The sequence below is a fragment of the Vicugna pacos genome, chromosome 14 (assembly GCF_048564905.1).
Source record: "Vicugna pacos chromosome 14, VicPac4, whole genome shotgun sequence".
NCBI lineage: Eukaryota > Metazoa > Chordata > Mammalia > Artiodactyla > Camelidae > Vicugna > Vicugna pacos.
The window spans coordinates 45,299,685-45,371,773 of NC_133000.1; the positions used below are offsets into that span (position 1 = coordinate 45,299,685).

Here is a 72,089-nt window from a genome sequence, read left to right on the forward strand (position 1 = left end):
TTGAACAAATGGACAGATTTTGATATGATAGTTCAATCATCTTTTTAGGTTTTCTAAGTGCCACCTTCCTTCCTTTTGTTATTTTTTTAAGACTATTTTTGAGCAGTTTTAGGTTCACAGTAAATTGAGAGGAAAGGACAAAGATTTCCCATACACCTCCTGCCCCTATACCTGCATCGCCTCCTCCATCGTTAACATCCCCCACCAGAGTGGTACATTGGTTACAACTGATGAACCCACATTGACACATCTTTAATCACCCAAGATCTGTGGTTTATGTTAGGGTTCCCTCTTGAGCTGTATATTCTGTGGGTTTGGACAAGTGCAAACAACGTGTGTCCACCATGGTAGTATCACCCATAGTGCATCCACTGCCCTAAAGAAACTCCATGCTCTGCCTACTCATCTCTCCCTCCACTAACCCCTGATCTTTTTATTTTCGCCATAGCCTTTTCCAGAGTGTCCTACGGTTGGAATCTTACAGTAGGTAGCCTTTTCACACTGGCTTCTTTAACTTAATACTGTCCACTGAAGTTTCCTTTGTGTCTTCCCATGGCTTGATAATTCATTTCTTTTTAGAGCTGAATAATATTCCATTGTCTGGATGCATCACAGTTTTTTTTAATCCATTCCCTGCTCCTTCCTTTTCCAAATTATGTTTCTGTGCACAGGGATTTGTCCAAATATTCATATAAAAATGTTCATGTGCAGATTTGCCTGCATTTTATTACGTACCTATGAAGACAGTGCTTGAACGACGCGGTCTTCCATGATATTTCTAATCTGTGAATAAGACTGAAGGTCAGAATTGTTTATTTTCTCAGCAGCCCTTAATATAATGTGTTGTAAATCACATAGTGAGTGTAAACACATGATAAATGGCAATAAGGTTGAAATGAGACTTTTTTTTTAATGGCCCCTTTCTTACTTTATGTGCCCAGGTTAACATTATTCCCATTTTCCCAAGGTTCCTACCCTCAGTCTTATCTTTTCCATCATATCGATTTCTCATACCTGCCATATTTTTACTAAACCCACTAGCTAGATAAATATATTTTAAATATCATCCTGTAATGGCTATTTCTATAGAGTAAGGCAAACTTCCTGAAATAAATCTCATAGAAAGAAAAAAAAAAACCTGTTGAGAGCAGGGTTTAGACATGACTATTGAGTTGTTTTTTTTTTTTTTGCTTCCATTAACCTCTCAGTGCAGTACAATTTGGCTTTATTTTATCATCTACTGAGGCTACTTTATTACCTACTGAAACTGCTTTTTCACTGATCAACAATCAGCTCCTAACTGACAAAAAGCCTTTGGGTGAGCGCTGGTTCTACCTGGTGTCTGTCCCAGTCTGCGCTGTTGAATCTCTTCTTCTTTTATTTTTTTTTTTAACATTTTTTATTGATTTAGAATCATTTTACAATGTTGTGTCAAATTCCAGTGTTCAGCACAATTTTTCAGTCATTCATGGACATATACACACTCATTGTCACATTTTTTTCTCTGTGATTTATCATAACATGTTGTGTATATTTCCCTGTTTGAATCTCTTCTTGAAACAGCCTCTGAACTTGGATTCTGGGCACGATTTTTTCCCTCTTCTTCCTTCTCTAGTTCTTCTTAGTATCCTGCCTGGGTGCCTCATTGCTCACCAAAGATCTGTCTTTTGCTACTTTCTTGCTTAGTAAACTTTTGCCAAAGGTTAAGTTCATACTTAACCTGTATTTGGGTGGTTCTGAAGTCTATGTGTCCAAATTTATCATGAACTTCAGATCCAAATTTTCATCAGCCTCCTGGAAATACCTGCAAGAATGTCTTTCAGGGGTCTCAAACTCAATGTGTCCCAAAGTATAACACACGGTTTTCTATTTCTAGCACTGACTTCCCTCCCTCTGTGTTACGTCAGCTATTGGTAGCACTGGGGGCCAGACTTCCTAAGCTACAAACATTGGAGTCATCTTCAAGTCCCCTCTCTCCTGACTTTCCTCCTTTTCAACACCCCCGCCCCCACAACTGCTATTTACCTTTCTAAAACATTAACTCTAAAAAACCAAAATGATCTCCTGGTGGAAAAAAAAAATCCTCACTGTCTTTCCATTGAAAAGGACATTTTAAACACCTTGAGGGGTTTGGTGGTGAGAAAGTTCTGTCAGAAAAATAACTGAAGGAAAGCTACCACGGCACTACATTCCCACAGGTAGAAAAATAAGAGCTTTTGAATATGGAGCAATGAGGTATAGAAAAAAAAAATCTCTAGAATTTTGTGTTTATTCTCTGGGACTGAGAATGAGAATGACTCTCTTTAGATTTTGACCTTATAGCCTAGAGTTTTTTTTTCTTTTTTCTTTTTTAGTGTTCTTCCTCATATTTCCTCAATTATGTTCAAGAAGATTTGAAACAAAGAATGTTCCTAAAAATTTTTGGGGTTTTTTTGGGGGGGGTGTATATTATTTTTACTTTAGTCTAAAACATGAACACCTGTAGGTCTTCTATCAGCTGTATCTAGATTAGTATTTGCCAAAGAAAACTTGTCTGTACTTTAGTGAACATTTTGCTTCTTTACTTCAGAGCTCAGGAGGGAGAATGAAGGGAGGGGGTTAGAAAGAGAGATGCTGGGAAACATCACCCCACAGAAGCAGGTGGTGAGGGAGACCCAAGGGAAGGGTGGGAAATGCAGCTGTTCTGGTCATGACACTAGAGCAAAAGGTAAGAAATCGAGTCCATTACCAGAGTAATAATTGAATTTCCATTTATTTGGTAACTTCTGACATTGTGTGAAGCAAACCTCAGAATTTTCCTATGTTACACCTGTTGTGTAGAAATGACCTCATTCCTTGGACTATGGTTCGCTTAGATTGCTTAGCACAGAGTGACTTGGTGTAGACAGAATGTGATCGCCTCCAAAATTCATGCACCAGCAAAGAAAGAATCTTCCACGTCAGCCAGTTATTCAGGAAGCTGTGGATTTTCTGCTTCACGCCATGATGTGTGCAAAACTAAAAAAAAAAAAAAAAAAAAATGTTATGTGCCTGTCTTTTTCTACCTATGGGGTGAGCTTTCAAAGCCTCACTCTATAGCAAGGCTGTTCCATCATTCAGGAATTTATGACTCGTTAATGCCATTCCTGATTCATACTTTGCTACCACGTGGCACCAGATATTCCATGGATTCTGTTCTTAAATATTAAATGTCTCCACTCTCTAGTCTCTACAAATCTTAAACATCTCAAAAGGAAAAGCAAGGGAGGAGGGTATAGATCAGTGGTAAAGTGTGTGCTTAGCATGTACGAGGTCCTGGGTTCAATCCTCAGTACCTCCATTAAATAAATAAATAAACCAAATTCTGCAACCCCCCCACCCCCAAAAAGAAAAATAAAAGCATGTGCAAGTTTTAGATCTCCTTATGAAGTAGGATGATGTTTCTATATCATTTATAGTGTGTATATTAGAGCTGAAAGTCAAAGGCAGATTGGTTGGTGATATATTTCTGAAGTTGTCCAGAATCTTTTCTGGATCAAGGCAGTTATACATATATAAATAGGTATAAGAGAAGAAAATGTGACAATCTCTGACAGATAATATTGTTCGTACATCTACTGTGATGGATAACAATGTGTCAGGTTATGATCTTGTATCCAAGAGTTAGTAAAATAAGTGTTTATAGTGAAAACATAAACATTATTAGGACATTATTATTCAATATTCAGTTACAGTAATTTTAAGACAGGTCAAAGATCATTAAGTTTCAAAAAGCAAATTAACTGAGTGCCTGTCCTGTACAGGGCTATATTCTCTGTGATGACGATAGAGATGTGATCAAGACAAAAAACTCTGCCTTCTCTGGGAACAGCCAACACATAGCACCCTGACTACCTGCCAGGCACGGACTCAAGCCTTTTATATATATTAACTTTTAAAATCTTCAATTAATCCTCTGAAATACTATTATTATCTCATTTCACAGATGAGGAAACTGAGGCACAGAGATATTAAAAATACTGCCCGACGTCCATGTTGGTAGGTAGTCGGAAAGCCAGGTTTCACACCCAAGTGATCTGTTCCAGTGATGAAGCCATGAAATGAAAATCTAGGATCTGGGCAATGGATGCAAAATTGATGACTCATTTATTAATGATCTTGAGAAGTGTTTTCCCCGAATATCAGCTCATGGGTGGTTTCCAGCTGCAACATGTATCCCAAGTTGCCACTGATTCAGAAGAAAGCAAATCCTAGGAGTTACAATAAAGGCATTGTCACTAGTCTCTGGTATGTGTTGATCAGCTCTGCTGCAAATAGCAAAATTACAAATGGATTCTGTCTGACACCCTTGACCTTGCAAACATCTGTTATTTTAGATGTCTCTAGAAGGCATCTGCAGGGGGAATGGTAGTGTTTGTATCCGGACTATAGCAAACATGTTATTTTGTCACTGTGTCACGTAGAATGCCCATGCTCTCTGGATAAGTTCTATTAAAGTAAAGCAAAACATGTCACAGCTTGACTGAACCAGACGGACCAGCACGTAGAAGCCTAGCGACCTGACTTACCACTAGGGAATGCTTCAAAAAACAACTCTTGACAATAACGTTCACACTGATGTGCTTTGAAGGAAATATGTCCCTTGGTTTATATACCGAAAGTGCTTTCAAATGAAAATGAGTTTCGCATGTAGCTTTAAGGAGGAGAACAGAAGCTGACCCAGGCCTGAGTAACTCAAGCATTGAGAGATTGAGCAGATGAGGTCACCCCCAGGCCAGGCCAGGCAGAGCCCACACCCCTGAGCAGCCAAGCAGGACCGACCGCGGGGAGGCTCAGCGAACTCCAGCCACTACTAGGAAACAGCTCAAACGCAGGCCTTAGTGACAAGTCCAGCTTCATCTTCATATGCGGAAGATCGCTCTGGAGTGCTTAGACGGCTTTCATGCTTATGTGATTTGTGAAAGAAGAAAAACACCTTTTTGACATATTTTCCAGTAGGTTTCTTGGCTTAGTTATACCAAGGTCAGGCAGGTGGATTTAATGGATAGTAACTCCAGGCAAAGAAAATTTCTGCAAAATGTCACAGGTGTGATTCTCAAGCTTCAGTTTACTCTACTAGCTACGGTTATTAGTATTGATGAACTATGGTTAAAATTTTTTCTAAAATTAGCTCTTCCTTTGTTCTAGTCTTGCAGGTAGAGGCCAAACTGTGTATGTGTATGTGTGTGTGTGTATGTATATATGTGTATGTGTATTGTGTATATATATGTGTCTGTATGTGTATGGGTCTGTCTGTATGTATGTGTATGTCTGTAGGCATATGTATGTGTGTATGTGTGTGTCTATGTGTATGTATGTGTGTGTGTGTTTCTTACAGTCTCCCATCAATAGTATTCATAAACAGAGAACCTGTGACTTGTATCTAATAAAGAAGGTTTTGCTGATGCAGTATTATGGGTTGAATTGTGTTTCCCCAAAAGATATGTTCAAGTCTTAACTCCTTGAATGTGAATGTGGTTTCATTTGGAAATAAGGCCTCTGCAGAGGTAATCAAGTTAAGATGAAGTCATACTGGACTAGGGGGTGGTCCCTAAATTCAATATAACTGGTCTCCTTGTAAGAAGAGGGAAAGAGAAACACGCAGAGAGGAGAATGCCATGTAAAGATGTGCAAGTGTGCGCACGCGCGTGCGCACACACACGGAAGAGGGACATGGCGGTAATGGAGGCAGAGATTGGAGTGACACAGCTATAAGCCAAGGAACACAGAGGACAGCTGGCAACTGCCAGAGCTAAGAATGTGCAAGAAAGGCTCCTCCCCTAGAACCTTCAGAGAGAACTTGGCCCTGCAGACACCTTGGGTTTATGCTGTCAGCCTGCAGAGCTATGAGAGAGTAAAATTCTGTTGTTTTAAGCCACCCCATTAGTGGTACTTTGTTCTGGCAGCCCCAGGGAATTAATTCAAGTATCATCTTCCCGTTGGGTACTGTGGGTCAAAACAGGAAAATGAGAGGCTTTCTGGATGAATCCTGAAATGTCAGCTCATGTTAATATGTTAGGCACTCTGAGATGGCTGGGACAGTGTGGGTCTATTAAAAGGGGGCTTTCCGGCCCCTTCCCTGTATAGAACCAGTTCTGAATTTCCCTGTGTTTGCATGATGGACGTGCCTAACACACTCTTAAACACCTTCTGAAGGGGAAGGGTGATCACCCTGACCACTGTCCTGGACGGTCCCTCTCCCAGTGGACCAGTTTCACAGATGATGTGGTGTTAGGGGTGAGAATACACGGGGGTTGGGGAATTGCTGCAAAGGTCTGGGCCACATAGGTGGAGCTGGGAGTGATAAAAGTGCATATTATCCTGGAAAGTGACTGAAGAGAGAAGGCTAACTGGTTGGTGATCTCTGTACCCTGAAGAGATCCTTTCACTCTTGGCAGGAATGAACAGGGTGGACATATGACAAAGAAAGCCAGAATGAGCTCTTCCACTTAGACTGATAACCTTTTTTTTTTTTTTCCTGGAGCCTGGAACCAATAGCCATGCTCATCATGCATGGTGTATTTTGATGTGATGGTGTTGCGGCGTGGGGTTTCTGGAAACAGACTCTGAGGTGAAGGTTAGAGTGCAAGATGTTTATTAGGAATTAATACTTGAGAAAGGAAAGTGAAGAAAGCAGGTATGGGCAGAGGAAGAGGTCAAACTGTAATACAGACCCAGTTAAGCCCTGGTCAGCCCAGCAGGGAGCTCTGGAGTAAATCCGAGCTGCCCCATGGTGAACACAATGACTATTATCTTTATATTCCTACCTTTCTTAGTCAGCACATGTGGGCTTCCGTGGAAAGGTCCTGACCTCAGTCAAGGGCATTCTCTGCAGGAGGAGTTTACCGCTGTAGTCTGTTTGCTGGTCATGCCCCTATCATTGGGCAGCAAGTCATTCCTTGAAAAGAGATTGGGTGGTGCATCTCTGTCCACTATAGGTGGTAGTAGATTGACTTAATTGACTTGGGCTCTTGGAATAATGTTGAGGTATTGGTAGTGTTGGGAGCTGTGGGGAAGTTATAAGGGAGTATTCTGGGTGAAGAGTAAGCCAGTTGGTAGGTAGACTGCTGTTGCTGTATAGAGGAGATGTAAATACAGAGCTTTTCTCCTAGACTTTTTTGATGTGCACCATCTGATGATCTTGGAATGTAGAAGGCGGGCAGACGGAGGAAGCATGGAACATCCCACTTCAGTAGTCAGCATATAACTTGGGAGATCAGATTAGCAACCAGGTAGCTAAATGTGTTGAGGCAGAAGATCTCTTTGCAAAACAAGGTAATAGAGAGGTGTGGATAGGTAAAACAGTACAGAGGAAGAAATGTCCCTTGTAGGATGGCATTATGGTCACTCACTTATTCAAAAGATGAACCTTGAAGGGTGAATGACGACTATTTAGGTAAAGAAGAGAAAGAGAAGAATTCTAAGCAGAGGGCCCTGTGGTACAGGAACTGGAATCCTTGTCATGGCCCTCTGTGATCCAGGTCTTCCATTCCATTTGCTGAAGAGAACAACAGAAATCTCCCTAGAGGATGCAAGGGCAAGGCTGAGGACAGAGACCGTGATGGGACGGAACTGTTGAAAGAAGTTGGGGCACAGAGCACGAGGGCACGTGTGGTGTGTGGGGAGGCATAGGGGTCAAGGAGGGTCTAGATGGAGGAGGGTCTTATCTACCACTTCGAGGGATGTAGATGCCTCCTAAGGGTGAAGGCATATCTTTGAAAGGCTTAGCAGGAAAGTAACATGAGCAAATTTATGCTTTAGAAAGGTCTCTGATAGTAGAGTGAAGAATGAATTGGAAAGAGGCAGGCCTTGAGCTGGGGAGACCAACAGGAGTATTTTGAAGGGATTTAGCAGAGAAGAGTTAAGTGGGCAGAACTGAGACTGAGTAAGCAACAAGAGGTGATAGATTGGATTTAGAGGGTTAAGAACAGGGAGGGGTCAAGGATGGACGTGATTTCTGGTAGAGGAACCCAGATAAAATAAGCTCATCAAGCATTTGCACACTTTACACTTGGTTCCGTCTGTTCTCTTCATCCATGGCTGCATGGTTCTGAAAGGGATGATGATGAGCATAATTATAGAAAAAAGACTTTCCTTCTTCCATCTGAACTGAAGCAAATGTAGAACCCAGGGTATGAAGTAAGTAGATTTGAATGACATGGGCTAGTCAATTGCTTTTGTGTCTCTTCCTCTTTGGTAAAATGGGGATAATACTACTGAGATCACTGTACCATTGTGAGGGTAAATGGAAATAAATATTAATGTATTAATGTATACAAAAGCTTTTAGCCAGAGCCTGAAACAGCTGACACGTAAGTCTCCATTTATTCATTTGTTTAATAACAGTTTGTTTTAAAATATATTATTAATGTTACCATTGTATCACACACTGACATTTATCGAACACCTACAATGGTAAGGCACCAAGGAGAGTAAACAAATGAAACACCTTGTTTCTGTTCTTGAGGATTTTGTAGTCTGTTTAGGAAGACAATATTTATATATGTGAAAAATGTAAAACCAGTAAAATATTTAAACCATTTTTTATGACAGGGGTATTTATTTTATGCCTTTTAAATATATTATTTTATAGCTCACTTTTTTTTAATAATTTCTAAATTTTATTGAAGCACAGTTTACAATGTGTCAATTTCTGGTGTACAGTATAATGTTTCAGGCTATTTAAACCTTTTTAATGGTTCAGGCAACAATATGGAAAATGGGCAAGATACTGATGATGATTGCCGGTTGGATTGTTTAGATGTACTTATTTAGAAGAAGATGTCCATTTAATCTGGGGTCCTTAAAGAATGCTCTGAGGAAGTGGTCGGACTTGTGCCAGATTTTAAAGATGGGTTGGATTTTGTAGTGTAGATCACAGATTGGCAGTCAACTGCCTGGCCCACTGCCTGTTTTCACACCGACCTGTGAGCAAAGAGTGGTGTTTAAATGGTTGAAAAAAATTTGAAAAAAAGAATAGTGTGTTATAACACATGCAAATTACATGAAATTTAAGTTTTAATATTCATAGATGAGATTTTATTGGAACACAGTCACACCCGCTCCTTTATATATTGTCTGTGCTGCTTTTGAGAGACAATGGAGTTGAGTACTTGTGGCCTGCAAAGTCTAGAATATTTACTATCTGGCCCTTTACAGAAAGTTTGCTGAGCTCTGGTGTAGATGGTGGAGGGGGACATTCTGGGTATGTGACATGCCAAGAGTGAGAATGACTCTGTTGAAAGAAACAGAAAATCGAGTGTTTTCTTCCCTACACAGGAGCCTCACGGAAGCCAAGGGAGGTGACACAGGATGTCTTGAGAAGTAGGAGGCATCAACAATGCCAAGTGGTACCAAGAGAGAACAGAGATGCAATGGAGCAGAGGACATGGGCTTTTGCATTTTCCCCTCACTTCTGAGTTTTGAATCCCATGGAGGGAGTGGAGCAGAAGGAGAGTAGGAGGTGAGGGAGTAGAGGCGGAGCCTAAGACACTGGGTGGAAGCAGGAGGGTGTAGTGGAGAATTATCTGTGTGGTTAGCACAGTACAGGGGAGACCTGTATCTGTTTGTATGCAGGGCATAGGGGGAATGGCAATTTAGAGATGGAGCTTTTGAAGAGGCTCTGTACAGAAAGGCTGTTGAAGCAGTGAAGTTGGGGAAACATCGGGCCAACATTTTTTAGACTGACTTTTAAGTCATCTGGCGACAGAAAAGTACCATTGTATAAGCTCCTTCTGAGTCCTTCCAACTCCACGTTCCTGAGCTCTGAGTCAAGGGACCCACGAAGGACTGGGAGTCAACAGACTAGGGTTTGCGTCTGTCCCAATTTATTAGCTGTTGGCCTTGGGAAAGTTGCTGAATCTCTTTGCTCCATTTGCTTATCTGGGAACAGCGGATGATAATACAGCCATCAGAGGATTATTGTGAGGAATAATGAGATGATTCTGTTTGGAAAATGTCAAAAGCATGAGATGTGGTGACTAGCAGGTTCTCAATTACAAATAGATATTAATACCACCTAAGATAGAGAGTAAGAACTAATAATGAAATTGCCACTGTGTTAAAGGACATTGGCTATTTATCCCAGAGATGGCACATACAATGCACATGTCACCACTCTTTGTCCCTGTGACCATGACACATGGTTAACTGATCACAGACCCTGTTACTGAAACCAGATGTGGCTTCAGAACTTTTTCAATACAATGCTCTAGAAACTACTAATGATTAGAGTTGGCACAAAATTTGAAACATTTTATATTCTGACCTAATGCATATTTAGCTATCTACAACATATGTATGGAATTCTTCCTGGAATTTTGCCACTGTGATCAGTAGATCTGGACTCATAGTTTGAAAGTTAAAATGTCAATTTCTTTTTTTTTTAAACTGAAGTATAGCGGGTTTACCATGTTATGTTAGTTTCTGGTGTACAATATAGTGATTCGGTTATACACACATATATATTCTTTTTCATATTCTTTTTCATTATAGGCTATTACAAGGTATTGAATATAGTTTCCTGTGCTATATGGTAGGACCTTGTTGTTTATCTATTTTATGTATAGTAGTGTGTATCAGCAAATTCCAAACTCCCAATTTATCCCTTCACCGTCCCCTCATTTCTCCCCAGTAACCACAAGTTTTTCTATGTCTATGAGTCTGATTCTGTTTTGTAAATAAGTTTATTTGTATCATTTTTTACATTCCATATATAAGTGATATAATACTTCTTTCTCTATCTGGCTCACTTCACTTAGTATGACAATCTCCAGGTCTATCCATGCTGCTGCAAATGGCATTATTTTATTATTTTTTGTGGCTGAGTATTATTCCATCATATATATAGACCACAACTTCTTTATCCAGTCAACTGTTGATGGACATTTAGATTGCTTTCATGTCCTGGGTACTGTAAATAGTGCTGCCATGAACATTGGGGTGCATGTATCTTTTTGAATTAGAGTTTTCTCCAATATATTCCCAGGAGTGGGATTGTTGGATCATAGAGTAAGTCTATTTCTAGTTTTTAAAGGAATCTCTATACTGTTTTCCATATTAGCTGCACCAAACTATATTCCCACCAAAAGCGCAGGAGGGTTCCCTTTTCTCCACACCATCTCCAGCACAAATGCCAATTTCTATGGACACTTCTACTAACAGATAATGTTCGTTATCTTACAAAATAAGGACCGTGTTTTCATACTTACCCTCAAGGTAAGTTTTTTTTTAAATTGTCCTTTAAAAGTATCAATGACTTTGAAATTTCAGAATGAAATTAGAATGAAAAGTAGCCTAAAATTATACTTGTTTGTTTCCTCCAAACCTCAGGGAACATTTATATTTCATTTGTAAAGACTTAAATCTAAACCTTGGTTAAAGTTATGACCAAGTTTTTCTCTCACTTGAATATATGTAACATTTATTGAAAGCAAATAAATGCATATGACTGAGGGTAGACATTTATTTTCTCTAAAGCTCTTGATAAAAGCTTTACTCACAAAGAAGATTGCAATTCCTTGCTTATCAAATTTTTGTGTCTGTTATGAAAGAATTTTGTTTGTGCTGTGTATGAAGAAAATATATGTTACCTTGGAGTTTGGTGATAAGATCATGTTTCTGTGGTATCATTTTTTTCCAAGTATTTCGGTATTTTAAGATGTTATCTTTTCAGTTTTCACAGCATGCTAGGAAGAAGGAAGGACATGTTGTTCTCACCTACCAGTGAAATTGAGGTAAGCAGTTACTCACTCTCTTGCATTAGTCACTGATTGAGCTGGGAATGTGATACCAAACAGCGTCCTCTAGTCCCCAGACCATTGTGACCCTGCAGCAGTTCTGGTCAATTCATTAATCCCATTTTCTTTTTCTTAGTTAATGACTACACAGTTGACTCTTGCTTATCTGCTCCGACGGAAAAGGAAAGAACAGGACATAATCTCAAACGGTAGACGATATAAAAGTAATTTGGATTTGGCGATGAAATATGTTTTTGTACTTGCATTGGAAGCTGGGCGCGTCCGGTGCTCTGGAAATTTATGGCATTCCGATCCAAGTGAAGAAACTGTGCAAGGAGACCTGGGGTGGGGAGAGTCACAAGGGCACTGAGTTTCTCTCTCTTGATTCCCAGCCTACCTGCTTCTACTCACTTTGCTCTGCTGAGGTTAAATGGCCTCATCTCTAGGACTGATGCATAGAACCAGTTTAAGTAAATCTCTTTTCTTTCTCTCCAAATCCCTTTATGAGATATTCATCTCTTCCTTACCCTAGACATGAAAGAAACTAGTACTTTAGATTGTAAATTGTTAATCATTTCTTAAAGTTTTTTTTTTTGTATTTTGAATGCAAAGACACTATAACGTACTAAGGAAATTTAAAGTCAGATTTTGTGACTATGTAATAATCAGAAGAATGAAAGAAAGAAGTTGAAAGCAGAATGGGTGCCAGCTAATGACAAGTGAAAGAGACACCTTATAAGAAAGTGAAAGTATTTTTTTACTCTAAGTTTTGAAAGTGTTGAGAATGAATCCATTTACAACATTTATTCCCATGTTCATTCAAAAAGACAAACATTGCTTAATATTTATTCTATGCCAGGAACGATTAGTGACTGAATCGATGATAGAAATTTGCACAGAAACAAATACAAGAAGTTGAAAGTTAAAAGAGCTTGGTGGTATTTTTGTAATTCTTTTTTTGATTCATTATTTATTCATCCAGAAATTTAATTGATTCATTCAGTGAATTCATTCACTGATATTTGCTATTAATATTTATCTGTAACTGATTTATTCATTTATCCATAAAAATGTTTCATTACCTACTTAAATACCTTTCTAGCCAAAACATGGGAGAAAATAATAATGTTAATAATTTTTCTTTCAATTTATTCTTTCATTAACTAGGAATAGTCTAAAATAACATTGCTCAAATTATTTTTCATTTAGTTCTCATGTTTAACAACATTATAGATGTACACAACTCAAAAGAGCCAAATTGTGTTTTAAGGTTTGTTTGAAAGTCTTCATTTTTCTTTTTGCACCCCCTTGCTCTGCCCCTCTCCTGTCCCATCCTCTTCCTCTAATATTTTTCATTTCCCTTTCTTCACAGGCAACCAGTCTCTACTCTACTAAATAATTTGTGGGGCGTGGTATTTACCTCTTCAACTCTGAATAACATGTTCTCTGTCTCTCTTTCTCTCCAGTTTTAAGAATCATCTCTTGAGTTTTAACTACAGAAGGTGAGAATTTAACTTTTCATACACACTTTTCCGACTACTGCTAAATTTACCCATATTTTCCATCTTTCTTTTAAATAGAGTTATATTTTGGTCAGATTAAAGCTCAATCTTTACATAAGACAATTATATAATATGTAGTGTATTGTGTATGATGTAATTCATACAAGTTATATGGAATGAGCCAGGCAGTATTAGTTCTTTTCCTTTCCTACCTAAGTTTTGTTTCCCTTCGCCATCCTTTTGGGATTTCCTGTCTTCTTTTTCTGAAGATACTAGTTTTTCCTCTTAATTCAGTTTATTTACTTACTTTGACAAAGCATTCCTTCCACTTGCTTTCTGTACATTGATGCAAGGCAGACAAATAGTCTAACCCTTTGCATGTCTGAATATGTCTTTATTCTACCCAAAATAGTCAATGGCTTTCTTGTGACTGTATTTCCATGTTGGAAATCTTTTTTTTTTTTTTGCAGAATTTTGAATGTATTGCTTTATTATTTTCTCCCATGTTTTTGCTAGAAAGTCCAGTGTCATTCTGATCTTTGGTCCTTGGTATGAAACCTGTTTTTTCCTCTCTGGAAAATTGTAAGATTATCGTTTTTTCTGGCCCCAGGGTTCTCTAATTTCACTGTGATGTATCTGGGTGTACAGCTACTTTTGTCCATTGGACTGAGTACTCAGAGGGCCATTCAATCAGGAAACTCATACCTTTTAGTTCTGGATAATTTTCTTAAATTATTTTAGTGCTGATTTTATTTCATCCATTTTCTCTGTTCTTTCATTCTAGAACTTTTATTATTTGGAAAACAAACACGCTGAATGAATTCTCTAATTTGTACTTAATGTCCCTATTTTCCATCACTGTCTCTTTGCTTTCTTTTGGGGATATTTTCTCAAAACGATCTTTCCATCTTCTATTGAGTTTTTCCTTATGATCTGAATTTTTTTTTAATGTTGTTGTTTGCCTCTGAAGATGTTAATGCTACTCTTTGGTCAGGTTTCCTCTCATTGCATTGTCCCTGCTTACTTTGCATTGTTTCTTTCCCCTCACTGTCTTTTACTTTAGATGCTTTCTTAACTGTCTTGTGATGCTTGGCTGTCTGGTCATAGCTAAGAGTGGGGCCCTGGAAGCTGTTTGGAGTCTCTTGGCATGAGGTCTGACTTGCTAACTGTCTGCTTCACTGAAAGTTTTATCGGAGAACCCAGTGTTAGCATCTTCAATTCTTTTACCTAAGCCTGGCTGCACTCTCCCAGGGAAAGCACCTCTGAGCTCTTTTCTGAGGACTCTGATTCTGGCTGTCAGCGTTTTGGAAGCTGGAAGGAGAAGAAGGTCTCAACATTCAGTTTGTATGATTTCTCACAATCCCTTTATTTTCAGAACTGGTCCCAGTGCCCTTGACTTAGCTTGGTGTCCTCTGAGCCATAGATCTTTTCTTTATCCTGTCCTGAGAGGGAGCCTTCAGTTTTCTCCTGAAGTAGCCTGAGATTTGGGAATTTTAATTGTTTCTTCTTTTAAGAAAAAAATTTTTGGCTTTAAAAATTTTTGTTTTTTGGAGGAGGGGAGGTAATTAGATTTATTTATTTATTATTATTATTTTTTTAATGGAGATACTGGGGATTGAACCCAGGACCTTTTGCATGCTAAGCACACACTTTACCACTGAACTGTACCCACCCCCCATGAGCTGTACTCTCCACCCGATTGCTTCTTAATCATTCTTCCAACCAGTCTTCTTGGTTTTTAGCCCTATTTTCATCCCCAGTTTAAGATTACTCAATGTTGCCAGTTTCCAAGGTTTTGGGAGTTCTGTGGTATAATCCGATTAATTCTTGGCTTTCCCTACTGTTTGCTTTCTGAGATCTGCTAAGTCATTAACCACTAATCTTTCTGCTCCTCAGTTTCTAAAATTTACTAGTTGTATTCATATCTGCCATTTTCTTTATCTTTTTGGGTTTATGCTTTACCAAATCCTTTTACTTTTATTTTGGTGGGGTTTGCAAGGTAGTAGAAGCTTAGCGCCACTTCTAAATAGATATTTAAAATTATTAAGAGCATTTATTAATTAAGTACCCATTTTTATCATGCAGTCTTTCTCTAAGTATTCTATAATGAGAATTTTATATAGAGAATCTCAAAGGAATATGTGCTTATCTTGGTAGTAGAAGAATACAGAAAGAAGATGTGGCGGTGAAGCTATTAACTGAGGTTATTCTATCCCATTCAAACTCGTACCTGTGGGCTGAGTCTAGTAGGTATTATCTGGCCTACATAGCATTGAATATTCTTTTAAAAGAGCCTCATTTTATAAATATATTTTATATTTATTTTATAAATCTGCACTTCAAACTTCTTTTCAAAATCAGGCAATCTGTCAATATTGGGTCTGCATTTCCATATGCAACAATCGGCTGGCACCAGGAAGATAAGGCATGTCTTCTGTGTTTCAGCAAGTCCTCCTGTGTCCCACCCAGCCTGCTTCTTATTTATATTACCTGCTTGGCCCTTGTAGGCAATCCAGCCTTCGAGGATAAAAACACTAGATATCACGTTCCTTGGGGCAAGCAGCCAAAGGGAAAGACAGCGTTAAAAACGAGCTGCAAAGGCAGCAGCAGAAGGGATCCCAGTCTCATCAACCTCCACTTAATCTCCCTTAGGGGAATTGTCCAATGGACCACGTCAAGGGGCGCTTTGATGAATACAGTCTCGGAACAAGGGTGTGGCTTGTGTGTACCGAAAGGATAGTGGCACTCCCGTAGAGAGATTCAGGTGTGTTTATCTGCCAGGAGGTCTCCATATTTATGTTGTTTTGCCAGGGACCACTCAAAGTATAGCTCTTTGATTAAACCCTCTGTGGATGAATGCCATATTTCTTTAGATACATTGATACCTCAGCTTATGTTCAAGTCTTGCTCTGGCCTGAAAGTAATTTTACTCTCTTGGGTCATGACACTAACGATAACAATAAACGACATTTTTACAGGATATTTATTGGTGCCGTCAGCTGGCACATACACGTATCAAGGAATTCCCACAGACGATGCAAAATAAGTGTCACTTCTTCTCATTGGAAACTTCAGGAAGCTGAGAGTTAAGTAATTTATCTAAGGTCACATGATAATGAGTGAAAGAGTCAGAATTTAAATCCAGGTCTGTCTGATTTTAAAGCGCACGATTATTACCAGGATTCTAAATTGGTGTGTCCTTGCTTTCGTCCTGCATTACCAACTCTTGGCTGCACTAGTAGAAGCCCACTTCAGCTTGAACAACAAAAGGAAATATATTGAAAAATACAACCAAATTGAAAGGGCAAGGGTCTCACTGACCTTAAGGAACGAGTAGGACTGGAGGTCTGAATGGTGTCAGGGCTCTCTATCTGCCTGACCTCTGTTTCCCTCTGAAGCTAGCTCCATTCTCTTGCATCGGAACCTGGGTGTCTCCATGGTGGAGGGTCTCAGGGAGAGGTTGACATGTCTGCAGGCAATCTTTGATTTAGTGACTCGAAAAACAAGTGACTCTTCACTTGACATCTCCAGTAAAGAAATCCTAGGAAGACTCTCAGTAGTTCTGTTGGGTTCATGTGTCCATCCTTGGACCAGTTGCTGTGTCCAGGAAGAGATATGACTGCAAATTGATTTCCATAAAACCCCTTTGTAAAGCTGATAGTCTGTTAACATGAGATGGGGGAAAGAGTGATGGATAGGCAAAAGTAATAGCTACGATGCCTCTGTTTGTGTTGATTTTTAAATATAAAGTGCAGTTTTACAATACATTTATTACTTTTATCAGAAAAAGTAAAATCTGCAAGTCAAAAAATATCTAGTATTCACAGGATAATCTGAATGTTTTTGTTCAGATTCTTGGAGAACACTTCACTGCTGGCCCTATGTCCCCATGTAACATTTTAGAGCCTATAAAGGTACTAATGGACTGGGTTCACTAGGTCACAGATTACCGGCTTCAGTTACATAACTTGTACTGGAATAGGAAGTAGCCTTTAAAAAAATTTTTTTTAAATTTTATTTTTAGTGGGGTAATTAGGTTTATTCGTTTACTTTTAATGGAGGTACTGGCGATTGAACCCAGTATCTCGTGCAAGCTAAGCAGACACTGTACCACTGAGCTATATCTTCCTTCAGAAATAGTCTTGATTTAGATATTTGTAAGTCAGCCAAGTTACACAAAGTGAGGGATAACCTGGACTTAGTAGATTGATGAGTGAAGAGGGAGCTCCTGTTAAGGAACCATTACCAGAGGATCCTCATCTTTTTGATGGGTGGCAGAAAGATTTCCAGGAGCTGTAAGATTAATAGTGTTCTTGAAAAATACAAGAGAGAAAGAGCCTGTGAGTTAGAACCAGATTCCAGGGAAGTTTGAGCTACTTGAAAGAGACTTAAAAATAGAACAAATAAATGTGGTCTCAATTGGCAAGTTTAAGTTCTTCCCACTGTACTCTACTACTCTGTGGGATGAGAATCCATGAAAAAATGAAAGGCAATAAAGAAGCTACATTTTGTTTGCTTGTGTGAGTTGGTTAAATTGCAATATTGCTACGATCTGATCAGATTTACTTTAAAAAAGATCCTTCGAGCTACGGTTTTAAGACTGTATTCGGGAGCAGTGGGGTGAATGGTAGGAAGACAGTTTAGGAGTCTTGTGATGACCTAGAAGAGAGCTGATGGTGGCCTGGATCCAGGGGAAATAGAAAGTAGGGGAGAAGTGGGTGGATGTGAGAAATAGTAAAGGAAACCAGGATTTGGTGGCTGGAGATGGGAGTGGAAGAAAAAATCAGTGAAGGATTGGGACTGTCCTCTATCCAGGTTTCTGGCTTGGGCAGCTGGATGGGTGAAATTAGCATTTACTGAGTTAAAACCAGAGGAAGATCAGGTTTGGGTGGTGGGAGAGTCTGAGCTCAGTTTTGGACATGTTGAGATCAGAAGTTTATAGTTGTATTTACATATACACCCAAGAGCTGTCTCAAATTAGTCAGCCAACAAACCCGGTTGATTTGTTCTTTGAGGTGTTTTTTTTTTTTTTCCCCATCTCTGTTCTTTCTTTTCTATTTTTTTTCTTCTCCCACCATCATTGGGATTCCCATCACCTCACATCTGGAAAGTTGAATAATCTTCTATACTTCTCCTAATACTCATTCTGTATGGGACTGCAGGATTCAGCTCCTCAAAATCTGAGTGTGCTGTGCCATCGTCTGTCACACAATATTTCAATGCTTTCCTATTGCCAACATAATACTTTCAAAATTGCTTACAGATTGGCTCCTAACTACTCGAACGTTATCCTACTCTTCCCCAACTGAGAGTTTGCCTCAGTTGGGTTAAACTAGAACTTCAAATACAACGTACTCCTTCTTGTCTCTGCAGCTGAGCTCACGTCACAGCCTTTGCACAGTGTGAGCTTGCTTCTTCTGTCTACGCATTGACCCTTTCACCTCAGCCCTCAAGGCCCACATCTTCCCAGGAGACCATCAGTTAGTTCACTCCACTCCAGCTCCATCGAGTCCTTCTTTCTCTGAAAGTCAACCAGTGGCCATCTGTGCCCCTTCCATTGGCACTTATTCCCGTATTGCCTTGTTTTGTAATTTTGTGTTCATATAATCTCTCTGTACAAGATTGAGAACAGAGATCAGGTATCACACTACTTTGGTATTCACCAGAGCACCTAGCACATATTTCTACGTACAAAATAGGCACTCAATAAGTATTTGTCAACGTAAAATTTTTTTCTTTCTTGCTATCTTATCTCTGCCTGAGCAAACGAGGTCGATATGTGAAAGCAGTTGAGATTAAGCACGTAAAGTGGAAGAATAAACAGGAGACAGAGGAGATTTTGCTGAAACCTTACCATATTAAAAAAAAAAATCATCATTAACTATTAAATCTATTTTTTAAGCATATAAAATATTCAGATTACTCCTTTCATTTTCATAGCAATTTGGTAAATGTCTATTTAACAAGGGAAAGGCACACAGGTGCTAAAAAACAAAATAAGAATTTAAAAAAATTGACAACAAAAATAACTTGTTTTAATCAAAAAGCTTTTTGATTTTTTTTCAAGTGACTTCATAGAAAAACTAATAAATCTTAGTGTGGATCACTTACTTTGACTCCAAAAATGATTTTGAAAAAAAATCTCGTTTCTTTAAAAAAAATGATAAATGAGTAAAATATTCAGGGCAAGTTTGTTAGTGTAGATAGTAATAGATTTAATTCTGAATCTAAGCTTTCAATACATATCTAAGTTTGGAGTTAGAAATGACCAAAATATGCACGAATAAAAAATAAAAAGGAAAAAACTCTCAAACTATGATTCAATGCAGACATTTTCCATGAAATAAGCACTGATATTTTTTATTATGGAATTAGAGAAGTCAACTTAAAGCATATTTAAGTCAACAGAAACTGTTCTAGGTAAATGAATTTAATCTTCATGGTCACTGACACACAATATAATCTTGTTTCTCTCAGGATTTTATTCTTTAAGTAACTAAGTGACTCATAAGCTCAGAAAATATTTTCTGGTACAGGTAAGTCTGAGCTTAGCATGAAGTATTCTGAATATTTCTTCTCCTCTTCAGATGAGTATTTCAAAAATAACAGCTCCTTCCTGGAAGGTGTAATTGGCTTTTGGTTAGGAATGTCTAAAAATGATTGTCCTTTTGTGGAATGTATTTTAGGGCAAGCTAGAATATACTTTTTCCATTCTCCATCCATCAAAATCTTACCAATACCTTAGGGTTTAGTTCAAATGCCATCTCTCTTATACAACTTTGCTCATAATTAATCATCCTTTGCATCTTCTTTTTTTTTTTTTTTTGAGGGAGGGTAACATTTCTTACATTTTTATTTCAGTTTGCCAGATCCTGTAGTTGGTGTGTGTATTTGGTTTCACCCCATATAAACTAAAAATTATTCAACTTTATATCTCCCTTTATACCTTAATATACTTACATATGATAAGCGATCTGTAAGTGAATATATTTTATTTTTAAATATTAAAAAGTTAATCAACATGATACATAATTATGGTTAAAAAATAAAATACCATAGAAATATTTTAACTATATTGTTTATAATGAAAAAGCAATAGTCCCCTCTCCTCACCTTTCCCTACCCCTAATCTTGATTACTAGAAGGAACTACATTTAATTTTTAACCTTTTTTGATATAAGTTCTTCTGATGGCCACCTTCATTTCACTAAATAATACGCTTAGTCCCCTATTTCTTTTTTATTTTAGACATTTTCTATTGATTTCTTGTTATGGGAAATGACTATAATGGGAGATGCCTGGTATGGGTGATGAGGATTTTTTAAACTTAGATCTTTATCTACTTTTCTCTTATGCTTAAGTTGCTTTTCTTTCTCCAATATGGTAACTAGTTCCCAATAAAGGGAATATTCTTGGATATCTTCTCGGAAACCTCTGCCCTTTTCCCACAGTCTGCATGGTGGTTCCTCACAGTGCTGTGCCACAGCTGGCATTTTGGGACTTCTGTTTTTCAGTCTACTTGGTTGAATTTTCTGCTTTCTAAATTTCCTATTTTCTTTCTTCTTGGTTTTCCATCCACATTTTCTAGGAGTGCATCCTTAGGAAGCTTTTTAATCGGGGACATATGGGAAAGAAATTTTCCTAGTCACCCTGGAGTTTTATTTGATTTATAGTTTGTTTGTGTAAAGGATTCTGTATTGAAAATTATTTGCTCTCCAAGCATTGAAAGCAATGTCTGCTGTCTTCTGGTGCCCAGTGCTGCCAATGAAACATCTTACATCGGGGTGATTCTCATTCCTTCATAGATGAGAATCTGTAACATTCTAGAATCTTCCTATTATCCTTGGGTTTTGGAAGTTTCCCAGCTTTGGGATATTCTCTTCATGATTTGCTTGATGATTTTATATCTATCTCTATATCTTTACTGAGATATAATTCAATGTACAATTCACCCATTTCAAGTATACAATTCGATGGCTTTTAATTTTTTAATTTGCAGAATTGTGCAACTATCACAACTATGAAATTTTAGAATTCAGAGTATTTGCATCAGTACAAAAAGAAACCCTATATCCATTAGCAATCACTTGCCATTTCTCCTTTTCCCAGCTCCTGGTACACACTAATCTGCTTTCTCTCTTTACAGATTTGCCTATTCTGAATATTTCATAGAAATGGAACCATATGATAGAAACGCTTTTGTGTCTGGCTTCTGTCACCCAGCCTAACGGTTTCAGGGTTCATCTGTGTCATAGCATGTGTCAACACTTCACTGTTATTTATGATTGAATGATATTCCATTGTATGGACATAACACATATTGTTTATCCATTCATCAGATAATGGACATTTGGGTTGTTGCCACTATTTTTTATTTAAAATAATACTGCTATGAACTTTCAAGTACAAATTTTAGTGTGAACCTATGTTTTCATTTTTCTTGGATGTATATCTCTGAGTGAAATTACTGGATCATATGTCTGATGATTGTATTTTAATTGCTTAGATCTTTGTCATATTTTCTTAGTTTCCACTTTTCATAGTATCCTGCTCTTATTATTTTAGTATATTCTTGAACCTCTCTGAGAAAACCAATTGGCTTCATCAGTTACCGTTGCTACATCTGTTTTCTGTCTCCCAGAAGCTTGTTAAAATCTCCTAGATGCTCTTCCCTCCCTAGCCTTCCCAATCTTTTTGTTGTTTTGGGCTTAAATCTGTACTTGCATTTAGCAATATTTTAACGAGGTATTACCAATCCACGTCTTGGGTTGAAATCAGTCAATCAATATGTGTTAAATGGTTATCCAATTTCCCAATTAAGTGCCTGTAAAGTGGAGGTAAGTAGATTCTTTACCTGTTTTCTATCTACTTACCTTTGTGCAATAACCATGCGATACTTTACAAAAATCTGAACAGTGGAAAACTGACCATATAGAGAAACTACCATTAACAGCAGTATGTTCGACCTAATATCTAAGAGATTATGACCACGCTTTGAATTCTCTTACATTAAAAAGAGTAGAATGAAAAGCTTCATTCTACTTCTAAAATTCTTCTAAAATTCACATAGAGTTTGCTATTGATTCATACTGCAGACAAAGACAAATCACTTCTTTTTTATTTCAGCTACCAAATAGCACTTAGAATCTCTCCAGACTGTTGTGTTATGAACTCCCTGACTATTGAGAAGTATTAAATAAAACAAGTTTCCTGTGTTCAAACAAATCATCTAGAATAATATCAAGTAGACTTCATTTTCATATAGAGTAGGATGTCAGTCTACCCTCTGATTGCACTTGCTACCTTATCCTCTCCTGGGAGAACGTGTAAGTCTGGGGAACAGTGGTAATTCACACCGGTCGTCATGAAGGAAAGGAATTGCATTACTCTCAGGTTTTCCCATTAATTCTTTTGCAAGGAGTTTCATGGCTAGAGCTACCAGTCAGGAGCACCAATGCTCTCTACTCAGTAACTGCCTAGCATTTCAGTTTTTGAGAGAGGTGTCCCTATGAGTGGGTGAGGCCAGGTTACTTAAAGGCTGAATGACCTCTACTTACTTAATACGCTACTTGGTGGGATGTGCTTACTAGGAATTTTGCAGTGAATGGGGAATTGGGTCTGATGAATGCAGGATGACTTCTTTCTTTCCAAGAATGAGCCTCAGTTTCTGCAGGGGAACTACGTGCTTCTGTGCTTGGTCTTGAGAACGTTTTTATTATTCATCTTGATTTCCTCATTGGCAAATAGGGACACCTATGATAGCTTGATCAAATAACTATTGTAGCCTGATCAAACAAGGAACCTCAGAAAATGAATGCTCCATATGGCCTCATTTGTTAACACTGTTATATTTATGGGTGGGACAAACACCCCATACACACACAGACACACACACACACACACACACACACACAGTTACTAGTGCGAGGCCTCATTCCTTTGCCAGCTTTAACATCTATCATTGCATTCCAGATCCTATATGATTTAAATTGATAATGAGTTACAGGCTTAAAATTATATGCTTTGGGATGACTCATTATGCATAGGCATACTTCTATCATCCAAGTGTGCTTCTTTTAATTAAAGGACTGGGACGCTTTTAGAGTGTGGATCTGTTCGTCTAAATCATGGGAGAGTATTCCTTTCCTGGGTGAGCCCCGAGTTGTGTTGCCCTTAGTGTCGCTTGTGGTTCAATAAATCTCATTTCTTTTTTTTTTTTTCTAGTTTCTAGTTGGTATTGGTTTGATGTTGCTGGTATTTAAAACTTAAACAATCCTAAATTTTAAGCTATGTTGACTTTCCAGGAGGGCACGTCTGAGCCAGGATTTCCACAAGTGCAATTCCATCCAGGAGTTCGGAGAGAAATCAGATTTGGGTCTGCTATCTCAAGCCTCCAGTGTGTCCTAGAGACTAAATGCCTTGGCATCCCTCCTTCTTTGATTTTTCTTTTTTCTTCCATTTCTTCCAAAGTCCTCTTTCTTCTCTTTGGAACCACTGCCATGGTGGCTTTTCAGTGTATTTAAACCTCAAGAAGTAAAGACACTTTGTAGTTTCTAGAGCTAATGTCCTGTCACTGAATTGAGACCAGGTCATCTCTGCTTTCAAAACCTGTACTGATTTTCATGATAAAGGTGTTCTGTGTTAAATAAAGGGTCCCACTGCAGGATATCTAAGAACCTTTGCATCTTAGGAGTCCTGGGGTTGTGAAAAATGAAGTGATTGTTTATATGAACTGGCTAGGAAAAAAGATAGGAAGAGTTTTAAATTATGTAATTTGTTCATGAAAAAGGTTTAAGGGCTCTGAGTCACGTTCAGCCCCTTAATTCTACACATACGCCTCTCATTGAAGCTAACAGCTACCATGATATCTTGATTGAAGTCTTTGGAGAACATACTAGAATGTGCTGATAGGTCGTATTCTATCACACTCTAACTTAGGCGCTTGCCAGGACAGCACACTTCTCTCTTTGGAAAAAAAAAATTAATATTTGCTTGATTTCCTGATAAAAGGAACACTACAAAAGAATATTGCAAAACCTTGGAGGTTTGGCAGGGTTTCCCATGTGGGTGGAAAAATGTTGTTCTGAAGCCAAACTGGAATTGCTCATGAAAATATAACATAAAAAAATACATTAAAAAAAAAAAAGAACCTCCATCATGAAAAAAAATGATAAATGTATAAAACAACAAAGCTTATGGGCTTTACCATCATGTATTATACAAATACGATGATATATTCATGATCTTATGAAAATGGCTAACCTCTGATATTAGAGATAATTGGATTCTCTTTATTATGCCGATTTTAACCCTTATCAGATTCCCGCTCTGTTTGGATCTATGTCTGTTGAGTGTTGATGTATTTATAGCTTGCTTCTACCCTCATCCCACCTCTGCCTTTGGTATATAGTCTAGTACCCTTGCTTCTCAGAAAGGAAAACTACTTAAAGCTGTAAGATGTGTTAGGTTTGTCTTTATTCTTAATTGAGCTTATGAAAAATTTAAGCACTGGGATATCCCAAGTCTAGAGCTAAAAATCTCTCCCTTTATTCCAGCTTCACTCTTTGAACTCTTACTCTAACTGATTTTCATATGTCCCCCTTTTACCCAACCATAGCCTTTTATATAAGCTTTGGCATAGTAATGCTTTCCCCCTTATGCCACATGATAAATATGTGGGAGGGTGAACAGGGCTGTAAAAGACTGGTTAGCTGAATAGAAGATTTAGTGTTTTCAATGAATGGTTATTTTTGGTTTTGTTTGATTTTTAGTTCAAAAGGTATATACTGAAGTATTTTTCCTTAGCATCATTCCATAGATATCTATCCGTCTTCCTGCTTATGACTATCTGTCCTTTCCATAGAACACTGCAAATATAAGGGATGTGGCTTCAGAAATTCTCTATGAAGGAAAGATGGCTAATGTAAATTGCCTTATCCTATGTCATAGATCCTGGGGTTGTGTATTAATAGTGCTTCTTTGTTAGATGGTAGAGAGTCAATTTCCCCTAAATTAGAGAAGGTTTAAAAATTTTTTTTTTTTTTTTTTTTTTTTGCTAAATGAAGGAATGGAAAGAGAAGATGTCACAGATTAGGTTGGAGATGGTTCTGAAAAGGGCATACCATAGTTTAGCAAACAAAGGAAGTCACTCCATTCTTTTGAACTCTCTGAAATGCATAAAGAGTTCAGAGAAGGGATATATGAATGATATACAGATAAGCTGGAATACATGAAGGAAGCTTAAAGATAGTCAATGGAGAATTTAGATGGACGTTGAGACTACTGGCCCGAGAGATGAGCTCAGGTTGTCATATCTGAAATGTGTTGAGGAGGTAATAATTCTGTGTTCTGGTCTATTTCTGATGAGTGTGGAGGAAGGTGGCTAACATGGCTAATCTGAAATACGTTTTGGTGGGGGAGGGATATAGCTCAGTGGTAGAGCACACACTTAGCATGCATGAGGTTCTCGGGAGTGACTGTTAAACTCTATAATTCCATTTTGTTTACATAAAAGAAGGATCTAAGATGTTTATTCTGGGTGAATGGAGATATTACTTCACTGATGGAAATCGAATCATTGAAGGGAGATTAATTTTAGGGAATAAGACTTGAAGTTTAGAGTAAGGGTGAATTTAGAGATATCCCACAAAGATCTGAAAGTTCAGAAAAAAAATCAAGAGTTGAGGTCTAGAGTAAGACACTGAATAATCATTCCTTAAATTTAAACTAATAGTGGTAAGTTAGAAAATAGCCTGGTGGCAGGAACAGAACACTCCACCGAGCAGTCAAAGATAAATTTTATCGTGGCAAAACATTTTCCTCTGTCAGTATGAGACAAAGGTGAAAGCTGGAGACTGAGGATTTATGGAGAGCAGGAGATATGCTGAAGACATATTGCCCAGGCTTATACCAGCTGGGGTGCCAGGGAGGGGTACAGGATCATGAGCAGCTCAACGGTGTTGCAATTCTGGTAGATGCCAAATCCACAGAGATCAGAAAAGTGGGGGAGAGTGGTGGAAATTCTGTAAGATTCTGAATCATATAGAAGGGTTCAAATCTGAATAACTATTTGAATGTAATTAGGCAAGTTGTTTAAGTTTTCTGAGTTGATTAAATGAGATAACATTTATGAAGGTGAAAGGTAGAGAGTTCTCAGGTGGGGAATTTATATTTATATATGTATTTGGAAAGGTGGGGCTGGCTAAAAATTGTATCTCGGGCTCATGCTTTGGGAAAAATGAATTTCTGAAACTTTGGGAAAAAAGTGAATATAAAGACAGATGTATTTACTTATCTATTCTTATTCATTTATTTATTTTACTTTGTCTTGTTCCTAAAAGGACAAATGAAGATAGTTTGCAAATATGCATATCCTAAAAAATTACTTTGCAAGTATAGTGTACAAAGGTACCTATAATACAAGATTAAAATACGTAGAAATTAGGTTTAAGAAAAAGGAGGCAAAGGGAAGCTAAGGTAATAGACCAGAGAAGACCCCTCAGGTGGGTTTAGAACAAATATATAGCATCATGAATTTGATAACTTGGCTAGAGACAGTGTATAATTTTGGCTTGAAATTTTAGATATAGTTGTTTCATATGACATGGAGACATTTATTAGGAACTATCCTGCTGGCCAAAGGCTGAGAGAGGGATGATGCAGGCACATTCTGCTCTCACATCTCTTAGCAGCTTGTGTAAAGCTTGGCTTAATTTGTTTTTCAGGGGCATGTTTAAGAAGGTAAAGATGTTGTGAACTTTTCATGCTGTTCCTCCATTCCTTTGCACCTCACTGACTGTTTTTTTTGAGGGGAACCCACAGATTGAAGCCATCTGAGGGGCGTGGGAGGAAAGGTAAGCGTCCTTGGTGGTGAAGGACAGCAGTGATTGGGTTGTTTGTTCCCAGGATGGACTGGTTTACAGAGAGAAGCTGAGCAGGGGTCAGAAAGAAGAGATTGGACATCTTAGCGCCTTCTGGATTGGATCCTCATTTTGGCATCAGTATTTTGTTTGAACTGAATTGCCAGAATATTAGACACACCCATATTTAAATATAAACATGCTTCAAGAATACATTTCTAAGCCAAGCATACATAATGCTTTAATTATCTGATCTTGTCAGTCACCCACATCTTAATTCTATTCCTGGTAGCAGTAAATGAGTGCCAGCATTAACTCACAAGATCATATGCCTTATGTCTGCACAGCTTTAAACATTTTAAAGTGTTTCAGGGTAACTTCTATGGTTTAAATATGTCTTTCCCAAATTCACATATTGAAATCTAACAGCTAAGGTGATGATGGGGTCTTTGGGAAATGATTACATCATGAGGATGGAGTCCTCACCGATGGGATTAGTGCCCTTATAAAAGAGACCTGAGAGAGCTCCCTTGCCCCTTTTATCCCCACATGAGGGATACAATGAGAACTGTGACCCGGAAGAAAGCCCTCACCCAACTCCACCCAGATCCTGAACTTCGAGTCCCCAAAACTGTGAGAAATAAATATCTGTTGTTTATCAGCCACCCTGTCTGGTACTTTGTTTTGGTAGCATGAACAGACTAAGATAGTAGCCTTTCTCCACATTTCTGATTCTCACGAAAACAGTCTGAAAAAGACAGCATTGGTATTATCATCATTCTCATCTCATGAATGAAGCAACATCTTTAAAGTGTTTAATTTAGTCCTCAGTTCATATTTCTGGGAAGTGATAAAGGTAGAGTGAGATCTTTGTATTGTCTTTTGTGCATACATGTATGTGTGTGAGAAGTAGAGAAATCTGTGGGATCCTGGAACAGAAAAAAATTGATGGTAATAAAAGAAATTGGGGAAATCCATAGTTTAGTTCATAGAAATGTACCAATCTTGGTTCTTAGTTCTAACAAACTAGAATTGTTAAATGAATCTAGAAATGATGGTCATGAATCTAGAAACAAAGGAGGAATATCTGAACAATGACTCTTTTAGGAATACCTGAGTTCTACAAGAACATGAGAATTTCAGAAAAAGATACTGAATAAATGGTCAGGGACTTATGGGGAAAAAAATGGGAAAAATGTCATCTAAAAACATAGAGTTAAAAAGAACTAAAGAGAAGGCAATAGTGTCAGATGTGACATCCCACTGCCTACACGTCTACAAGTCATTCCTTGCTCACTGGACCTGCTGTTTCTTTGGTGTTCTCTAGCTCTGTGAATGGCATTACCACCACAAGTTGCTAGGCCAGAAACTGGAGACTCTACCCTCTTCCTGAGCCCTCTAAGCAACCAATCACTTGGCCTCTGGCCTCCTGACTATCTCTTCCATCTTTTCACTGCAAAGTTCACGCCTCCAGCATCTCTTTCCTGAACTGTTCCCTGCAATAGTCTCCTATCTGATTCCCTGCTTCCTGTCTTTTCCTCCTTTTTCTTATTCTCTAGAATCTTTTTTTTTCCTTTTTCTTTTCTACCTTTTGGAATTTTTAAAGATAGAGAAAAATCCAAGGGAAGAGAATAACCATCATCCATATTCTAATCACTCAGAATTAATCACTGTTGACATATTATTTATATGCTGCCAGTTTTTCTTTTAAAAGAAAAATCACTCTTTTGTTTTGCAAAACCAAAATGACCCACATTCCATACAAAGGATTGAAACAAGATGAAAGAGTCACAGAGATGAAAGTTCAGAAATCACCTCTCGTCTCATGTTGCAGAAATGATCATCGCTCAATTAGAAAGCAACATTCTCGTTTTCTCTCAGTGCCCAGAGCGAGCTTTCTAAATGAAAACCCAATCAGTCTCATTGCCATTCTGTAAAGTTCCAGTCTAATCATGAGCAAAACTTTAGGCAAACCAAACTGATTGAGAGATGGTCTACAAAACGTCAGACCAAGACTCCTCAAAACTGGCAAGGTTATGAAAAACAAACAAACAAAAAAGATTGAAAGAGTGCGTCAGCCAAGAGATGCCTAAGGAAGTGTAATTATGAAGATACAACGTGCTTTCCTGGATGAGATAACAGGAACAGGACATTAGAGCAAAAACAGGTGAAACCTGAGTAAAATCTGGAGTTTGGTGGGTAGTCACGTATAAATGTTGGCTTCTCAGTTTTGACAAATGTACTATGATTGGGTAAGATGTTAATGTTAGGGGTAACTGAGTGAGGGGTACACAAGGGCTTCCTGTTCTAGCTTTGTAACTTTTCTGTAAATCTAAACTTATTCCAAAATTTTTAAGAAATTGTATAAAAAAGTTATGCAGAAAGAAAACTTTTAGTGGCATCTCAGCTTTCAGGAGCAACTTTCTACCCCTTAGCTTAACAGATAAGGCTTTTCATAGACAAAGATCCGCCTTCTTCTCTCTAGTCCTATCTTCCACAAACCTACATTACATACCTTTCACTGGAGTCATTTGGAATCACCTAATCATGACATGCTTTTCCTTGCAAACCTGCTTCTGTTCTTGTGTTTCCCTTTTCCAGGTCACCTCCTTTTTGTTTTTTGGGTTTTTTTTTTAACATAATATGTTTTTTCAAATCTGTCTACTCCCTTCCCACAGTACCACCCTGATGGAAGCCACCACCACATCTTATTGGAATGACTAAAATAGCCTTCCTGCTAGAGTTGACTCTTGAATAGCAAGGGTTGGAACTGCGTGAGTCCACTTGCACCAGGTTGTTTCCAATAGTGAATACCACGGCACTACACGGACCAAGGTTGGCTGAATCTATGGATGCAGAGCTTTAGATACAGATGAGCTGTGTTTGTGGAAGGCTCGCTGTAAGTTACACTCGAATTTTTGACTGTGTGGTGGGTTAGCGCCCCTAACCCATGCACTGTTCAAAAGTCAACTCTAATTTTCTTTTGCCCACTTTTGTCCCTCTCCAATGTATTCTCTACTCAACAGCTACAATAATCTCTTAGAAGTACAAATTTGATTATGTTTTTCTTAAAACTTTTCTTTAGGATTATCCTTTTTTTAAATTTTAATTTTTTATTGAAGTGTAGTTGATTTACAATATTGTGTTAGTTTCAGGTGTACAGCAAAGTGATTCAGTTATATGTATACATACATATATATTTTTTATTTTCAGATTCTTTTCCATTATGCTATTACAAGAAATTGAATATACTTCTCCATGGGCTGTCTTCGTTTTTAGACTAAAAGCCAAAAATCTCTGTGGCTTCCTTGCTGTAAAAAGTCAAGGGTAGCTCCTCCATAATGGACTTGATGGTGGGTGCAATAGTCAGAGAAGGGGTTCACCCTTCCAAAGCTGTACTTTCCTTGGCACACATTTGCCCGTTTTCCTTATCTGGCTAAGTCCTACTAGTTATTTAATAAAAACTTCCCCTGGCCTATCTACCCCCACCCCTTGAGCACGCACCCCTGGTTTCTGCCTGGTATGAGAGGAAAGGCTACTATCTTTCCATGGTTAAGAGCCAGTTGGCCTGAATTGGAAGTGACTCTATTCTTTTTTTTTTTAATTTTAAAACTTTTTAATTGAAGTGTTGTCAATTTACAATGTTGTGTTAATTTCTGGTGTACAGCATAGTGATTCAGTTATACATATATATTCTTTTTCATTACAGGTTATCACACGCTATTGAATATAGTTTCCTGTGCTATACAGTAAGAAGACCTTGATGTATATAGTAGTTTGTATCTGCTAATCCCAAACTCCCAATTTATACCTTCCCACCTTCCAAACCCTTTGGTAACCATAAGTTTGTTTTCTGTGTCTGTGAGTCTCTTCTGTAAATAAGTTCATTTGTGTCATTTTTTCAGGTTCCACATATAAGTGATATCATATGATATTTGTCATTCTTTGTCTTCTGTGAACATTACCTGGAGTGACTAGATTACTTATGTATTAGTAATCTGCATTTAGTTTTAGAACTAAATCACTTGTGAGTAAAATTGTCTTTTGAGGAAATTTTAAAAGCTCAACATTAAAAAATCTATCTTGGATAGGAATCAAATATTCAGCACAGAAAACTTTGCCATTCTTTTCTGTCCTCTTTCAGGAGGAGCAAACAGTTGACTGGAATTTTGGTTCATATCAGATTTGCAGGGTGAGCAGTAATGTTTATATCACAAATGCCAACTCAACATGGTGCTGCACACGTGATCAGAAAGTGCTGCATTAAGGGGACGAAGAGTAGATGTTGTGATGGTCCTTTTGGCGCCAGAAGGCACCCTCAAGCAAAGTTAGGGAGAACTTTCTTCCAAAGTGAGATCAATCTAGTCACAAAAAGATTCTATCACTCTGAGATTTCAAAACAACTTTCATGGAAAGAGACTGAGAAATTGAAATCCAAGTGTGCCAGCTCTCAGCAGGACAAGCATCAGGCCATACTGAAGACATTTTCTTTTGAATACTTTACATGAGAACTCGGATTTACCTGAGAGATGTGAAGAGACGTAAACCTGACTGACAAGGCCCTTGAGGGGATCTCATCAAGCTGTAGAAACAAGAATAATTAATTGGGCAAGATAATAGAGTCAATTTTGTTAATTTTGCAGAAGTCCAGTTTCTTTTCTTTCTCCATCAGTTTGGAGGTAATTATAAAAGCAGGAAAAAATTAGATTTACAACTATAAGTCTTTCCAAGTTATTGAAATATGTACTGTTCAGTGCTGACTGGGCAGCTTAACAAAGCCCAAGATTTAGAGCCACAGCAGACTATTGAAAATGCCTAAATTCTCTTACGCAGATTTCTTGTTTAAAAAAAAAAGTTCACAAATTAAGTTTTGCACAAGATTTTAATAAGTATGTGCTATCCCTGAGCACACATGGAATCATGTTGAAAATTCTCAGTTGTGCCCGTGGAATTTGGATAACATGATAAAATAGAAAGATGATATATCTTTCATTTTGATAGATACACAGGGTCCTGTTTTGCTCATGGTAGGTCTTAATAGGAGACTTTACAAAAGGAAGGTAGTGGGGAAAATACACAAATCTAGAAAAAACAGCAAAAAAAAAAATCCCACATTATTGGTCCTGATACACCAAAGAAAAATTAAAAGAATAATTATATTACTTATTAGGTTGCTATCAAAATTCAAAACCTGCTTTCCTATTGACCCTACAGAGATATCTACACAAATACGCAAAGGTATAAGAACAAAGTTGTTTCTGTGTGGTTTACAACACAAAATGGCAATGCTTCCATCAATACGGAATTAATAAGATACATTATTTCTATCTATACAATTAAATAGTTGGCTAGATCTATAGCATAGATATAAAAAAGTGCCTATCATGTATTCATTAGTACATGCAAAAGATCTTCTTGAGTGTCAGTGAATACTAGTCAAGATGTTACAGATAAAGGACAAAAAGGATCGAGACAGTCAAGGCAACAGGTCTCCTCGAGCTAGTGTGTGGAGAAGAGAACAGGGAAAATAAACAGGTAAGATTATTTCAAAGGGCTACGTTATCAAGAAATACAATGAGGTGATATGGTAATAGAAAGTTATTGGAGAGGCTTCTTTGGTCAAGGAAGGCCCAGAAAGTGGCATGTGACCTGGACCTGGTGACTGATGGTCTCGGCAAACAGTAGAGCATGTGGAAAGGCCCTCAGGTGGAATGAGCTTGGTGTCTCCTGAATGGAGAGGGCCCACACGGCGGCCACCATCCACAGGCAGAGAGATGCTTGGAGAATGGGTCATGGAGGGGTTTGTAGGCCACAAGGAGGAGTTAGATGAATTCTGCTGACAGTGAGTAGGAAGCCATTGAAGCGTTCCAAACAGGGGGGTGACATGATCTGATAAATGATATAAGAAGATCGCACTGGCAGTATTTGCTCGAAGAGGAAATGGAGGAGAAGCAACCAGTCAGAACCGCAAGAGTCTAAGTTCAAGATGATGATGCGTTTGGCCGTAGTGTGGGCCTTGGGGATGGCAAGAAGTGAATGCACTAGAATGTTCTTCTCAACTATGACGTTGCTGAGACCTCGTGCTGTAAAGCCACTGCTTCCACTCCTGACTTGGAACTAGATCTGAGCTCTTCCATGGGTTCTCTCTGAAGTCTCATAGTCTCATTTTCCTCCTCCAAATATGGAGGAATGAATGAATGAATGAATGAATGTTCCCAGGTCTGCAGTATCTCTTCCTGGGGGCTGTTGCTCAGATTAAACGGGATAAAACCTGTGAAAGCATTTGCCAAACAGCAAAAGTGTTGTACAGTATCTGGTATGATCATGATGAAATCAGAGAGGTTCCAGGGGGAAAGCACTGGCCCAGCTGGGCTGCCAGGCTGCTCCTTCCCAGGTGTCACAGGGGTGACAGTGAGTACCTCTGTGAAATCTCCTAGAAGGCGGTTTCCCTACAGAAAGTGGACAAAATGCATCTCATAACCTCAATCAAGGCATAGCAGTGAGACAAAGCTGAGGGAGGACAAACTACTTAGTAATCACAAAACAACTGGCTGCCAGATAAGTGATATAAATAATAAAATATTTTCCAGCTGGAGTGATTTCATTAGGTTGGCTTTCTCTCAGGGCTTTGATGCTTCCTGCTTGTGAATTAGTCCCTTTGGGGGTGACTGTCAGGTATGAGGGGAAAATTCAGGAAGTTCTGGAGGCCCAGGTTTTTAGGAACTTCTAAGTTTCTTAATTAATATGTGGGAAATGGCTAGAAACTTCGAGGAATGTAGTTCATTCCCTTCACACTTTAAGAACTACAACTTCAGGACAGGAAGGAGAGCTTCATTCTTAGGTAAAATTGCTGTGATCATAAACATATGGTATGAAATATGGCATTCAGGGAGACTTCTGGTCAATATAATTTTTGACTGCCTTCAAGCAGTAGATATAGAAGGACATTGAGTTCATGTTTGACAACCAATATAGAAAGTATATGACCCCTCCAGCCCCCACCTTTTGAAGAGGAGGGCAATTCCAGTTTACCTTGGTGGGGAGGATAACTTTCATATAAAGGACCAGATAGAGATTCCTTAAAAAACTAAAAATAGACTTACCCTAAGATCCAGCTATCCCACTCCTGGGCATGTGTCTGAAGGAAACTCTAATTTGAAAAGATACATGCACCCCAGTGTTCATAGCCGCACTATTTACAATAGCCAAGACATGGAAGCAACCTAAATGTCCATCGACAGATGACTGGATAAAGAAGATGTGATCTATATATACAATGGAATACTACTCAACCATAAAAAAGAATGAAATAATACCATTTGCTGCAATGTGGATGGACATGGAGATTGTCATTCTAAGTGAGGTAAGCCAGATAGAGAAAGAAAAATACTGCATGATATCACTTATATGTGGAATCTAAAAAAGAGACACAAATGAACTTATCTACAAAACAGAAATAGACTCACAGACACAGAAAACAAACTTATGATTACCAGAGGGGGAAGAGGGTGGGAAAGGATAAATTGGGAATTCAGGATTTGCAGATACTAAGTAATACATATATAAAATAGATAAACAACAAGGTCCTACTGTATAGCATAGGGAACTATATTCAATATTCTGTAATAGTCTATAATGAAAAAGAATATGAAAAGGAATATATACACACACACACACACACATACACATATAACCAAATCACTATGCTGTACACCAGAAACTATACTTCAATTTACAAAAAAGAAAAAAATTCCAAGGGCAAAAAAAGAAAGAAAAAAATAATAAAGCGCCAGATGGTGAGAAAGGGAAGAAAAATCTGTAGGATCAATAATGATTTCTTAATCCTGAAGCCACACGTTCTAGTCATTTCTTCTGTAAAAGTCTAATTGACGTCAGTGACTTCGACCATTCATGCTCGTTGCCTTTGAGTTCAGTCTTATCTTGGTTTCATCATACCACCTACCACCTCCCTCCACCTTCAAACAATGGCCCCATCAAGCCAGTTCTGAGCATGCCCCAGGCTTACTTTCCTAGGGGAAAACTGAGCATTACCTCACTTCCTGAAAATGTGTCCAACAGGAACAGAACACTTCTCTCTATGAAAAGCAGACAGCAATATTAGCATTTGCCAATTTGGTGATTTGCTCACTTCAAGGACTACGGAATGTTTGTAGTGGGGCTAAATGTGTACCAGTGTAGCCTCTGGGAGGCTTTTTTGTTTTTTGTCTTTTGTTTGCTCTGGTCTATATTTTTAGCAAGTGAGAAATAGTGGTCTTCCCTTATAAAACAGATATGCAGTCTGTACAAAATTAACATGATTTGGCATTCACTAGGCCAAATGAAAGTTGTGAGTGATGCAATATTTCAACTCACAGGTATTTTATGGGACATTAACATATCAAGTTAGAAGAATGTTCTTTGTAATCCAAAATATTGATTCATTAAAAAAAAACTTGATGGAATAGAATTGTTCCTAAGTTATTATTGCTGTTCCCATAAAAATATTTTCTGTTTAAATTCATAACAAACGTTCTGAGGAGGAGAAATGTATTTCTATGTCCCATTTAACAATCCAATAACTTTGTTTTCAAAATCTCATTTTATTCCAGCTGGAAGATATACGATCTTGTTATACAAAACAAGCACTTCATCGCTACAGAAACTTGTTATTGGAATTTATGATGATAATGTTCCAGAGAGGGTGTAAGGCATAACCTTTATCAAGTTTAAACTACATGACGTGCAGCTGAAACTTCATCTTTGGGAGGGTTAGATAGACATTCCTTCAATAAAGTGATAAACACAGTTTAGTGTGAAGACATCTACCGACATTTGATAGAAATGTGAGCATTTGGATTATTCTGTAATGAGACTTTTAAATGTTTTAATAATTATGACCCACCCTAATTGCATCTATCTAATAAATGGGAAAAGATAGAACGTGGGATAAAACTGTGGGTGTGTGCTTTGAAAAGGAGAAGTGTCATTGAAGTGCAAATACTGAAGCTTGGATGTGTGACCGTGAGAGGGTCACGTGACAGGTGACTCCGTGGCAACCTTCCCGAGACTCTGCTGGCATTATCACACAAGAACATTCCTGACCCAAGATATTCCTGTCTCTAGGTCTTTGAGATACACTTCTTTCTAAGATTTTTTTTTTCCTTCCTTTCCTCTGTCCTCTTCTGACAAAATCCTAGTAATAGTTCAGGTCTTGAGCTGGCCACCCCTTCCTCTGGGAGTGGTCCTGAGTACCCCAACCCTCTGACCTCTGGTGACTAGGTTGGGCTCCCTGCTTTGAACTTCCATTTCTCCCTGAGCTTCTCCATGAAATTTATTACTGTTTCTATTTTCCAAACAAAACCAAAAACCTATCATGTCAACATTCTATACTAGCTTTTTAAAAAATTCTTTTAAAAATATTTTACTTATTTATTATTGTATTATTTTAATTATTTTATTTTAGTGGGAGGAGGGAGGTAATTAGGTTTATTTATTTATTTTAGAGGAGGTACTGGGGATTGAGCCTAGGACCTCAAACATGCTAAGCATGTGCTCTACCCTTCCCCCACCTGTCAATATTCTCTATCGAGCTTCTAGCACAGAACCTAGGGTACAGTAGTTGTACCCCATATGTTTTATGAATTGAAGGAAGAGATTTTCATTTCGTATAAAATTAATCATGGTTCCATCGTCACCAGGCCATTAGATATTAATTCAACACTTGTTTAGTTGGAAGATGGATAGTACAAAGAAGGAAAAAAAGTACTCTTCTCAGTTTCCTAATGATGTCCCTTTAAACTGTTGCTTGGTGGATACACTCATAAAGACGCTAAGTGAAGTCTAGGAGTCTTAACGGGCAGTTATAAAACCATCTTTCTTCTCTTTTACCACTGCTTTCTCTGTGTTGACTCATTCTCAGGTGTAATCTCCCTGCCCAGGGGCAAAGCTGGCCCCAGGTGGCTTACATGGTCTGTACAGGGTAACGACATGAGCAACCCCTCCTAGCCCCGATGGGCACCACTGGGGTCACACATCCATCCCAGAGTCCCTTGTGCAGCCACGAAAGTGTGGAACTTTGGCCACTGAGGAGATGCTCCCACGGTGTGGGAGAGGAAAGAGTCTCACAAAAAGGAAGAGTGTTACCAGCAAAATGGGGAAGAGGGTGTTCAGTGGGTAGACAAAACCTGAGCTCCCATGGTTCTCTGTCAAACAAATACTGTACATCCTAGAAAATCATCACCATTGGCCCTGATCAGGCATCCAGATTTTACTCGATTGGGGTAGAGGATGAACTCTAAACATCTGCTCCATTTCAGGTATTGACTCTTTACACAAAATACTTGTACCAAGGTCTAAAGGTACAAGAATGAACAGGACAGACAATGGTCCTTGCCCTGATGGGACTTACAGTCCAAGCAAAGAAGCAAATACAATCATTAACACTTGTAAGAAAGGCGACCAGGAAGACAAACTTGGAGGTCTCCATGGAGTAACTCTCTCTCTCTTCATCTTTCTAAGCGTCATCTAATATAAGGAGGCCTCCCCTGACTCTCCTACTTAAAATTACAATCTTTTCCAGCCTTTTTCCTCATAGCTTCTCTGATCTACATTTTTATACAGTACTTCTTGACTCTGTCCAGAGTTATTTTCCTTGTCCAAGCAACCTTCACTTCTCACCTGAATTACATTTACTCGTTTTTTCTTCACCTGCCCATGTCCCTCCCAATCCTGTCCCCACACAGCAGCTCTAGTGCTCAGCTCAGAAGTCATTCTTCTACAGAAGCCTGGAATGGCTTCCCACTGTCTCCGAGACAAAACCCTAAGTCTTCTTGAACCTGCCAAGACCCTGATCATCTGCTTCTTCTGCTCTTCTTGCTCCCAAAAGCCTCTCTCTTGCTCAGTCCTCCACGGCCACACTGACCTGGGTGTAATGTCTAGAATGCACCAAGCTGCTCCTTCTAGAGCCTTTCCTCAGGTTCCTCCCCTGCCCCCTGCACACCAGGTTACTGCCTCTTCATGTTTCTGGTTAGTCTAGATGTCACTCTGGCACAAAGCTCTTCCCTGCTCATCCCCAACCTGTGACCCCGGTGACATGCTCACACTGTACCTTGTACTTTTCTTCAATAACATTAGCTGCATACTTGGATAACTATTTTTGAATGTCTCTTTGTCTCAAGACTGTGATCCCCATGAGGACTGGGATGATATCTGTCTTATTCACTGACTACTCAGAACCTGACTGTAGGAGATTAATACGTGTTTACCGGCTGATGTAATGAATTAAATAGACCAGCCGAATCAAAACACAATTAGACTTGCCTTTTAGTTAATTCATCATTCATTTATAGATCTTTTATAATCACACCCATTCTCTCTCATTCTTTCTGCTCTTTTGCTTTAACAACATTATTTTCAATTTTACTATACTTTTTCAGCCTCCCCTAGTAGCCTTTCTTCATCCATTTGCTTTCACGATGATAATGTAATATCCTATGTTAGGTGTTCTCAGGGCCACCTCTGTCCACAAGAAGTGATGGTGCTGTCACTTCTGCTTCCTTTCTGCTTTGGCGGCAGGGTTATTCACTGGTCTGGACCATTTCCTCTACATACATATGATTGCACGGCTCCTATTCCAGAAGAGACCGATGGTTTTTCTTTTATTTTGTTTTTTAATTGAAGTATAGTAGACTTACAATGTTGTGTTAGTTTCTGGTGTACAGCATAGTGATTTGGTTATACACGTATATCTATTTCTTTTCATATTCTTTTTCATTATAGGCCATTACAAGGTATTGAATATAATTCCTTATGCTATACAGTAGGTCTTTGTCATTTATCTATTTTATATATAGTAGTTAGTATCCACAGATCCTGAACTCCCAATTTATCCTTGCCTACTCCCTTTCCTCCCTGGTAACCACCAGTTTGTTTTCTATGTCTGTGAGTCTGTTTCTATTTTGTAAATAAGTTCATTTGTGTCTTTTTTTTTTTTTTAAGATTCCACATATAAGTGATAGCACATGGTATTTTTCTTTCTTTTTCTGGCTTACTTCACTTAGTATGACAAACTCCAGGTCCATCCATGTTGCTGAAAATGGTATTATTTTATTCTTTTTATGGCTGAGTAGTATTCCATTGTATATATTGACCACATCTTTACTCATTCGTCAATGGACATTTAGGTTTCTTCCATATCTTGGCTATTGTAAATAGTGCTGCTATGAACACTGAGGTGCATGTACCTTTTCAAATTAGAGTTTCCTCTGTATATATACCCAGGAGTGAGATTTCTGGATCATACAGCAAGTCTAGTTTAGGTTTTTTAAGGAATCTCCATACTGTTTTCCATAATAGCTGCACAAGTCTACATTTCCACCAGCTGTGTAGGAGGGTCCCCTTTTCTCCACACCTTCTCTAGCATTTATCATTTGTAGACTTTTGAATGGTGGCCATTCTGAACAGTGTCAGTGGATGGCTTTTCAATGGTAAAGAAAGTAGTGCCCTCTGAAATTCTTGGTTTTTAATAAATAGCTCCCCATCCCTGCAATTAAGGGAGAACCTTGACAGTGGAAGACATTGTGTAACTGCAGGACCACTCACTGGAATGACTTAGGAAATGGTGTCTTTGAGAGGGTGTGAGACCTTCTTTAATGAAAAAACCAGGCCAGGGGGGAAGGTGAGTGCCATGTAGCACAATAAGGCTAGGGTTATACTTCTCAAGGAGAAAATCAAAGTCATTTTCAGCAGGTGGAATGAGTGTTCCTCACGGAGGTGAGGTTGGAAGTGCTTTAGCCTTAGCAGCACTGTTGCACGGGTGGCAAACTCACCAGCCTCCTTCCCCTTCAGTGGGACTGGGATCTGCATGTTCCCCTCAGAAGGGTCAGTAGGATGTCCACTGATACTCGGCTGAGATAGAGGAATTGGCTAACCAAGATGGGACTAGGACTGTGGAGAGGGTGACATGTCCTCCATCGGGCTGGGAGGGCTGACAGAGGGGACTGTGGGGGGATGCAGAGAAGCTGGACAAGGAGCTGGCCTTGTGTGGCTTAGTTGAATTAGTTACATGAGACTCAGCCATCAACGGGAGACTCAGCTTCACAACCACCCCACCCAGCATGGGATGAGGCCCCATAACACAGTTGTACGTGACTCTCCCTTTATCCACAGAGCATGGTTGAACGTGAACCTGTGTGTCAGAAAGGGCCAGCCCTGATTTCCAGTGGAGGGTTTCTTAATACAACCATAGTTGAGGTGAATCGTAGCTTTCCTTGGCTTCTCTTTTCTTCAGGTGTAATTTTCATCCTCTTGTTTCTGAGCTGATTTCATCATTTTAATCTATTTTTCAGAATTAACTCAAATTTCTTTTTTTTTACATTTTTTATTGATTCATAATCATTTTACAGTGTTGTGTCAAATTCCAGTGTTCAGCACAATTTTTCAGTCATTCATGGACATATACACACTCATTGTCACATTTTTTTCTCTGTGATTTATCATAACATTTTGTGTATATTTCCCTGTGCTATACAGTGTAATCTTGTTTATCTATTCTACAATTTTGAAATCCCAGTCTATCCCTTCCCACCCTCTACCCCCCCCCCCCCGGTAACCACAAGTCTGTATTCTCTGTCCATGAGTCTATTTCTGTCCTGTATTTATGCTTTGTTTTTGTTTGTTTGTTTGTTTTTGTTTTTTAGATTCCACATATGAGCGATCTCATATGGTATTTTTCTTTCTCTTTCTGGCTTACTTCACTTAGAATGACATTCTCTAGGAGCATCCATGTTGCTGCAAATGGCATTATGTTGTCGGTTTTTATGGCTGAGTAGTATTCCATTGTATAAATATATCACATCTTCTTTATCCAGTCACCTGTTGATGGACATTTAGGCTGTTTCCATGTTTTGGCTATTGTAAATAGTGCTGCTATGAACATTGGAGTGCAGGTGTCATCCTGAAGTAGATAATTTTCATCCTCTTGTTTCTGAGCTGATTTCATCATTTTAATCTATTTTTCAGAATTAACTCAAATTTCTTAAAAATTTCAAGTGAGTTTTTGTTATATTTTATATTTTATGCCAGGTTTCTATATTGTATGCACACACGTCACAAACAACAAAACCAACATAGCTGACTGTGAGCCGTTGGACCCGTTCTTTCTCAGAAGGAAGGCATGTAGGTTGGGCTCCCTGGAGATCAGTGGGTAACTCTTCTGTTTTTGCAGCTCCGTTGTCACATTTGAATTTTTGAATGGAAGTGTCTGTGAGAAGGTGGTTAGAGAAAGAAACCCTTAAAGTGATTAAATGTTTCAATGAAAATGTTTTTACTCTAGGATCTGAAAAAATGAAGAAAGGACAGTTAAATGGAGTTCACAGTTTAGGAGAAAAAAACAGGCTAGAATTATGACCAGAAGGGGCCTTATGTAAGTTGTTTTTTGCTTATTTACTGTGGGGAGTAAATGATGATTTTAAAATCTCTTTGATGTAAGTGACTTTTATTTAGCTAAAAGTATTGCACATCTTATTTCTATATTTGAGCACATGTTTAAAACTTGATTTGTGGTAAAAAAAAAAGCATTTCCTCTGGTGTTATTTGACATGATGGTCTTTGGACAAAAAAGTGACATTTTGTATTTTAGTCCATTGGAGGACTGAGAATGTTGGCTAACTCTCCTTATTTGGAGAACAGGAAGTGGTCTAGCATTAAGATCCAAAAGAATCAAATTTGTTTGATGTTACCAGTAGTGACCTGCCTTGATGTGGCTTCTTCAGATGTAACTGAAACTAAAAATTATGACATCCAAAAGTGGTGGGAGAGTTTGAGGAACATTAGTCAGAACTTGTTACCTGAAATTTCAGCCTCTGAAGTCACTGTTCCCAAGGTAAATGTATGATCTTACAGAATCTCTGCAATTATGATTACCTGAGAAAAAGGTTTTCCCAGAAGACCAAGAATTAATTAAAACAACATTTTGAGGATGCCTTCTAAGCTGTTCAAATTTCTTTGCTTGATCTCTGTAGCCACTGCACCTCATTTCTAGTCTTTCTACTTCTTGACTGAATAAAAGTAACACAATTTATGTTTTCTTGATGCCTGCATCAGCATTGTCTGATGTTTGTTAAGTCCTCAACTCCACACTGACCAGTAGAACCCAAACTTCAGAAGCTGTATTTTTTAAAATTAATTTATTTTTATTGAAGTATAGTTGGTTTACAATGTTATGTTAGTTTCTAGTGTAAAGCAAAGTGATTCAGTAGAAAAAAATATATGTTCTTTTTCAGATTCTTTTCCATTATAGGTTATTACAAGGTATTGAATATAGTTCCTGTACTATGCAGTAGGACTTTGTTGTTTATCTATTTTATATACAGTAGTGTGTATCTGTTAATCCCAAGTTCCTAATTTATCCACCCCGACTCCTTTCCCCTTTTTCTATGTCTGTGAGTCTATTTCTGGTTTGTAAATAAGTTCATTGTATCATTGGTTTTTTAGATTCCACATATAAGTGATATAATATGATATTTGTCTCTCTCTGTCTGATTTACTTCAGTTAATATGATAATCTCTAGGTCCATCCATGTTGCTGCAAATGGCAATATATCATTCTTTTTTATGACTGAGTACTAGTCCATGATATATATCACAACTGCTTTATCCATTCATCTGGGAAGCTGTATTTTGAACAAGCTCCCTAAGTGATTCTTTGGCATCCCAAAATTTAGGAGCCACTGGTCTGTCATATGGAAACCAATAGCCACACACACAATGAATGCTTTAGTTGATACTGATGTTATCATCTTATTAATGAAAACCAAAGCCAATTATTTAAGACACTGTTACTGCCTGTTTCTGCTTATTTAAATAATTCCTTATAAAGAATATGACACCTCAGAATAAAAGGGAAAAAATACTGATTTTAGATTCCTCTCTTCTTGAGCTTAGAATATTCTGGACCAGTAGTTCTCAAACTTAGCAATGCATCAGAATTACCCAGAGATTCTGACTCTATTAAAACACAGATTGCTGGCCCTTGTCTGCAGTTTCTGATTCTGTAGGTCTAGGTTGGGCCCTGGGAGTTTACAGTTCTTAGAAGTTCCCATGTGTAGTTGTACTAATGTCTGCTAGGACTGCCGCAACAAAATGCCACAGACTGGGCAGCTTAAATAAAAGAGATCTATTTTCTCACAGTTCAGGGGGCTGGATGTCTGAGGTCAAGGTGCTGTTAGGGTTGATTTCTCTGAGGCTCTCTCCGTGGCTTGTGAATGGCTGCCCTCTTGCTGCCTCTTCATATAGCTTTTCCTGTGTGTGTGCACATCCCTGGTGTCTCTTTGTAGGTCCAAACGTCCTCTTCTTAGAAGGACATCAGTCCGATTGGATTAGGGCCCACCGTACTGGCCTCATTTTAACTTAATCATCTCTTTAAAGACTCTCCAAATACAGTCACATTCTGAGATGCTGGAAATTAGAGCTTCGACATAGGAATTTTGGGGAGACACAATTCAGCCCATAACACATATAATGCTGAGGCTATAGGTCCAGGGACCACACTTTGAGAACCACTCTCTGAACTTGACTGGTAAGATTGAAAAATGACTTTTGAGATGACGTTTCCCCATTAGGTTAGACAGTTGGCTTTCTACCCTTTCTAGCAACTGACTTTCTCTGATGATCTTTTCTATTTCTGTTTTAATTACTATCCTTGGCAGATAATTTTCCAGTTGGCAGTCCATCTCTCCCTGTCTTCAGTGACTTCAAGTCCATGTCAGATACTGTCACTCATGCTATGCAGCCCAGGCCCTGGGTGCAGAAACTGTCTGTAACCATACAGGCTAGTCATGTTTTATCAAAACCAGACTGAACTGGCTAGATCCAAGATGGTGGGCAAAGTAGGCGAACGGTCGCTGCTTTTCTCATTGTATGCCCATTATGATATATTCCTGCACTAAGATCTCCTCCCCACGGGAGCCATGACCTGAAGGTCCTGACCATACAAGGACAGAAAGAAGGCATGGATCCAATTCCTAAAATTCTCCACTTTTTTTCCAAGAAATGAGATGATGTCAGACTCCACCCCATTCTTCCCCTCTGAATTTTCGCTATAAGAGCTTTCCTTGATCTTCTCAGGGAGAAGGTACCTGTAGAGCTTCTCCATTCTCTGTGACCATTGAATAGAAGCCTGTCTGGCTTGCACCAAACTCAGTTTTGTTAATGGCAGCGTGAATCTGAATGGGAAGGAACTCTCTAACTGAGCTGGCAGGGCTTTGGTTCAGCTAGGGCCCCAACAGGGGAGCCTCACATCTAATTTGGTAACAAGACCAACGTGGCTGTCTTGCCAGCAATGGATGCTTATGTACTCGGATCAGAGCTTATCTGGGTTGTTATAGTTCTGCTCTTCCTCTTGCAACCTGTGTTTCCATTCCTGCCATCACCACTGACTAGACACTTAAATGGGACCATGGGGTCATACCTGACATTTTTCTTTGTTCTGCTCCCTGTGCCTCGTCACCAAATTGAGCAGCATCCACCTTTGCATTTCTTTGTCCCCATCACTTCTTTTATTTCCCTTGCATCCAGCTTTTTTTAGGTTTCATTAATTCTTCTTGAATATTGCAATAGCCTTCTAGCCAAAATCCCTTCTTCCAGCCTTTCTCGTCTTTAATGAATCTATCTAAATCTATCTACTCTTGCTAGAGTAATCTTCCTAAAGCCTAATTCTAATCAAAAACATTGAGTGTTTTCCCACCTTCTGTTCAATAGGCAACATGCCTACCCAAATAAAATTCAGGGTTCTGGTGCAAAAGAAGGGGTGAGTAGGAAATGATCAGTCTATGTCAGTCTGTTTCACTGACTCTCCATATATGCATGCACACCTTTCCTCTAATACATGGGACCTTTCCCCAGTGGAGACACCCTGAAATGCAATGTAGTCATAGCCTCCAGCTTAAGATTAAGGATCTCTGCCTGTGTAGTCAGCTCCCTCAGATGCCAGGGGGATCGTCATGGTCTGGCAAAGAGTTACTGCCCATCCATTACACCCAATATTCAACAGCTGAGTAGAAACATAATGACTACAATATAACCTCCATGCAGAAAAGGGGAAAAATCAAAGACTCTGGACCATAGCGATTTTTAAATCATGTTGGGCGAGAAGAGTGAAGACTTCGGCCCAGACAATGGAGTGATTTCCATGGTTATTATCCTCAATGCCCTGTGGCTTTGGTCCTCTGGGATGCTCTTCCTGGTCCACCCTTCTATATGGTCTTTCCAAGGTGGGCATTAAAGAGTAGACTTTTCCTGGGGGTATACATTCCTATTCCTCCTCTTTTTTGGACTAAATTTGAGGACTCAGGAACTGTTTAGAGATTGGACTATCATGATACTGCTAGCTAGGCTAGGGTTTCATGGGCAAGAAAATTCTTCAAAAACTTGAGGGGGCTTCCAATTTAATTGCTGCTATTTTGTTCCTTGAGTGAGTAACCAGAATTAGAGACTTTGCCTTGATAAGGTTTTTGAGTGTAAAGACTGCTTATTACATATGACCCTCTGTGCTTTGCCAACTCCTCCTCCAAATTAAGTTGAAATTATTTGAAAAAATAGGGTTTTTTTTTTTCTGATTAACTGCTTCCATGCTTGATGGAAAACTCCTAAAGGAAATGCCTGAAAAAGGCAAAAGTCCATGGGCTTATCCCCTATGAAGACTGCTTTAGCTCCTGCCTCTGATCATGGCTTGCAATAGTTTCACTTTGAAATAAGAAGCAGTCAGCTTTTTCATTCTAAAAAGTTTCCAAATCTGACTCTGTTAACTTAGTCTGTCGGCTGTTGGCTCTTAACAAAGCTGTGTTCCCTCCCACCCTGCTGGCTGATTGGCTAGCTCCAATCTGGGCTCATCTCTTTTGTAGATTTTTTTTTTTTTTTTTTGGTGCAGCCACTATGGAAAACAATGTGGAGATTCCTCTTTTGTAGAATATTGTTGACAGTGTCAAGAATTAGCCAACACACATCAACAGTCTAAAAATTTCTTACCATTTTCATTAATGTCATAGCCCTTTGTCTGCACCTTCCCAGGCTCTGCTAGCCACTGTTTTACCAGGATTGCTAACTCTCCAGTCAGTCTGCTAGCCACTGTTTTACCAGGATTGCTAACTCTCCAGTCAGCAATAGTTTTGTCGTTGTTATGTCACTCAATCATATCCTTTAAACTAATCCTATGTTTTAGCAAATGCAGCAGTCCCCTTTTGGTATCAAAATCTATGTTAGTTAGAATTCAGTTTGGGTGCATGTGTCAGTGGCTAAAGTGATGTGTAAGTTTGTTTCTCTCCCTTGTAAAAGAGTTTTGAAGGAGGCCATCTAGAGCTGATATAAAAGCTTTGCAGTATCATTAGTATTTCAGATCTTTTAGCTTCCTGTTCACCTGCCCAGAGTGAGGGCATTGACTGTGTGGTTCAAGATGGCTGCTGAAGTTCCAGACATCACATCCATTTTCCATATACAAAGATATAGGAAGAGGGGGAAGAGTGTACCCTTCCACTTCCCTTGAGATTTTCTGAGCATTCTATACTACATTATAACTGAACCATCAAGAGCTTCGAGAGAGGCTGGGAAATATATCTTATCTTTTAGCTGGGTAGATATATCTAGCTGTTTATCAAAGTCCTGTTACAAAAGTGAAAGCAAGGTGGATATGGGGGTAGAAACTAACAGCCTCTGTCACAGAAACATGTTTAAGTAATTATAAATCAAGGTAAACAGTTTTGTATGCCTTAACGAAGCTTCAGGTAGGTTTCAGTGGGAATTCAGCAGGGCAGAGGTAGCCTCCAGCTGGATGGACCATGGAAGGCTTTCAAAAGGAGGCAGTACAAATTCATTCTTTGAGTAGGAGGGGAGTAGGACATTTAAGCAGGAGAGTCTGGGGCATGAGGGCAGAAATTTTGTGCCCTTGGTGCCTGGCTGACCTACCCCCCTCCCCCCGCCCCGTCCCAACCTTGGACTAGAATAGAAAGTACATTAAGGAGGCAGGTGGCAAATAAGGGTGGGATGTCGGCCTTACCAATTTCAAGTAAAGAAATGAAGTCTTCTCCCACACATATCAAGAAGAAAGCCTTGCATCACCAGCCAGCTCCACAGGACAGTCTGGCAATCCTTCAACCGAAGGAAGGATTTTGCTGTTAATTAGCAGAGTAATTTCTTGTGAACCATACGCCAAAGACAAATTACATTCATCTTGCTGTGGATATTCTGAGATTCTGAGTAGTGTTTTACTCATTGCATGATTAGCCCTACATCAGATCTTGAGTGAGGAAACATTCAGGACATCTGCCACGATGCTAATATAGCCGACACCTGCTGTAAAGCCACACAGAACGAGGATGGGGTAAGTGTGTGCAGGGAGCAACACTTCTCTCTGTGTGGCGTGTGGGCTGCAGAGCGCATGCTCACACGTGTCTGCGGGAGGGAGCATTTCTGGGTTTGCCTTGTAACACTGGCGGGAAGGGGCGGGGCTCAGGCGGAGTGTCATGCGCTTAGTTACTCTAGTCCGAGAGTAGCTTGGTTCACATGCACTGAATATGAAGACAAATGGTTATGAAAGCCTTTACTTAGAAAGATGAGCTGGGAAATGCAAGAAGTTGGTTATACTGCATGGTTACACTATCGTGAAAGTAAATGCCACGTCACCTCTTTTCCTAATCTCTCTGATTAAGAAACTGGAGGTCTAGGTTTATAATTTTCATAACCACACGTTTTAGATCCTGATTCTCCTGCCAATAACAAAGATATTGGAAGCCTCATACATTAGTTGGTCTTCCTGTAACTCTCTGGTAGCAGGGTGGGGAGTTGAAAAGTGATGGATGCAATTTATAGAGGTACTTTCTAGATGCCAACCTCTTACCATTCATTATCTTATAAAACTCTTTGTTCTTCCCTCTAATTGTAGATGGAAGAAATAGAGGTTTATAGAGATATTAAGTTGTGTGTTCAGTGGTCATCTTGCTTATGTTGGAGAATGTTCTCAGATGGTAACTCGCTTCCTCTTGAGAAGAACATCTTTGGGCAACTTCAAGCGTTGGAAAGTTATTTTTTATGTTTAATCCAAAAGTTAATTCCTCATAACTTCTGCCTGCTGATTCTAATTCTATCCCTAAATACGCAAAAAAATAGCTATCATGTTTGCAGGGTTATTTTGTCTTCTGATTGAAAATTCAAATTCCTCATGTGGTCTGATTTCAGACTTCCTCCTTACTGGTCTTGCTGTTCTTTGAATATGTTCCCGTTTCTCTACAAACTTTAAAGAAGTGAACACAGTAATCCACCTGTGGCTTTCTAAATGCAGATTCAAAAGGAGACTGTCACCTCCCTCATTCCAGATATTATACTTCTATTAATGGAACCTAGAATTTCATTACATTTTTTAGGGTGTCAGGGAGGAGGCATTAATATTTTATCATTGATTTTCACTGAAGATGTTGCTGACAAAATCTGTAATTCATATTTTTTTCTTATATTTAATTTTGCTACAACTTGTTACCTCCATACTCTGTTTCTGCAGTTGGTTTTTTTTGTTTTTTTTTTTTGTTGTTTTTTTTTTTGATGTTGACACAGACCTTACACTTGTCACAGTTAAATAACATTTTATGAAATTCAGTCCATTTGATTTGGGTGCTTAAGATGTTTTTGAAGATTGATACTGGCATCAACATTACTTCTAACTTCCTTTCATCAGCTAATTTGGAAGCCTGCTGTCTACATTTTCTAAGCAAGTACAGCTAATAAACAGGGCAGAGGTTTGACCAGTGTCTGGTGCTCTCCTTCTAGTTAACATTGATCCATTTCAAGGAGAACAGTCCCTGGCACCTGCCCATTGGCAATCTGTCCTTCTCGGGCTCCTTTTGGTATGCAGATCCTTGTTTGTAATGTTTTCCCTTCAGCAGTGCCCTAAAGTCTTCCATCACTTAATATTTCAAGGTCTGCACATTTTCAAGGTCTAATTCAAAGCCCACCCGCTACATGATATCTGCTCTGACCCACTGTGATTTTCCCATCTCAGAATTCCCTTTGCATAGGCTGTTTATTATTATTATTTTGTTGTTTTTGAAGTATAATTGATTTACAGTATTAACTAGTTTTAAGTGTGCAGCAGAGTGATGCAGTATTTTTGCAGATTATACTCTATTACAGGTCATTATAAGATAATGGCTGTAATTCCCTGTTATACAGTATACAGTACATCCTTCTTGCTTCTCTGTTTTATACAGTTTGTTTCTGTTAATCCCATACACCTAATTTGTCCCTCCTGCCTAGCTCCTTTGCAGAGATTCTTAATTCCCAAGCCCCAATGAGTTTTCACCAATGTCAACTCCATCTTTACCTCCAATGTCATAATGGCAAGAACATGTTATTTTTAAGCCTCTACCATACGGCTACAGCAGCACCAGGCTGAGAGTGGTGTTCCATTGTCACTTTTTGGGGGACTGGGCAGGGGGATTAGGTTTATTTCTTTCTTTCTTAATGGAGGCACTGGGGATTGAACCCAGGACAGGACTTCATGCATGCTAAGCACATGCTCTACCACTGAACTATACATTCCCTGCCCCACCGGCCCACCATTGTCACTTGTTTTTTATTCATTAGGCTAGCAGTTCTCAATGGTGGATGGTTTTGTCTGCCTCCTTCTCCCTCCCCAGGGAACATTCAGCAATGTCTAGAGATTGTCCCAACTGGGGAAGTTGCTACTGGCATCTAGTCGGTTGAAGCCAGGGATGATGCTAACATCCTAAAATGTACTACAGAGCCCCCCCAACATCAAAAGATTTTCCAAAATATCAACAGTGCTGTTAATGAGCCCTGTATTAGACAATTCAAATGTGTTTTGATTGACTTTTTAAAGGGCCGCTCTATCTGCCTGAGAATAGGTACATTTCGGAGGCAGGGAGCATGTCTGGTGACCCTTCCTAGAATGATGAAATGCTGTGTCTGCAGTCCCGTTTGGACTTCAGGCCCGGGCAGTTAGTCCTGGTACATTTCTGAAGACGTGATCGTAGGGCATTAGTAGGTATCACTACAGATGTAAGGAAGCTGATTCCACAAGCTACCCCTAAAGGTTAGTTTTATTAGTTTCTGGCTATGCCCTGTGTAAATATCTAGGTTTTGGCCTCCTCCGTTTATTTCTATGTTAGAATGAGATAATAATCTCCTTTCTCCAGCTGTTTCATAAGGGTATTTTGAAGAGCAAGGCGATAATATAGCTGAAGAATTTTGAACTCTCTGGTGGGAAAATTACTATTAAAGCATTAGAATGGTTAGTAGTGGCAATCTGGGGTAGTGGAGGAACACAGTATTTTCTATTCAGTGTGTTACACTCCAAAGAAAAGAACTCACGAAGGCAAATGTGTTGCTCTGGTTCTGATGCCTATTTCTGTGGCCAGAGCTGATCCCCTCAACTATAAATATGCCTTCCAGCTATGTGACCTGGGGAGACCCTACCGGGGAGACTCTCCCCGACCCACGGAATGTGGCCAGGTCCAAAATAGTGGATGAGGAATAGGAAAATGTTTGCCAATCTTAGTGCTTTTAGTCTTTCTATAAATTGAAAGGTTGCTGGATGAAGAAAGTCATCTCTTGATGAACTCAGCTGGTTTCCACGTCCTCTCCCAGAGCTCTGAGGGACATTTCCACACACCCACAAGGAGTTAAAGACCCCTGAGCTGGGACAGGATGGCTGTTCTCAAGCGTGTGTCCCCCTGGCATGCAGTCTCTAGCCTCCATGACGCCTGCCTGCCTCACCTACTGTTTGTCTGTGACTCTGTGGCTGCCGTGTGGTTGGCATCCACCCCCACGCTGGCATGCCAAAGGAGTGAATGAACAATGGCCTATCCTGGCACCGATGGATATTTTAATAACTGTGGAAAATGAGGAATTTACAGATGCATGATTCAAGCTCCCACTTCAAAGGTCCTCACCCGAAATCCTCCTGAAATTAGAAGCAAGACTGCCGAACACAATGCAACCTTTTGCATGGCTGCCCCACGTTACTATAAATCTGTGTGTGTGTGTGTGTGTGTGTGTGTGTGTAGTGTTTGGGAAAGTTACATTCCTGGGAAACTGGTGTGCTGCTTTCATCTGGAATTTATGTGTAGCGTTCAGCAGGTAGGTCCCGCTGGGGAAATAGCAGGTATGTCATGGGAAGCAATTTGCTTTTCAAGGGCCAGCCAAGACTCAAAACAGGCCTGGGCTATTTGACCAGTTACTTAACCAGCAACTCTACAAGGTTGGATCTTCCTGGGTCTGACCAGTCCTCGCTCTGAGTGGAGAACATTCTCTCGCTCCTGGACCTGGTCTGAAACTCCATCTGGAATGGGGAGAATTAAAATTAAGTCATCAGCATCCCATTCCTTTGTCCAATACCCCACTTCCTATCACGTCTCAGTAGAGACTCAAACTCTTTTGATGTTTCCAGTGGATGCCATCTTTCCCGCAATGGTTCCCTATTCAGGTCTGGCCTCTCCAGCCAGGCCCAGGCTCCAGACCTCCTTTTTCCTTTCATGAACAATTACTACCACTCACCCAAGGCTTGGTGTGCAAGTGATGAAACCTTGCTCACCCTGTGAGGTAGAGATTGCCACCTCTATTTTGTCTATAAGGGAACAGCCTCAAAAAAGCAGAAACAACTTGTCTCAGGGCACACAACCAGAATTAGAAGTAGAAGTTCTAACCCAGGCCCGAAGCCCAAACTCACACACTGAATGATATTCCTCCTACTGCTCCCCTTGAAACTGAACTGTGATATTTCCCATTCTTCCAAATGAGCGGACACCCTGCTATTTACCACTAACATATTTTTGTAGTATTTGTATCTTGGTAGGGTTTTCCTGGACACAGCGCCTGAGCGCAAGGCCTGATTGTGAGTGTTAGAGTTCCCCACACTTTGACAAGTGTTGAGGGGAGGGTGGAGCCTTTCAGCTCTACCAAATATACCACCCAGATGGGGAGGCCAGTGGTTTGTTCTCCTGACTGGTCCAGTCCTTGAGGGAGTTACGCAGCCATGACTCCCAGACAGTCCTCTTTTGGACACCTTTGATGTTTGTCTTCATGACACCTGTTTTATTCCCTCTGATTTCAAGGCTGACCAACATTTAACTTTGTATCCCTTCCTGATATGCAAAAACCTTTCAGCCAGATTGGTGTCAAGTGTCTTCTAGAGATTTCCTTGATCAGGTGTCTCTCTGAGGCAGGCAAAAACTGTGAGCTCCCAACTGACTGGCATTAGCCACAAAAGCCTGTGCTGTATTATTGTTACCATTTCATACTCGCCAGAAAACATTTGAGAAATGTATCATAGTTTTTTTTTTTCAGTTGATAAAATTAAGTGTATTGTACCGTATTCTATTACACTCTGATATTATGCTGTTAGATATGAGGGAAGTTCATTCTCAAAGGCCCTGGGAGGAAACTCTCATACATAAGCTTGATGCCATCAAACATAAACGTGGACAGAGAGACAGCTGCCTGAATCTTTATGTCGTTTTAATTTTGAGGAAATTAAATGAGGAAAATGGAATAATTTATGTGATTTCCCCCCCCCCCAAAGACACATTTCTTAATGAATCCAGACTTTGACAAGAAAATAGAGGCAATGGATGATGGTAGGAGTTTCGCTGTGGCCAGCATGACACACATTACATTATTTTTTTCACGAGCTCCAAAATTATAAATGGGATGGTTATGCCTGGTTGACTGTGGTAGAGATTGATGATAGTTCAGTGAAGGATCAAAGAAAAATTATTTTCCCAGTTCTTAACCTATTCACATTGTTTAAAAAAAAATCCTCCTAGTTTTCCCTCTTTTTCTCTTCTTTCCCAGAGCAGTGCAGGCCAGGAAGGCCTTGGAGTGTGACTTCAGGGCCAGGTGTTTCAGTGCCACGTGACGCTGTACATCATCTGTGGCTGTTGCTGACTCTCCTCGGGTGATGGAACGCTCTTCCTGGAAGTCTGGATCAGGGAGGGGAGTCGAAAGCATGGATGAAGCTCATAGGAATCCATCGAGTTGGTGGAAGACTTCTCAAAACTCACTTATTTTCTGCCTTTCTTCCTGTAGCTTGAAAATATTTTAATCAAGGCTGCGTATCCCTCCTTTAATTCTTGCTTTGATAACAGTATCTTTGTTCTTCTTCATTCTGAGTAGTTAAAATATTTCCAGTATCATTTCTTTGGCATCCTGTGAATTGTCTTTCTGAATTTCTAATTGCATGGATTTTTAACTTGTTTATTTATTTTTCTTATTTTTTATTGAATAAAAGATTCTTTAAATTCTGTAGTGCTTTATGACTTTCAAAACTATCATACACATGATTTCATATAATCTCATAATAAATCCTTTGTTTTTAAATCCTCTTCTCCTATCTTGTCCCTCCCCATTGGTAACTACTAGTTTGTTCTCAGTATCTGTGAGTCTGCTGCTTTTTTGTTTTATTCACTAGTTGGTTGTATTTTTCACTTAGCATAGTGCCCTCCGAGTCCATCCATATTGCTGCAAAAGGCAAAATTTCATTCATTTTTATGGTTGAGTAACATTTCTTTGTGTGTATATATATATATATATACATATACCAATCTTCTTTATCCATTCTTCTTTAATTTGTTTATTTTTGTGTGTAATATCTAACTTGACTATAGTGTGGTCCAAGAACATGGCCTTTACATGTCGATTCTCTGAAATATGTTGAAACTGGTTTTATGACATAGTTTTGGTAAGTTTTTGTAACATCTCAAGTATATTTCAGAAAAATACGTATTCTCTAATGGTTTGGTCCAGAGTTCTATATCTGTCTGTTAATTCAAGCACAGTGATCCTGTTATTGAAATCTATTTCTTTAAAAATTTTTGTCTGCTTGATCTGTCAACAAATGAGATAAGTATGTTGAAAGCTCTTACTATGATGATGGGTAGATCAATTTTTACAGTTTATTAATTTTGCTTTATAAGTTTCCAAGTTATTAGGTATACACAAGTATAGAATTATTACATGATACTGGTTAATTTAATGTTCAAAAATTATTAGGTAATAAAGACCCTCTTTATCTTCAAGAATGCTTTCTGCTTTAAAGTCTATTTTGTCTTATGTTAATTTCATGCCCCCCCCCCATTGCTGTTTTGTTATTTTGGTTAGTATTTGTCTATATAGTTTTTCTTCTTTTTACCCTTGACCTTTCCATATGTTTATATTTTATTGATGTATCTCTTGTGAATAATACATATCTTTAAACAAAACAAGGAAACAGTTTGGCAATCCTTGTGTTTCTACTGCCTAGTTCATTTCAGTTACATTTATTGTGATTTGGAATATATTTGACTTGTTTCTACCACCTTACTTTAACTTACACTGTATCTTTGTCACATTCTATTTCTCTCCTTAGTGAAAACCCTTGAAATTTTTCTCCTTTTTCAGAAGATATGAGCTTCACCTTTTCATAAAGTGTAATGTGCTACTCTGTTTATGAAGCCAAAGCAGTTGTGAATTTAACAACAACAAAGTAGGAAGAAGCTAATGTCCTGATCCCCAACGCTGCCAAAATATGCAGTCATTTGTTGATCATAATTGTCTGATACTTGAAAGAAATCTCAAACTGTAGGGTTTTTTTTATGGTTTTGTCTTGTAATATGCTCGATAAGCTGTGAAAAAACTTTTTTTTTCTACAAGCTGATTTAATAAGGAATTTTCTCTCTTATTTAATTATTGTTTTTTCCTATTAGCCCTTTTCCCACCATGTCTGGATTTGTCTCTGGCTGCCTGGTTTCTAGAGATTCTGAACCTTGCACATGATCCTGCAGTTTGCCTTTCTTCCTTCACCATCCCTTGTCGTCTCGCCAGCAGCCACATAGTAGCCCGTAGCCACTGACAACCCACAGGCTCCAGCATCTAACACAAAGAAACAATTATACTTCTACATTAGAGATATTTAATAAACACAGAAGAGTAAAGCTCAGAGACTTGGACTGAAGTGGAGAGTAAAAGAGATGGAGCGATTTTTAAAGTTCATGGAACTTAAATCAAAGGAAGCAACATCACTACTGTTTTTAAAGTTCATGGAACTTTTCTTAAATCAAAGGAAGCAACATCACTACTGTCTAGTTTTTTTTTTTTTTTTTTTTGCCACGTCTCTATGTGCTCTTTTACCTCCCCACGTATTTATCTGTTTTTCACATCCCATCGCTTATCCCGGGCCTAAAGAATTTTATGCAGCAGCTTATTTAAGAGCTTATTCAGTTCAATGACGTTATAAAATAGCTCAAATTTTCCATTGCTTCAGGAGAAACATTTGTTTTAAAGTCATCATAAGAGCTAAAAATCGAAGTTGTGGGTAAACAGGAGTCATGGGAAAAGAGACTTCTTTTTAGATATTCTTTATAGTATTCAGAGTTTTAAAAGATCAGCACATAATTTAAAATAATATCAAATGTCCTTTTTACATTAATGATCCTATAATATGACATTGTCCTCAATTGATAGACTCTCATGCCAGTCCGATGGCACATGATCTGTTCAGACTTTTTAACCTACAGTTGGCTCTTCTCAGATGTCAGCTGGTGTATGCTCAAGAAATGTAAACTGACATTTTATATGCATCTAAGGAGATTATTATAAGGCAAGCAAATTTACTGTGGGAACATCGAATGCGGGTGCCCATTGGTCTTCCTTATGGTGAATAGCATATGGACTTCGGAACTGTCTCCAATTACTCCATCGGTTTTTGGTGGTTTGGAACTCAAGGCCACTAGAGCTCAATTATTAAAAAAAAAAAAAGGGGGGTTTAGGAGATAAGGATCAAAATGAAATATCCAGAACAGGTGTTTGTCTGCAAATGTGTGTATGCATTGGCACACAGCTCGTGAAATTGCAGTGTGTGCCAGCTTGGTAATTGTGGGTGGAATTTGGGCATTAGCTCTAGAAAAGGCTACCTGCGCTGTTTCTTTCTTTCTTTCTTTTTTTCCTCCTCCAAACAAAAGCCTCCAGGACTGCATATTTTCTATGTGAGCAGTAATAATCCAGAAATAAGCAGTGAGAAATGGGTTGTTCCACGTAAGATGAATGTGTTTACCCCAAACTGCCTCTTTCAAATGCAAATCTTTGTGAAATATATCATACAAACTATGCAGTCTTCCTTTGTGGAACATACTGGATAGAATTTAACCTTATCTGATAGGTAGGGTCATTATTAGAAAACTCTGTCATTTTCTGATGCAAGAATACAGGATGCCCGTAGGGTTATTGAACTGTGTGGCGATGTGGGCCCTGAATTAAATGCCCTGCGGACTGGAATTACTGAGCTTTTCTTATCTGCTGTCCATGCTTTTTCTGTTTCTGGCTTGGTAAAATTGACCTTCCTAATTTTAATTCCTGACTTATTAGTCATTCTGGACATTGAATTGACAGGTTGTTGGTCATTGTTGAAGCTGGGCAATATTTATGCAATGTTTACTCTATTCTCTCTACTTGGGATATGTTTGGATATCCCATAAGACAGAGAAGCCATGAACTCCTGCCACAAGGTGAGGGCTTGTCGCAGACTGTACCTCCCAAAGACGGCTGCCAACAATCTTCCATTCCACAATCCTTTCTACTCTATGACCTTGACCCCCATGGGGAGATGAGGTCTGCATCGTGTCCGCTTATATCTGGGCAGGTTTGTAATGAGCATGGCAGAATTGGCACTGTGTCTTCTAAGCCTCAGCCAGAAAAAGGCAATGCAGTTTGCACCTGATCACTCACTTTTGGAGTCTGAGTCATCTTGTAAGAGATCTGACCTTTGAGCAAAAACGCAGGCTAAGCCACTTAGAAACGCCATGTGAAGGTGGTACAGTTGTCAGCTCCAACTGAGGTCCCAGCTAACAAGCATCAACCTCCAGGTGCGTAAGTAAAGACACCTCCAGATGATTCTGACCCTCATCTGCTGAATCCTCCTGAATCCCATGCCGCCCCCTCTCCCCATAACCCCTTTTATTGAGTTTTCCAAGCTGAGGCCAACAGTTCCTGCTGTGTTGTTTCCAAATTCCTGAACTACAGGATCTGGAGTGGCTGTTATGCAGCACTAGTAACTGGAAAAAAGCCCCAGGGATCCTTCTGTAAGTGGGGACCAAGAACTGTAGGGCCTGGTTTTTGCACAATACTGTGTGGGGTAGTGGTTAAAACATGGAGCTCTGGAGTTGGACAGGTCTGGATTCAAATTCTGGCACCTCCATCAACTGTTACAACCTAGGCAAGGTGTGATTATTATCCTCTTTGAACTTCAATTTCCTCATCTATAAAATGAGGACAATACTAGTAACCCGTCCTGGGGCTTTATGATAATGAAATATTTCATATACAGCATCTAGCAAAGTGAATAGCACAGAATAAATATAACTCTTAGCTTTTTTTTGTTTTGATGTGTGAAATGTTTGGATTCTCAAAGACTCCTACTAGTGCCTTCCTGATTCTCAGCTGTGTTGCAGATAATTGAGCTTTCCCAGGTGAATTAGGTTCTACTATGTTACTATTAAGTTTTGGCAATGTTATTTTCACGACTCAAAACGTGGAGAGAAAACAGCAGTATATCTCCCTTGAAGCAGAGGTTGCTAGATTGTAATTTAAAGCAGAGGGACCACATCTCTCTTTTCCACCACTGTATCTCTAGAGCAAACACAACTGAACACGTAGCCAGTGCTCAATAAGTAATAGTCTTGTGAATCACCATCAAATCCTATTCCTGTAGCCTTTGGATGACACGAAAGATGGACTCACCTTATCATCTCCTTATTTTCAGAATTATCAAAGATGAGGAATTTCCTGAAAAAAGTTTACCCAGAGGCCTAAAATTTCAATTTCTGTTACAACTTTTTTAGAATGTCTTAATTTTATTTAAGGGCCACAGAGGCATATGAAATAATAAGATAATCCACTTTTCATATGTGGAGATGCCAAATATTTTCTCCAGATTCTTGAAACATTGTGACAGATATTAACAATTTGTTAAGTAATCAGCCCAATGCATTTTTGCATAAATTCTTGCGGTTTTGGTTTTTATGAGTCAGAGGCCAAAATGATAATGTCAAGGAAGCACTGTGATTTAAATTAATTGTAACCTTAAACCTACTTCGTAATCACAGTCACACTAGGTAATGGCTTAATCTCCTTGTCACAGCATAGAGAAAATTAATTAGAGTGAAAATTTTGAACTGTGGCCAGGGATTTTGCTGTATTCTAGTGACCCAGTTTTAATGGAGATGCTAGACTCTGATTTTTATTAGGTGACACAGAAATAGGCTTCTCTCTGGGAGTTAGATAACCTTGAAAGCTTTGGCATTTTATTGATGACTAGTATAGAGGGTATAAAAGCAAATTCTGCTGCCCAAGGTCCAAAGTTACTCTGTTATCCATGGAGTTAGGTTATGCTATGATGACAAAACAATGCAAAATTTCTTTGTCACAGCAAGTCTATTTTAAGTTCAGGTGACTCTCTAGGTGGTGGCCCAACCTTCCAGGCCCTTTGATGTTGGGGCCTCTGCATCTCAGAATTTGCGTCCACAATCATGGTGGCCAGGGAGGTGAGCCCAGAGAATCTCGTCTTGATGCTGGATGCTTCTGCTCAGAAGTGATGTATGTTACTTTTGCTTCACACTTCATTGGCCAAAACAAGTCACAGAGTCATGTTCAATTTTACCAAGTGGGAAAGAGTCATTCTCCTGTATGTCCAGGGATGGGAAGAGAACAGGGAACACTGGTGAGCCCTAGTCATATTCCAGGAAGTAACTAACATAGTGGTTGTAAGAATCTGATTCAGTATCTTTTTATAGGAAAAATCTTTCCTCTTCCTCCACCTGATGAGCATTGCATTGAGTATAAATGGACTCTTGCGTCTCTAATATAATCAGTACAACTTCTGCAGTGCAATAAAGTACAGCATCATTTACTGCAAAATGGGATTTGGTGGGAGGTGGGTCTGTCTTGGATTCGCTCCAAGGGGTGGGGACATAGTACTGAAACTGCCAGAGGGACTGGGTCTCAGCACTGCTCTGCTGGAAGCACAGTTCTGAGGCCTGGGCCTGGAGGATGATACCGTAGGGAAGCAGACTCTCATGGAATCATCTCCCCCAGTGTGGCACCCTGAAATAAGACACACAGTTGGAAAAGTAATCATAAGAAACAGAATATGATTATGTTTCAAATAGTTACTTTGTGGGTTTAAATATTCACCTTTCTTCCCCTAAGAAACCAGCGGACAACCACTGCTATCCCCTACCAGTCATTGCCTTGTTCTCAGTTAAAAGGACATATACACACAGTGATGGTCTGATAAGACCTAGTTGGCAAGGTGTGTTAGTTGTCATGTTTTTTCCCCTCTGAACCAATCAAGGTATGTGATGTATTTGCCTCTTTTTAAAGGCTGGATAGGAATTCCTCTTATGGTTTTCTACTGCTGCATATAGGTTCTTGGCCTGTGCAAGGAAAGTGTCAATCATTGGAGCCTCTTGGCACTTTCTTTAATGCCCTTTGGCCAATAAGCACCAAGCAAGCCTTTGATGAGGAGGTTGTGGTCCAGCATGTTGGTGGTAAACTCTTGGCCTGACTTTTTAGCTGAAATGCCTCATGGTACAACCTGGGCAGAGAGGTGTCAACTATTTATTGCCCTTTGTATTTCTTCCACACCACAAAAAAAATCTCTCAGTGTAACTAACAAGTCAACTTTCCTGGTATGCACTTTTGTCATATTAATACAGAATTTGACTGGTGAGTGTATCTGGGGGTCCGAGTAGGGTTGGCGTTGCGCTGAAAGTCTGTGAAAGTGTTTCTGCAATGTGCTTTTCACGGTAAGTGCCAGTCATTTAAGAAGCAATCTAAATCAGAGGATGCACTTGAGGTTTGGTGTTTGTCCACATTTTCCATGGTTTTATTATTACCACATATGCAATTTTTATTCCTAACAGCATTTTGACAGTTTGTCACCTTTTCAATAAAAACAGGGCAGTGCATTAAAGGATATTGTCTTGCAGTAGGAATAAGAACAATATCCATTTATCAAGGGCCCATGCAGAGTATTGGTGTCAATATTTGAAAAGGGAGCATCAGCACCCTGGCCTGAGCGCATTAGAACGTGCACTGTTTACCAGAGGCACGGCCCTTTCTAGGAAAGGGAAACGAGAAAAAGGCATATTTCGGGAAAAAGAGCTGATTTTTGCAGCTAAGGAGAAAGATTTAATTGTTTTTTTTCCCTGTATGTTATTCTCGTTTGATTTTCCCCCCAATATATTTTTCTTAATATATTGTCATATACAATGACATGCACATTACTACGTTTATTCCTTCATCCATTTAACAATTATGTATTGATTGTCTACTATGTGCAAGGAGAAGGCTAAGTGTTAGGGATAAAGAAATATAATCTCAAAAACATTCACTGCCAAGTACGGGAGATAAACAGATTGAGCACTAGAGAAGTGGAATAGAAACAGAAAGGTGATACGGGACCGCAAACAAGGGCATTTGTAAGTATCTGGGGGTGGGGGGAGTGAAGACAGAGAAGGATCATCACAGCTCCCTGAGTCTCAAAAGGATGAGGCTAAGTAGATCAAAGGGGGCAGAGGAGGAACCTAGTGACATTAATCAGTGGGAGGGGTCAGGGAGTGACAAGTGACTTGTGAAGATAGTGCGGGGGGGGGGGGGGGTTGTGGCAGAAGGGAAGGCTGACCGAGGTTTGGGAGCCAGTCTTAGGACTTCTAGGAGTTTGGACGTCACCTTGTAGGTGTGGGGAGTCACTGAAAAAGTAGAAACAGGGAGGGCTGTGATTTGATTTCCATGTTAGAAAGAGGACTCCAAAGGCAGAGAAGAGTTTTGATTGGAGGCTGCCCTGTTCCAAGACCAAGATGGTGGCCGGAATGGCCGTGGGCATGGCAGGAAGAGGAAAGGTGAGGGATATTTATAGTGTTAACTGATTGGATGCAGAGGGTTAAGTTGAAGAAAGAATCAGTGGTGATATCCTTACTTCTGGCTTGTGTTGCTGGTATTAGACAAGAGGAAGAATACAGGAGAATAAGCATGTTTCTTGAAGGGACCATGAGTTTGTGATGCTTGAATATTGAGAAGGATATATTTATTAATGCAGTTAATTACTGGCTAGCATTTATTGAAAACTCAGTATGTATCAAATATTGTTGTAAATTGTATGTTTTAATGGATTTAATCCTCACAACCACCCTAACAGCTATTGCTAGGTTATTTCATCATATCTAAAGTGTCATCACTTGTAAGGCATGTCCTGATATCAAAGATTTTAAAATGTCCTTCCAAGGAGGGAGTGTATGTATGAGATCCTGGGTTCAATCTCCAGTATCTCTATTAAAAATAAAAGTCCTTCCTAGAACTGATAAAAGATGAGGAAAATGAGACAGAGAGATTAAATAATTTTTTTAAAGTCACGTTATTAATTAATAGAGGAGCTGGGATTCAACACTAAGCAGTCTGGCTCCAGAAACTGTTCATTTAATCACTGTGCTGTGTCACCTCTTGGTACATATGAATCTCAGGAAAGAGCGATCTGGGATGGAGATTGAGATCTGAGAGTCATCAATAAAAAATTCTCTATTACATGGCAAAGGTGGAGATGGTGTGTGTGGTACTTGATTCATCAATTTGTGATAAAGTCATTTAAGTTAAAAAGGAAATAGCATTGATAATGACAACCCATGCCTCTTTTTAATACATTAACAACTTCTTAAAACATCAGAATATCTGTATTTTAGGCAAATGTTCTGCTAGAGAGACCCAAGACACAGTATCGACAGAGTTGTATGTCAGAATCGCCCAAAGAAAAATTGAAAGTTTTCTGAGAGGAGGCAGTGGTACAGTTGATTTTTCTGGCCCATCAGCCTCTGACTTCTCTGGGCATCTTGGATTTCCTCACACATTTTGTGAAATGATAGAGGAGGGGTGGAGCAGGATGGAAATCTCCCCGCAATCATAGCCATACAAATGTGCAAAGTCAAGGCTGTGGGTTTGCTTGTGAAATTAGTGATGGCTGCAGTCCTGGGAAAAATTAAAGTCCTTACCTGTGGGCAGGTGTGTATTTGGCCACTTGCCTTTGCCTTTTAGGAAGACAATGTCACTCGGTGAGGTGAATCACAACTTTTTTTGGAGGCAGTTCTCCTGACTCAATAGCAACAGATTTGTTTTTCAGGTAGTTTTTTTCCCCCGGCCTTCTCTCACCCCACTTCTCTCCTCCATTTCCTCCTTGGATTATCACTTCCCAGTGGAGGGAGCAGAAGGCTGAATGTACAGGTAGTTAAAGACAGAAACCCAGTTTACAGAGTTGCAAGGGGAAGAGAAGCACTGGAGCCCTGTCCTCGGGTTGGTTTAAGCTTTAATCAGGCCAAGAGGATAAGCAGAGAACAGCCTCGAGGACGAGGTTTGTGGAAAAGCGGTGTCTTCCTTTCCTTCCAGCAGGATTGGGTGCAGAAGGTGTAAATTGCCTTTGAAGAGAAGATGGTGGAAGAATCCCAGAAAGAGGGCTGCTTGCGTAGCCAGCCTTTCCAGCGGGGTCAGTGGGAACAGCCCTGAGCAGAGGAGGCTTAACCCAGACAATTTCACACGCTTGTAAGTGCCTTTCATCCAACTCATAGATGGTGTAATAACAATAAACAGGACAAAGGAAGAAGCCACTTTGGCAAGGAAAGGATTTTCAAAAGAAGAAAGCCATATTTTGGAGAAACAGGATTCTAAATTTCCTTTGTTTTGCTGTATTTTGGCCCCCGAAGAAATTGACAGTTTTTGAAAAATTTACTGTGGTTATTTAATCTCTCTCTCATTAAATCATCCTCACCAATTGTTTTTTTTTTTAAACTCGAAAAAAATTGCTGATTTATTTATCTAAGGGTACTTGGCTATGAAAGCTATTTATATCTCTCTAGCTACCATTGGCATAATTAACAGTCTCTGTATTTTTCCTTTTGATTTATTTTCTGCCATGATTTCTTCTATCAGTCCAACAACCCATATTTAGTAATCAGATTAGCTTGGCGATAAACTGCCTTATGTAAATCTTTTGAAAAGGAGGTGGCTTATAAATACATTCCAAGATAAATACAAAATAGTGAACGCACCAAAGTCATCTCTGAGAGGATGAAAATAATGTTTTTTCTTTACTAGAGAAGAGTTTGGCAGAGATGAGACCTGAGACAAGGAGGGACAATATAATCATTTCCTGAAAGGTAGAAGTGGGTGATTGACTGTTAGGTGGGTGACTGGCTAGGTGGAACCCAGGCAGGCCTTGGGGCAGAAACTTCTCAAAGAGTAGAAATTACATTCTGCAGCTGCTAACAAGAACTGTGAGATGGGGTCCTCCACGAGAGGAGAGTTTCCATTTATGTCATTTAACAGCAAGTCCAGAGGTAGGCATGCTGGTCTGTTGTATGGCAGCTCCATGATGTCATCAGAGACCAGGCCTCTGTTCTCTTCCTCAGGCTTACAAAATGTTGTTGGAGCTCCAACAATCACATCTGTGACTCAGGCTGGAAAAAAGAGGGAGGGAATGAGGAAAGGGGATCTGCTAGTTGAGACAGTCCCTTTTAAAGACCTTTCCCAAAAACTCTAATTAATAACATGCCTCTCTGCCAAGATAGTTTTCTGAACTGGGCACCTGCCTCCCTCCCCTAGTAGTTCTGTTAATAAGGAATAGGGGAGAATTGTCATTGGCTAGGATCTAGTAGTCTTTGCCTTTGGAGCGGGAAAGAGGGCAATAGATTAACAGCATTGAAGGCAAACCACATTCATTATATTATGGGTCAAATGTTGCTATTTTGGTAATATAGTTTAGCCCTGGACACATTTCACTGCATCCAGGTATGGCTGAATTATTGGGGCCAATAATTACAGAAAATTTGGCTATCACTGAAGAACTGAATATTGATACTTGACTGATCACAGAATTCTGTAGGGTCATGCTTCCTGCAAGAAGGTTGTTATTATTATTATTATTATTATTACTACTACTATTATTTTGAATGGTGTTTGGGAGTAAGGAGGTGAGTGTGGAGCTGGCCCATTTTGTTTAAAGCTATTTCTCAGGGAGCTCACAAGTAGCTGAGTCTGTGTCCCTGTATCCCATATGACAGAGGCAATATGGTCCTGGGGGTTGCAGAGTAGAACTCGTTAGACACTTAAACTTTTCTAATTGATGTCAATGGCATGATAAACAACTCCATGCGGTTGGTTGTGGCTTTTACACTCTGAAGAAATGCAAGCCTCTGATATCCAAATTGCAACCCTCTGTCCACCAACAACCATTTGTCTCTTCTACAAAACTCCCAGCAGGTGCACACATATCCCTCATCCCCACCCAGCATATCCTAATGGGATCTAAGTAGCCAGTTCATGCCTTAAAAAAATGTTAAAACAACAAAATCTTTTTCTTAACTCCAACAGTTCTATAATTACATCAAAGGAAGATGAGTAAGTTGTTGGTAATGTTTGAAATGTTTCTTTTGTCTTATAATTGGGGTACCTTTATGGGAACAAAGAGTGGGTGTCACCATGGCAATGCCTTTACATGGCAGTCATAATCTAGAATATATCCCAGAAGATCTGGCTGGACTGTGGATCACCAGCTAAGTCCAGAGAGCCTCTGTGCTTGGATTAGCTCTACTGGGCATGATACAAGGCACCAAATTGACTGTTACTTTCTTTTTCTAGAGAAGTTTATACATAGCTACACCCCTGTGTGGAAAATAGAGATGATTTTTGTTTTTAAATCTGAAGCAACTCAAAAAAATGTGGAAGGAACAAATTCAAGTGTGTGAAAGCCTGAGGAGGCAAAAGGAAATAATTCTATTACATTTATTTTTCAACAAGGGCTCACATCTGTTTCTAATTTACACAGATTATTGACACATCTGGATGTTTGGCCTTAAGAATTGTGAAGTTGCTGCGGTGGCATTTATTTTTTGAATCCGCTCTTCAGACCACCCACCCTGGAACTCTTGCAACTAGTTTGGAGAGCAGGTTGTCATATTTTAAATAAAGTTACCTTTTGGCATTTCAAAACCAGTGCAAATGGGATTCTGTCATCTTGTGTTTTATAAATTGTGGTTTTGCATTTTTGACACCTGCAGGAAAAATAAGACGAAAGCCAAAGGCCTAATGGCTTGACAATGACAAATTACAATAGCTAGATAAAGCCATCAAGGGGACACTGGAGATGGGTGCGAGGTTAGCCATTCACATTAAGCATCCGGGACCCCAGATTTCAGCAGAAACCAAATAGTAAAGGAGCGAGTAACTGATGGAAGCGCTGTTTAAACGTGGCCTGATGGGAGTATGCATTCTAACGAGGAAAATGGGATTGTTGAGAAGTAACGTTGATTAATTCTTTACCTCTTGGACCGGTTCCTTTTGTAATCAGGAGCTAACTTTTCTCCCTATGTGGTCTGATGGTAGTAATTTATTCCAAGGGTATGAATAATGGGAAACGTGGAGTAGACCTTTTAAGATGTTAGAAAACAAAAACATGATTAAACACTTATTTCATGGCAAATATTTCTTAAATGGAGTAGCAGGATTTTATTAAAAGGAACAGAAGACCATACCTCAAAATCCTAATGCAAATAGGCAAAGACGAAACAAAGCTCACGTATAATTCTTTAGTCCAAAGGTACAATAGAAATAATTAAGCACACAATACAGTTTGATTAATTTTAGGAAGAAGGCTCTCTGGAGTTCCCAGAGGTCTTTATTTCACTGTCAAACCTGACCTTAAAATTCTCTCCTGTTGGAGATAAAGTTTTACTAGGCGAGGTGGTGCCGCCCAGCAGATGGACGATTTAAAAAATGACATCTGGCTTTAGCATTCTTTACTGGCAATTACTGTGTTTCATTTTGAAAGGAAATGATCATACTTACAGAACGTCTGATATATGCTAGAAACAAACTTGTCTGTTGCGATGACATTCCTGTGTTTCTAGATACTGTTTTATTAAGTGTTCACAAAGCAAAAACACCAAATGTCTAGCAATGCCTGGGATAAATGGTAAGTGTCCCAAGTATCAGCCTGAAGTCAGTTTATAATGTGTCAGGGAGGTCTACTTCTTTTAGCTTTTCAGTAGACATCGCAGAGAAGGAATCAGATTTAGGAGGCCAAAATCCAGAGACTGAGCTCCCCTTGTAATCAGCAAAGTTCCTGTTTCCATTTCAGTACAGACTTCTGTTTTACGAAGCTAATAGGTGGCCACTGGGATCAATTAATGGCCTCTGGGAATGATTTTGTTGCATTCAGTTGGGTGGCAGCTTGGTAGGGTAGAACATTGACTCCGACGATTAAAAAAACGTTATCACTTCTGGTAACACCTACAGTCCTGTCTGTCACGGTCAAGCCTCAGATCTCATGAATGTGTGGGTCACAAAGCTCACCTGGAACATTTCTAGTTAATCTTTAGTGTCTACCTCTTGATTAAGCACAAGTGGGCCTTTAATAGATGCTGTGATGATGGAACATCAGATTGCACGTGAAAACCGAATGCCACAGATAACACAGGCATTTCATTTAAGTGAAGCTTCACCTTTCTTCTAACCAGAGTGTGTCACAGCCTGCTACTGGAAATAATAATAATAATGGGCTGGCTTGAGTTTTCACCCACCCTCCCTTTTCCCCTGTCCACAGGCAACCTGCCCAAAGCAGGGGTAGGGGGACAGATTTGCAGGAAGTTTCCAGTGTCTTTAACGACAGAACTTTGGAAACATTCATGGACACTGACAGCTAAACAGTGACCGAGTAGGACTGCCTCCTTAAGACATGTTAGAAGGGGGTCTGGTCAGTTAGAAGGGGGTCTGCAGAGGTGTTTCTTTTCCAGGTGGATTCTTGGCCTGGCCCCCTGAGCGCCCAGAGGACAACCGTTCCTTCTTGAACGTCTAAGGGGATCTGTTTGTCTTTCAGTAAACCTTCCCGTGGCCTGCCTTCGGCTTCTCTTGGAGATCTAAATCAAAGGATAGGCAGGAATAGCAAGTGAAAAAAATGCCAGCTCAGAGAGAAGAGCGTAGCAGGAGGAAAGAGCGAGGAAGCAAAGGTGCAGAACTGTGCTAGACCCTCGTTCTTTAAGGTTCAATGTCTCTGATGTGTTGTGCATCCAGACCTCAGCCCTCCTCCTCTCTTGCTTCTGATGGGAAATATGGAGCCGAAGAAATATGTCTTGGGGCAAATTCCATTGTATGCTTAGAGTGAGGCTGTCCTAGAAGGCTGAGGTGGGAAGCAACATTTTTTAAAAAACAAGAAATAATCTCACCTTTTTGTTCAAAAGGATCATGTGCTTCACATCAGTTTGGTTCAAAAAGACCTCAGGTCTTAAAACTAAGGCTACTGCAATGTTTATTCTGCCATATGTAACAGTTTTATGTTGAAAAAGCCTCAACATAAAAAAAAATTACCTCCAAAACCCATAGGGACATTCTCACAAAACCTAGAATATTTCCTAAACGATAACGTTCTGCCTTCAATGTTCAATCTTTTCAATTTCATCCATGTCTTCTGGGTTGAGTTGCTTAATATTGCTATTAAAATGGTCTCGGATCTTCATAAAAAGAGGCAACTTATCCACTTCGATCATGTTGGAGATCTTTTTTTCCCAAAGCATCTTGTCCACCCAATATAATAAACATCACGCTTCTTTGCCATGTAGATGAGGAATCGAGGCCCAGAAAGGTGAAGGGATGGGAGGAATGCTCTAAGCATCACTCAGAGCTAAAACATGTCTCTCTCTTTTTTTTTTCCTCACTTACATTTATCATTTTATGATCTGTCTCCCCTCACTAGAGTGTAAGCTACATGAGGGCAGGATTGTTTTGTTTTGTTTTTTTAATTGTGATTTAATTGATAAATTAATGTCTTTGGTTTTCTGAACTTAGGTAGGAGGAATAATTATTAAACATATTTTGAACATTTAAGAAGCTGTCTCTTAAATTCCCAGTATTTGCTGGGAATGTACAGTACATGCCATACTGAACCTGGTGCAGTGATAAAGGGAAAAGGGTGGCACCTTCCACCGAACTGACAATGAACTCAACATTGAACTGAACACCTTCCACTGACCGCGCAATCTGACACATACAAAGCTGGCATGCCTTGATGTTATAAGCAAGAGTGAACACAGATGGACACACTATGAAGGTGATAGTTCACCATTCAGAGAGAGGAAAAGAGCTTTCCTCTCCAGCCTTCTAGGGCTAACAGTCTGGATGGAAATCAGACTGGACTGAGGTCAAGTCTTGGCTTACGATGAGAGTTGAGCCTATTGAATACCAGTGGAAAGGGAGTTCCTCCGGCTTTGTTGGTTTGTGGACGTGGGAGAATTTTCTCCCTTCAGGCATTCCAGACGGCTCAGTGGGATTTGGAGTCCTGAGGTATGTGCTAATCATTACCTGAATCATCAGGAAGAACTCTGCTCATTCTCTATGCCTTCTTCCTTTTCTGTTTTTTCTTCATCACTTTATGGCTCAAGTCTTTCTAGAAGACCTGCTCTGATTTCAGAATCTATTGTCCGTAGTCTTTCTCAATGTTTTCTTTTCAGTTTTTACAGGTTGGATCACATTCAGCTCTGATCTCTCACTAACCAGAAATTCCTATTCTTTTGACTCATTCATTTCCTTTACCAGGAAATATCAAGATGGACGACATTATCAGGTCTAACCCTTATATGATTTTCTGTTTGCTTTTCATCTGACCTTTAAGGTGCTCTCAATGATGTTTAAGATTTATGATGCTTGTTTTAAATCTGTTTCCAATAGAAGATGGCATTTCATCTATTTATTAGTAAAATCTTTTCATTCGTATATCTTAACAATATTTTTGAGGACTCAGTATTTTAGTTATTTAGAAATCTCTAACTTTTCTTTCTAAGCTTATTTTGTTATATAAAGTCATATAAACATTTCTTGCAATTTCCTTTTACATTGAAAAAGTGTTTTGGACCATTATGGTTTCTTTGGTCTCTTGAATTTTGCTACTGTTACAGAAAACCTCTAAAATCCAAATTTTGAACCTCTGGGTTTTGACTGCTAGCTTTCCCAATGAGACAATATATATTCTGTATCCAAAATGTCACTCCAGGTCAACCTGTGCTTTGAGATTTGGCTCAAATCTTTTGTCCTATGTGCAACGAGAGGCTCAGTCCTTCCAAATGTCTTAGGAAATTGAGGGGATGTGGCACTTTCATTTTCTCCTGGTCCCTTCTGGCCTTGGGTGCCTGCTTCTGCTGAATACTCAGCTCACAGCTTCCTCATCTCTCTGTGCTGCCCCTTCTACAGCTGGGTATCCCACCCAGGACTGTCCAGGTCCTCCTTCTCTGCATTCCAAGGCTGTGTGTATGTATAGCAGAAGTTCACTGTGGTTCAGGGCAATGGAGTTGCTTAATAAAAAGAAGTTAGAATGATAGCATTATTAAATTCACATACATAGTATTACAGTTCTCAAAAATCTTTAGTCCTTGGGAACTTCATTCCCTACCTTTTCCAGCAGGCTACCTGGTTGGTAATCCTTCTTTCTTCATTTTCCATCCTCCTTCTGGTCTCAACTCCACCTTTTCAAGTCTTGTTATTTCTCATACTGAGAGTTCAAGTATCTTGTTAAGTCCTGCCACTTATCAGGGATATTTATGGGATATCTATTCCTTTTCTTGAATTCTTTATTTAAGAAAAAAGACCCCTCTAGTTTGTATCTGCTTTGGGCACCTAAAGCATGCCAGGGCAGTCAGCTTTCCCTGCCTCGGCCAGCCCTATCCTCTGCACCCAGAAACCACAAGCCATGAATGATACCTGGCTTTCCCTACTCATCATGAACACTTGGTCCTGAATTTGTTCCACTGATTTCTGGGGCCTGTCCTTGTCAGGCAGGCTTGTTCTGACCTAGAGAGTTGAGGCCAGGGTCAGGACGGATTGTGGACCCGGTGCACTTTTCCTCTGTGGAGTGTTTGGTATGCTAACACTTCCATCACCTGTGCTGTTTCCAGCTGAAACAGTGAAACTCTAGTTCTCTATTGTATTACTCCAGGAGAAGTAAAAGTAATATTCTCGTGTCCAGGACATGGAGTAGCCCTGGGCTAGTGTGTGGAGCAGGTATCTGCACTGGATTCACCTTTCTGTTTCTCTCCCCATCACCTCCACTTCCCACATCTCTTCAATTTTGTTCTCCACACAGATTAAAGCACACGCACATGCAGGCATCATATGCATATGCCCACACGTTCCCACACTCAACCGGAGGACGTGGTGGGGTCCATAAGATGATATAAAGACACGTTTCCAGAAATCTTTCAGAGCAGTCCGTGAAACCACTTAACAAGAATTACATTGATTTCCTGGGCTGAATGAGTCACGGCCTCTGCCTGCAGGAGCACATTGTCATTGGAGAGATTGAACAAGTCCACAGGAAACATCACACGGAGGAAAGAAGAAGGCGTGTGGGAAAGCTGAGTTCACATCCCCACTCCATCATGCATAGCTGGGTGAACCGGAATAAGTCACTTAATTTCTCAGAGACTTATTTCTGATTTCTTCTGACAAAAAATATATATTTTTTAAAAAAGTTAAGAGCCATGTAGTTTGGCATCAAGAAAGACAGAAAAGGATAAGAAACAAGTAGATCGTATGTGTACAGTCAAACTGTAACAATTCTACCTAATAAAACTGAATAAAGAGAGAAAAAAAGGAACAATTAGGTCTCTACTCTCAAGGTCTAGAACGTACTAGGGAGGCCAGACCAGTACACCAGATAGTGGGAGAACATCGGTGTCCTGAGTGACAAATGAACCTCCGTGGTGCTCCACGAGGTCGGAGAAACACACAAGATGGGGAAGGGGGTGGAGGGGTTGGGGTAAGATGTTATTTCTCATCAAATGAGCTAAAAGACACACTGTTGAGTACTTGTTTTGATCTCTGCTCTCAGTTTTGACATAGCAGGTGGGACACAAAATTGGCAAGAGATTGAGAGGGAGAAAGGAAAGTTCTGGGATAGGTGGGATGGCCACCGGGGTAGCTGGCCAGGTTCTAGCAGCCACACATACCCCCAGACAGAACGTCCCACAATCAGACAGGACATGTTCCCCCCTCCTACAGTGCCTTCCATATGTCTCACAATATTGACAGCCTGAAGAAATGATGTAAAAGAGCAAATAAGAAGTGAGGAAAAGAGAGATTACCCAGGACAAACAAGAGGGGTGGAGACCAGCTGTTCTCCATTCTTCCCCAGGACAAAGAGTTCCATCCTCTGAGCGGTCCCAGCACATTATCTTATTGCACTTAGCACTTTTACCTTGGATCGCGGTTATTTACGTCTGAGGCTTATCTTCCCTACTGAATTGCAAGCGGCTGGAGCCCAGAGCCCACCTGTTTTATCTTCAGACGCCCCTTCCACTCCAGCCTTGCACCTAATAGGAACCCGGTGACGGTGCGTGAAAAGCGCAGACCTGCTGCAAACAGCCGTGGTAGGGGTTTCAGTCGCACGAGTTAAGGGCCATTTTCTTGAGGTTGTTGAATCAGGGAATAATTTACTGAGGGAATGTTATCTTCTTCTCTAGATTTTTTTTTTTTAAGTAACACATTCTCATCAATTTGCAATGATTTAAAAAGGGTCCTGCGTGTGACCAGAGGGAGGAAGCAGCTGAGCGCTCAGGATTCCTTCCCGAGCTCGGAGCTCTCACTCTGCGACGGAAACACTGGCTTCGGCTCCTTTCTCCTTGAGGCTCTTGCGTCTGCCACTTCCTGGTCAACTAGGTTTAAATCCACCTGAGAGCGATAAATTAAGAGGAAGATTTCTGCATCTCATCCCTTCGTGAATTCCCCCTTTTACCTGGAAGAGCGATCTAGGTTTGGAATTACTCACCTGAACAAGGTCCAGCCCTTATCTGAAGCCCTGGCAGGACTCTGTTCCCACCTGCTGTGATGACGCTGCCAAAGAAATCAGAGGACAGCGC

General features: G+C 39.5%; 1 long non-coding RNA gene across 1 annotated transcript; it reads left to right on the forward strand.

The window, feature by feature from the left end:
• The first annotated feature begins 13,221 nt into the window (after nt 1-13,221).
• On the forward strand, nt 13,222-35,959 carry LOC116283217 (uncharacterized). Its single transcript, XR_012058773.1, has 3 exons — nt 13,222-13,258; nt 29,796-30,016; nt 35,727-35,959. It is a non-coding gene; the product is annotated as an uncharacterized lncRNA (long non-coding RNA).
• Nucleotides 35,960-72,089: the final 36,130 nt, after the last annotated feature.